General features: G+C 33.9%; 4 protein-coding genes across 4 annotated transcripts; 2 read left to right on the forward strand and 2 right to left on the reverse strand.

Moving 5' to 3' along the window:
* Positions 1–4258: 4258 nt before the first annotated feature.
* LOC142620516 (uncharacterized) lies at positions 4259–6741 on the reverse strand. The gene is made up of 5 exons (XM_075793878.1): positions 6539–6741; positions 6225–6403; positions 5800–5921; positions 5421–5614; positions 4259–4454 (listed from the first exon to the last, which is right to left on the reverse strand). Exons 1-5 carry the CDS (start codon positions 6739–6741, stop codon positions 4259–4261), a joined length of 894 nt encoding a protein of 297 aa, XP_075649993.1.
* Positions 6742–8230: 1489 nt separating this feature from the next.
* Positions 8231–9136, forward strand: LOC142620517 (uncharacterized). Its single transcript, XM_075793879.1, has 2 exons — positions 8231–8449; positions 8636–9136. Exons 1-2 carry the CDS (start codon positions 8231–8233, stop codon positions 9134–9136), a joined length of 720 nt encoding a protein of 239 aa, XP_075649994.1.
* An 11958-nt stretch (positions 9137–21094) lies between these two features.
* Positions 21095–28869, forward strand: LOC142619411 (UDP-galactose transporter 1). Its single transcript, XM_075792501.1, has 6 exons — positions 21095–21231; positions 21340–21585; positions 24608–24857; positions 24964–25171; positions 27718–27949; positions 28388–28869. The coding sequence occupies exons 2-6, from the start codon at positions 21472–21474 to the stop codon at positions 28622–28624; spliced, it is 1041 nt and encodes a 346-aa protein (XP_075648616.1). The 5' UTR covers positions 21095–21231; positions 21340–21471; the 3' UTR covers positions 28625–28869.
* Positions 28870–29540: 671 nt separating this feature from the next.
* On the reverse strand, positions 29541–31368 carry LOC142619412 (uncharacterized). Its single transcript, XM_075792502.1, has 3 exons — positions 30748–31368; positions 30035–30156; positions 29541–29886 (listed from the first exon to the last, which is right to left on the reverse strand). Exons 1-3 carry the CDS (start codon positions 31126–31128, stop codon positions 29736–29738), a joined length of 654 nt encoding a protein of 217 aa, XP_075648617.1. The 5' UTR covers positions 31129–31368; the 3' UTR covers positions 29541–29735.
* Positions 31369–72089: the final 40721 nt, after the last annotated feature.

Here is a 72089-nt window from a genome sequence, read left to right on the forward strand (position 1 = left end):
TATATATATAATTTTTATTTTAAGAATCTAATTTATAAATAGATAAAAAAAATTTGAACATAAAACTTGACCGTGTATTTCTTGAGTTTTGTCCTTATGACTGCATGAATCTAGAGTCATTTCTCCATAGGCTCCTTTTTAATGATTTCCATCAATTCATCTGTTTCAAAATGGCAAAACTTTTTGTTAGGTAAAACATGTTAAAACGATCACCATAATTCATGATATAAAATATAGCCTTTGAGAAGAAGAAGAAATAACCACTACATGCCCAACAAACACAAATAGAACATATAATTGCAGTAGATACAAACCATTTTGACAGTCACACTTCTCAGAGATCATAGGAACAACAGAGGACTCTTGACATTGCAAATTTCTGTGCAGCGGATCAAGTTGAGAAAAAGTTCGATCGTTTTGAGGGAAAAAAATATTTGGTACCAAATAAATAGCAATCGGCTATAAAAAAATCTAATGATTGAGAGGTACGTGCAAAATAACCCTATCAACATTCCACCACGATGTTAGTGGGTGGTTAAATAAATTTGAAAATCAACTGAAGAGTAACCATATTTTGTAGACAATATTTTAATGCAAGTTAGACATGTATTTTTACCAAACTATCCTTTAGTTTTGTTTCTACTTAAACCTAGGGGAGTAGGGGTATTTTAGACCCAAAAAAAATCATTTACCAAAACAGTATCTTAATTTTTTATCACACCCCTAGGTTTTTTTTTTGTGATTGGAAAATATAGTACTCCCAAATTATAATAAATGCTCTAAATTAACCCTTACCCAAAAAATAAAAGAGCCTCTGAGCACGCTCGTGAGCACGTGCTCAGAGACTAGTATTATTAAAATACCTAAAATATAGGGATTTTTTTTTTTTTATGCTTGAAGTTGTAGTAAAATAGGAAACCAAAGCTAAAGGACTCACCACCCTAAAAAAAGAAGAAGAAAAAAACGTTGATGCAAATTTATTAAAAGTTAGTCTATTATTTAGAAGCAATATTCAGCACAATTTTAAAATTTTATCTTTAAAGATAAGTTCTATAGTTTCATTATTGCTTTAGTATCTAAATAATAGGCAAAATTTTAGGAATAAAAATACTTGAAACATTTTAAAAAGAAATTTAAATGTAAAACAGTGCTGGCATATTATTAAAATACCTAAAACATTGGGATTTTTTTTTTTTTTTTTTTGGCTTGAAGTTGCAAAAAAATAGGAAACCAACGTTGTTGGTTTTTTTTTTTTTTTTGCTTGAGGTTGCAAAAAAATAGGAAACCAACATTGATGGATTTTTTTTTGCTTGAAGTTTCAAAAAAATAGGAAACCTGCGTTGATGGATTTGTTTTTTGTTTGAAGTTGCAAAAAAATAGGAAATTAACGTTAAAGGACTGACCACCCTAAAAAAAAAAAAAAAAAAGTTGATGCAAATTCATAATGGCAATTTTAGCCACAATTTTAAAATTTTATCTTTAAAGATAAGTTCTCCAGTATCATTCTTGCTTTAGCAAATTTGCGTATATGACAATTGCTTACAAAGTCATCAAATGTGCAATGAAAGGCACAGAAAATAACAATATTAAATTTCATAAGGTAGGATATTTATATTACAAAAAATGTTTTTTAACAACTACTTGATAGATTGAATACCACTTCTCTCACCCGAATTCATTCAATGTGTCTGCTACGTAATCTAACCAAATTGTTAATATGTCACCCTAAAAAAAAAAAAAGAGTAAGGCTTAAATGTAAGAAAAACAACAAACAAAAATAATAAGAGGAAGAGAGGGCACCGCTTAGAACACATACACTATAATAATTAGTCAAACCCGATAACCACACAAAAAAAAAAAAAAAGACAAATCAATGTATATTATTCCTAGTCTGTAAAAGAAAATACTTAAACACCCATTAAACTGAACAAATAAAAGAAAAGAAAAATAAAAAAAGATAAGATAAGATAAGATAATGATTTGTAAAGGATAATGTTCACAAAGTGTAGTCCTTTTAGAATCTAAATCATGATAAAATAATATATTTTTGTTGAAGACAAAACAACCCTTTTTTACAAATTAAATAATAATCCAAGACTTAAAAAAAATCATTACCCATAGAACAAACTTCATAATGTGTAGTCCTTTTATGAACAACAAACTTTATGCATACATATCCTTCAATTTTTCAACGTGAGATACATATCCATAGAACCTATTCCACGTGACCCAAATTGAAAGACAAAAAAAAAATTAAAAAAAATCAGACTTAAAAAACCAACTTGTTTGATGTGGCCCTGAGGGAAATAGAACCTGTTTGATGTGGCCCAAATTGAAGAAAAAAAAAAGACTTAAAAAACCATCCTGTTAGAAGAAATAGAACCTCATCAGAGAGAGAGAGAGAAAGAGAAGGCTGAGATTTGATCTAAGAAAGAGCTTACCTCAAATCTATCTACTGCTGTTGTTGTTTGTAGTGAAATCTGAAGCAAAGTAGTGGAGACAAAACAACCATTTTTTACAAATTAAACGATAATCCAAGACTTAAAAAAAAAAATCATTACATGCATATCCTTCATGCATACATATCCTTCATGAACAACAAACTTCATGCATACATATCCTTCAATTTTTCAACGTGAGATACTTATCCATAGAACCTATTCGACATGACCCAAATTGAAAGACCAAAAAAAAAAAAAAAAATCAGACTTAAAAAACCAACCTATTCGATGTGGCCTTGAGGGAAATAGAACCTGTTTGATGTGGCCCAAATTGAAAGACCAAAAAAAAATCAGACTTAAAAAACCATCATGTTCGAAGAAATAGAACCTCATCAGAGAGAGAGGGGGCTAAGATTTGATCTAAGAAAGAGCTTACCTCAAATTCATCTGTTATTGTTGTTGTTTGTAGTAAATTTGAAGCAAAGAGGTGGTTGAAAGGAGTTTGAAAACACAGAATTGAAATAATTGAAGAACTGAAGCAGAAGCAATTTGAGTTTGAAAACCTGGAAGTGTGGTCCTATTTTGTAGATAGTGTTTTACGTGGAAGTTAAAGAAGCATTTTTACCAAGTTTTGCCCCTACTTAAACATAGGTAGTAGGGGTATTTTAGACAAAAAAAAATCTTTTACCAAACTATCTTTTAGTTCTGTCTCTACTTAAACTTAAGGGTGTAGGGGTATTTTGAAAAAAAAAAATCCACTCCAAACAGGTGCAGCCGCTTAAATAGTAGTATAGATTAACAATATCACTATAGGTTGAAGAGTCCAAATCTTCTGTCTCATTTTTTTTGCTCCACTTTATACTCCACTAATAAAAACTTGACATGTGTATACCCATTTAATTCAAATCTAATTCAACATTTTCTTATTTAGTTTCATAAAATAAATAAAAATCTAAACCACCCTATCAGCCACTAGCCACCACCACTGGCCACCATGTCACCAGTCACGGCCACCATTTTCGCCTGATTTACACATCGCCGAAAACCCAAGCCAATCCCACCGCCCCTCTCAATCCCATCAACCACCATCACTCCACCATATATTAAAAAATAAACAACCATAAAAAACCCATCAAGGTCAATCACGATGTCGTTCTCTCCGGATCTAAAGCAGCACCACCAAGGTCAGTCACGTTGGATCTGAGGCATCATCACCAACCTCCAACGCCACCACAACCACATGACATTACTACCGTTCTCTCTCTTTAAGCTCAACCACCAAGCAAAACGATAACAACTATAGCCAGCAAAAATCAAACCAAAATAAATCTGAAAGGAGTGAATGAGAGAAACAGAGGGTGAGAACAAATCTGCCACATGTTGTTTGGTTAGAGCTTAGGAACATATATATAAAAGCCTTTTTTAAATTTCCAATTTCTTTAATAGTGATGAGTTACCGGTGGTTGAGGGTGGTGATGATGTTTGTTCTGGCAGCGGAATGGCCGTGTTGGTGGCGGCAAAGTTTGGTGGTGGTGCTAAGATATGTGAGGATTTTTAAAAAAAAATATTTTAGGTAAGTGAAATAAGAAAAAGCATAAAATAGGGAGTTAATTAAATTGGTGACCACATGGCAGATTTTTATTTGTGGTATATAAAGTAGTATAGAGAAAGTGATACAGAAGATTTGAACTCTAGGTTGAAAGTCTTGAATCCAAGAAGTTCAAATGTGATTTTTTATGTGTTTAATCATTAATGTTGTTTTCAAAGTCATGTGCCTGATTTTTTTTTTTTTTGGTAAACGACGGGTAAATAAAACATTAAATAACAAGTCTATTACAAAAAAGCTCAGCTTTGTCAAAAGCTAGCGCATTATCCACCACAGGCGGTGGTTCATACAAAACTTGGAAGTCAGTAACTAGATCTACTCCCATCTTTGCCATAATATCCGCACATTTGTTAGCTTCCCGAAAGATGTGGGTCACAGTGCAGTTAGGCATCGAGTTGATCAGGGTCCTGCAATCATTTAGGAGAGGTTCAAGCATCAGATTAACAATATTTGGGTTCGTAAGTAGGTGGACAATAATTTCAGCATCCAGTTCAATGTTTTGTTTCACTGCTAATGCATTATGTTGTTATTTATTCATTTTTATTCCTTTGTGTAGATGAATTTCTTGGTTAAGATTTTTGCCTTGTAGATTGTGCTGGGACCTCAACTATCAAATCTCTTTAAAGTTACAGGTTTATGGTAGGCCTCTGATCAACAATTCAATATTAATACAGTAAGTATTATTCTACTATGTACCATCTGACTGATGATGTTATTCTACAAAATGCTTAAATGTATAATAGGAAAATACTTAAATGCATGAAATATCAAAGGCATTTCATATTCAATCGACCTCTTCTTTTCCTTCCAGTGCTAATCGCTAAAATATGGGTGAAGGTTCTAATAGTGGCTCCAATGTGGTGCTTGAGTCATTGTCCCAAGTCAATTCCAGCCATTAGATCATATCAAGTTTAGGCAAGGTTTGTTGGTTATCAATAGGAAGGTTGGGGATAGGTTTTTAGTTTTGGATGCCTTCCCACTAATTCTATTGGATTGTTATCATCGTCATATGTAAGAATTGAAAACAGAGAACAAAGAAAGAAGAGCTTGAAAGCTTAGAGAGAATAATAGAGAGAGAGGGAGAGAGAGAGAGAGAGAAGTTTCTGGATGAATTTCCGTATTATTCAATGAATGAAAACTGTACAAAAGTCCTCTATATATAACAACAAATAAAGGAAAACTAACTTCCATATAATGTGGAAATTAGTTATGGCACGTGTATCAGATACGTGTGAATATAAATAACTAACTTCTATAAACTACTAGTACAACTAATACACAATAGGTCTTGCAGTTTAGGCAGCTCTTCATGTTGTTTATGCAGCAATCTATGTGCTTCACCACACTGATGCACTACACTTCACTGCACTAACTTCTTTTCCTTCTCGTTTTGACTTCTAGCATCTTTGCATTTAACATCTTTACATTCCCCCTCAAGATGAATATTGATGATGCTCATCTTGATAAGCAAAGAAGCTAATTGTTGAGCACTAAGCGCCTTTGTGAGTAAATTTGCCAATTGAGTGCGAGTAGGAGTGTAAAACAACTTAATCACTCTATCTTGCACCTTATCCATAACCAAGTGACAAACAATCTCAATATGTTTAGTCCTTACATGAAACACTGGATTCTCTCCTATGTATATTGCTACTTAATTATCACAGAAAAACAATGTTGGTTGTGGATGATAAACCTCAAGATCCTCCAACAATGCTAGCAGCCAAGTTATTTCACATACTGTTACAACCATACCATATATTCTACCTTTGCGAAAGATCTGGAGACAATGGATTGCTTTTTAGACTTCCATGAAACCAGAGATTCTCTTAGAAAAACATAGTAACCAGTTGTTAATCTTCTAGTATCAACACATGCTGCCCAATGTGCATCCGTATAAGCCTTTAAATGAAAGTCTGATCTTGAAGATAATAAAATTCCTTGACTAGGACTTCCCTTGATATACTGCAAGACCTTGTAAGCTGCATCTAAATGGGGCTCTCTAGGCTTAAACATAAATTGGCTAAGCTTATGCACTAAGTATGCTAAATCTGGTCTGGTGATAGTGAGATACAGTAACCTACCAACCAATCTCCTACAGATTCCACGGCCAAGTAGCAACTATCCATGATATTTGCTTAGCTTCAAATTTTGTTCCATTGGAACTTTGCAAGGCTTACAAGTTGTCATCCCTGCATCCATTAGTATCTCAATTGCATATTTCCTTTGACACAAAGTGATCCCTTTGTCTGATCTAACTACTTCAAGACCAAGGAAGTATTTTAAATTTCCAAGGTCTTTAAGCTTGAATTGCTGGTCTAAGAACACCTTGAGCTCTTCCACTGCCTTGACATCATTACTTGCAATAAGAATATCATCAACATAGACTAATAAGGCCGTGAATGAATTCTAAGACTTCTTGATGAAAAAAGAATAGTTTGACTTGGATTGTTTGAAGCCAAATTGCAAAATTGTTGATGAAAATTTTGAGTACCATTGCCTTGAAGCTTGTTTGAGCCCATTCAATGACTTATTAAGCTTACAAACCAATCCCCCCTTGCAGTGAAAACCTTGAGGAAGTTGCATGTATACATCCTCATGAAGATCACCATGGAGGAAGGCATTGTTGACATCAAGTTGAGTCAAATGCCAACCTCTAACAGCAAAAACAGCAAGCAAGGTCTTGACTGTGGTCATCTTAGCAAGAGGAATAAAGGTCTTAGTAAAATCAAGACCTTCCCGTTGGATGAAACCCTTAGCAACCAGATGTGCCTTGTAGTGGCAGCGCCACGTTATGTTCAGGGTGTTCCCAGGAACACCCTGACTTGAAAAAAAAAATTATATATAATAATTAAAAAATTTATTTTTTTACCCTTAAAAAAAATAGGAACACCCTCAATCAAAATTAGGAACACCCTCAAATTAAAATTAAAAAAAAAAATTATTATTTGTTCTACTTTCAAGGAAAAAAAAAAAGCCCAAAAAAAAATTTTCAACTAAAATATGGAAAAAAAAATTGTAACATAGCAAAAAAACAGACAGCAAGCCCAACAGATTACAGAGGAAGCAAACCCACGAATTCTATAAAAAAAAAAAAAAAAAAAAAACCCCAATACAGATCAGAAACCTCAAATCAGTAAATCAGTAGTAGTTCAGTACATCAGAAATCACTAAAGCTTTTCTCAAAAAAAAAAAATCACTAAAGCTAAAGCAAACCTAAAAAGTAAAAACAGAGCAACATCGCCTCCCCTTAGAAGTTAGATCGGTCCAATCACAGGCGGCAATCCAGACTCCAAAGCACATTGTCGCCCCTCATCGCATCGGAGACGGAGATCGGCCCAGTTCCAGTCGCAGTCGCCCATCATCATCATCGCACATCGTCACCGTTCATCGCCGCACAAGTATTTCTCTCTCTTTTTCTCTCTTTTTCTCTCTCTCTCTCTCTCTCTCTCTCTCTCTCTCAAATATGAAATCTGAAATGAAAATATGAAAAGAATGAGTTATGAGTCTGTTTCTCTCTCTCTTTATTAACTTTATCTGAACTGTGATTGGCTGAAACACTCAGTGAAGCTTTAACTTTATTAATTTTTTGACTTTTTGAATTTGGCATTTTGGCTTTATCTTATGATTCTTATCCGTTGGTTGGTGTGTGATGGTGTTGGTGTTGGTGTTGATGAGATATTAATTGTCTTTTAGTGTAATGTTATTGTGATTGTGAAATTTTCTAATTGGCAGCTGGCTCTTGTGATTGGGGCATTAAGCAGGCTTGTTTGTTGAGTGGGATGGGGGTGGATGGGCTGATGGGCACATAGGGCTGGGTAATTGGGTAAAGCAGTGTAATGTGCATATTAGCACAAGGGATGTGTAATGTGCACATGACTGATTCTTTTAGTGTAATGTGCAACTAATAAACAATAATGTAATTAATCAATAATTAATTGGGAAAAACAACTAATAAACAATAATTAATAATTTAATTAAGCAATACATTATAAAAGACAAAAAAATTAAATTATGTTAGGCTAAACAACAATTAATAATTTTATAATTAATGAAACAATAATATAACAAATTATAGTTTATAAAAGACGAACAAATTGATGAAACAACTAAACAACAATAATTAATAATTTTATTAATATTTCAAATAAACTTATAGTTTATTGTTTATTCTTTTTCTAGAATTATGGACAAATACTTGATAAGAAAACCACGTACCCAAGATTCATCTCCTGTGCAAGATTCATTTTCATCTTCTAAGCGAATTCGTGTTGACTTTAACTTAGAAAATCTTCCTTCAGATCCTAGACTACGAGAAAAGATATCATCTTATCATCCTAATAATTATGATGAAATAAGAAAATATTATTTAGCAAAAGACCCTTGTCAACCTTATGATTACCCTGTATCATATTTTTCTGGAAAGTCTCGTTGATTTAGATCCGAATGGTATGTAAATAGAAATTGGTTGGAATATTATATAGACAAGGATGCAACATTTTGTTTTTATTGCTACCTATTTAAGCAAGATGTTGGTAAGTAAGGAGGAGGTGAGACTTTTGTAACGAAGGGATTCAAACTTTTGAATCAGCTTGTGAAGTTAGATTCTCATGTTGGAGGAGTTGATAGTGCTCATAACCAAGCTGTTAAGAAGAGTGAAGATCTACTGAAGGAAAAGCAACACATTCAAAGTGTTTTGGTTAAGCAATCAAATCAAGATAAAGCTGAATATCGGATTCAATTAAATGCAATAGTCGATTGCATAAGATTCCTTTTATGCCGGGGATTAGCTTTTCGTGGTCACGATGAATCTCAAGGTTCAAGTGATAAAGGAAATTTCCTTGAGCTTCTACAATTTTTAGGGGATCACAATGAATCTATCAATGAAGTGTCGCAAAAAATTTGGAAAAATTGCAAGCTTACCCACCATGATATTCAAAAAGACATTGTGAATGCAATTGCACGTGAAACATCCAAAGTCATCATCAAGGATCTTGACAATGGGTTCTTTTCAATATTAGTTGATGAGTCACGTGATATCTCAATGATAGAACAAATGGCCCTCGTTCTTTGTTATGTGAACAAAAAATGAATTATTATAGAGCAGTTCCTTGGTATTGTACATGTAGCAAGTACCACCGCTTTGTCACTCAAATATGCTATTGAATGTTTACTTTGTGAACATAATTTGAGTTTATCGAAACAACATGGGTAAGGTTATGACGGAGCTAGCAATATGCAAGGTGATATCAATGATCTCAAAACTTTAATTTTGAAAGAGAATAAGCCAGCATTTTATGCCCATTGTTTTGCTCATCAACTTCAATTGACACTTGTTGCCATTGCTAAAAATCATATTAACATTGTTGAATTTTTTTATGTGGTTAGTAATTTAGCAATTGTTGTTGGAGGCTCTTATAAGAGACGAGATGCTCTTCGAGATGCACAATTTGCTAAAATTAAAGAAGATTTAGAGAATAGTGTATGTAGAAGTAGACAAGGTTTGAATCAAGAGACAAATCTTAAACGTCCTAGTGATACACATTGAGATCATATTATGGGACTATTCTCAACTTGATTTTGATGTTCTCTGTTGTTGTTGATGTACTTGAGATTATTGAAGAAGATGGTCTCTCCGACCAAAAAGTTGAAGCTCGATCTATTATGAGGTCAATTCTATCTTTTGAATTTGTTTTTGCTCTACACTTGATGAAAAACATTTTAGGGATCACAAATGAGTTGTCAATAGCATTGCAAAAAAAAAAAAAAAAACAAGATAGAGTGAATGATATGGATCTTGTTAAAGTGTCTAAGCAACGATTGCAAGTGATGAGATATGATGAATGGATATGGATATCTTTATTGAATGAAATGTCTTCATTTTGTACCACACATGATATTCCTATCTTGAACATGGATGAAATATTTGCAGTTAATGGGAGGCCGTGACGCAACACCCAACAAAATACAAATATACATCATTATCGCGTTAAGCTATTCTACACAGTCATAGATATGCAACTTCAAGAGCTTAACAACCATTTTTCAGAGGTGAATACCGATTTGCTACTTTGTATGGCTTGCTTGAATCCAAGTAATTCATTTGTGGCTTTTGATAAGGAAAAGTTGATAGGTCTAACAAAGTTCTATCTATCCAATTTTCCTGGGACAGATATCTTAGCACTTGACTCTCAACTTCAGAATTCATTTTTGATATGCGCAACAATGACTTGTTTTTAGAGTTTCAAGGAGTTAGTGAACTTGCTGAAAAGTTAGTGAGCACAAGGAAGCATGAGACTTATCAATTAGTCTATTTGCTTATGAAGTTAGCTTTGACCCTTCCTGTTGCTACTGTAACAGTAGAAAGAAGTTTTTCAGTAATGAAATATATAAAGAATAAACTGTGCAATCGAATGGGAGATTAGTGGATGAATGATTGCTTAGTTGTGTATATTGAAAATGATGTAACTTGTAGCATTGATAATGAGACTATCGTGCAACGATTTCAAAATATGAAAACTCATAGAAGGCAATTGTAAACTTTATGTATTTACGTGTTTTTTTATTGTTGTTGTTGTTGTCAATATATAAAATTTTCTTTTTATTAGATCGTGTAATTTATGCTTGTTAAGGAACACCCTGGAAAAAATTCCTAGAGCCGCCACTAATGCCTTGTACCTCTTAGCACTGCCATCTGATTTGTACTTCACCCTATAGACCCACTTACAACCCACTGCCTTCCTATGTGGTAGTAAAGGAGTGAGAGTCCAGGTATGACTGGATTCTAAAGCAGCAATTTCTGCATCCATTGCCTTCTGCCACTTGGGATCCTTGACAACCTCGTAATAGGACTTGGGTTCAATGATATTGGTAATAGGAGAACAAATTGAGAGGAAGTGACAATTGAGAGGAATTTAGATAATGGGATAAAGGATATTTGATACCTGAGTTGGTGGAAGAAGAATCTGACTTGATGGATGGAGTAAAGTGAGTAGATTGAGAGGAATTTAGATAATGGGATAAAGGATATTTGATACCTGAGTTGGTGGAAGAAGAACCCGACTTGATGGATGGAGTGAAGTGAGTAGATTGATCACAAGTTGCTGAGCTGCACTTATTAGATTGTAGATAAGTAGGAGGTTTAAAGGTCCTTTGAGATCTCCTCAAAGGTGGATTAGGAACAATAGAAACAAGATTTTTACTAGGAACAATAATTGGACTAGAAATAATATCTGTATTAGGAACAGAAACAACTGCAGTAGGTGATTGAGAATCTGTGAATGGAAGGGAAGAATCAGATGGATTAATAGAGTCAAGAATAGGAGCTGAGGAAAGATTAGGGACTGGTGTTGTCATAGGAACAGGATTCTGAATAGAAATGGCAAGGACATGCATAGCATTAATAGTAGAGATGGGATTTTGAGTAAGAATGAGATCTGCTATGGAATCAATATGTGGAAAAGAATCCAAAGGATCATGCGGTGATGCCACTAGTGAAAATAGATGAGGTAAAGGGATATCTGAGTAAGGTGAAGATGAAAAAGGAATGGAGATGAAAGGAAATATGGTTTCATGAAAAATCACATCCCTTGAAACAAAAATTCTTTTGGTAAACAAATTAAAAAGCTTGTAACATTTAACACCAAAAAGATAGCCAAGAAAAACACAAGAAATAGACCTAGGATCAAATTTGTGGACTGAGGTTGAAGCAAAACAAAGACAACCAAAGACTTTGAGATGGTCATAAGATGGAATTTGGCCATAAAGTTTTTCAAAAGGTGATTTATTGTTCAAAATAGGTGAAGGCAACCTATTTATGATATGCACTGCAGTATGAACACGCTCACCCCAAAGATAAGGAGGTACATTGGACTGAAATTTTAAAGCTCTAGTCATGCTCAAAATGTGCTGGTGTTCTCTCCACAACTGAATTTTGTTGTGGAGTGACTACACAAGAATGCTGAGGGATAATATGGGTAGCAAAAAATCTTTTAAGAAAAACTCAGGAGCATTATCAGTCCTAAACACCTTAATTTTGGAGTGAAACTAAGTACATATCATTAGATAAAAAGAAACAACCAAGGGTCTAGTATCTGACTTAGATTTCATTTTCTGGTGGCATCATTAACAATAGTAAGGAAATATTTGAAACCTTGTTGAGTAGATTTGGCAAAAGGACCCCAGACATCACAATGTACAATATCAAAAGCATTTTCAGATGTATGATTAAAGGAAGGAAATTGGAGCTTTTTCTGCTTAACAATAGGACAAAGAACGCAATCTTTATTGCTATGAAACTGAATTACATCAGGAAGTGTATTATGCAAAGCATTGAGCTTATTATCATAAATATGCTCAAGTCTAATATGCCAAAGATATGGCTTAGAAACAACAAGAACATTGGAAACAAAATTTACAAAGGAACTAAAAACTGACTGCAAAAATAAAAGAGACTCCTGAAATAGATTTGCAATCTGTTAAAGCTTGCAACAAGTAAAGATTGTTGTGCAATTTACCTACTCCAATCGTTTTCCAACATGAAAGGACATGTATGAAACAAAAATTTGAAAGAAAAACAAGACAACAGGATAAGGATTTGGTCAATTTGCTAATAGATATTAGATTGAGTGAAAAAGAGGGAACACAAAGAACATTTTCAAGAACCAAAGTAGATGTTACTTGAATTGTTCCTATGTATGTGATAGTGACTTTCTCACCATTAAATAGTTGAACAAAGGTAGATATTGAACTAGTGATTTTAGTGAATAAAGTGATGGAGTGGATGATATGATCTATATCCCCAGTATCAAGAACCCCAAGTTTCACTATTAAAAGCAGTCTTGTTCATAGGATTGACAACAAACACAAAAGGTTGCATGCTTAAAATCATAGATTCTTGAAACAAATCACAAGAATTACATGGGGCTGTAGTTGGATTGATTGCAGAATTGGCTGAATGAACACCATCATTGGAACTAGATGAGAAGGCATGTGTGTTAAGCATAGAAATCAGCTGTTAGCATTACTTAGATGTAAATGGAAAATTGTTGCAACTCTGCTGTGCAACTTCAAACTGAGATGGATCACCTTCAACACTGATCTAATTAGCCATTGCATCCTTTCCCTTTTGCTTATAGCTTGGTGCAAAACCAACTAGCTTGTAGCACTTTTCCATTATGTGGTCAAGCTTGTCACAATGAAATTCTTGTTGTTATTGCTTGCAAAACCAGAACCTTGATTAAAGCTTTGATTTTTAACAGCAAGAACGGTAGTCTCAATTGATGAACCTACATTGAATCCCAAAGACCTTTGCCTCTCTTCTTGAATCACCAAAGAGAAAGCTTTGTCTATTGAAGGAATAGGCTCCATCATGAGAATCTAGTTCTCACCTGAGAATAGGAATCATTCAATCCATTGAGGAATTGCATGAGTGCATCTTGATGTTGAAAATTGGTGATCTTGTCATTCACACCACAAGAGCATTTACCACAAGTGCAACATGGTAAAGACCTAAAATTCAGCAATTGATCCCACGAAGCTCGAAGCCTTGTGAAAAAGGTAGTAACTGTTTAATCTCCTTGCATCACAGTGGAAATTTGCTTCTGAAGCTATGAAATTCGTGGTCCATTAGCCTAAGAAAAACGATTCTTGAGTGCATTCCAGACCTCAAAAGTTGTGTCTCTATAGATCACACTAGCAGTGATGTAAGGTGAAACATAATTCAAGATCCAAGAAGAAATTATTGAATTGCACTGTAACCAGGCTTGCTTCTCTAGAGGAGTAACTGCCATTGAAGCATTGATTGTTCCATCAACAAATCCGAGCTTGCTTTTGGCATCCAAAGTCATCTATAGCTCTAGCCCAAGTAGAGTAATTATCCTCAATCAGGAACTGAGAAACCAAGATCATACCAGGTGTTTCACCGTGATGCAAGAAAAATGGACTTCGAGGATCCTCCATTGGTGAAAGCTCACGCAGTGAGGTTGATAATAAAGCTGGTTCAAAATTGGAAGCCATTGAAAGAAGCTCTAGCTCTGATACCATGTAAGAATTGAAAACAAAGAACAAAGAAAGAAGAGCTTGAAAGCTTAGAGAGAATAACAGAGAGAGAAGTTTCTGGATGAATTTCTATATTACTCAATGAATGAAAACTGTACAAAAGTCCTCTATATATAGCAACAAAAAGAGAAAAACTAACTTCCACATAATGTGGAAACCAGTTATGGCACGTGTATCAGATACGTGTGAATATAATTAGCTAACTTCTATAAACTACAAGTAGTTCAACTAATACACAACAAGTCTTGTAGTTTAGGCAGCTCTTCATGTCATTTATGCAGCAATCTATGTGCTTCACCAAACTAATGCACTACACTTAACTGCACTAACTTCTTTTCCTTCTCGTTCTGACTTCTAGCATCTTTGCATTTAACATCTTTACATCATCCTCTATTTTTGGTTTACTGGATAGATTGAGGCTGTGGGTTTAGGAGATTATGATAATTTGTTTGCTAGAAGCATTATTAAGGGTATTAGTACACCTTTCAATTTGCAAGTAACTATAATTCAGAACTTCTTTTTTTTTTTTTTTTTGTTATTATTCAATGGTACCTGATGGCCCTGATCACATTATGCTTCACTTCATACATTTTTTCTAGAGTAATTTGTTTGTATATTCGGTAATAGAATGCCTCATCAATTGGCCGAATTTAAGATTAATGTACTACTATGAATGTTCATTGTATTTTGTTGTTGTGTTAGCCACGGATGTAAACAATCTTAAATCAATTTCAATAAATATTTTGACTTCCACTCAAAAATTTATGGTATTATTTGTTTGTGTTTGATTTGGACTCTTGGATGTCGGAAAAATATTAGTATGAGATAGGATGATAGTCATTTGACTCTTTCACGGTAGAGATTCCTAAAATAATTATAGCTTTGCATGGACATATCATATGATTGAAAAAATTATTTCACTCACAAATGCATAATACTCATCATACTCCTTAGAAATTTTTGCGGTTGAATTAATCTATTTCTGAAGATAATGCAACGGGATTTCCCTTGAATTAGAATTCATAAATAACTTATTTTTTAAAAATGCGTACTACTTTTTGGGTCACAATTAGTTTAAGTTCAAACCCACTACACTTTGCCCCAATATCGGTTAACTTCACCACTCATTCACAATTTGCGTCCAGTTGCCTGAATGAAATGCTTCTCAAGCTTTTCGGATTGCGTACATAAACAGATCGCATGTTTTCGATGGTATTGCATCTCAAGAATTGACTTTTAATGTCGTCATGTCGATGCCTTTTGATTCACATCTGGTGGTAATTTGGCTGCAAAATTACAAGAATCCCATGTGATCTTTGCTTGGTAAAATATGAAACTCCTTTTCTCTGCTACCTTTCATGAGCTTGAAACCATAAAAGAACTAATGGCCAAAAATAATTTCCTGCATTTACTTATGAAAAAAAAAGAAAAAAGAATAGAGTTGGATAGGCAATAAGCAAAAAGTACTTGGTATTTTTTAAATATATAAAATAAAATAAAAAACCATAAAGTGGGTTTCATTTTTCAAAAACACTTTCTAAACAGAGTTTAACTACAAAATTGGTTATCGGTTATAACCTCGCTCAATATCTTTTTTGAGTCGTCCCACATCAGCAAGGTGTGATATTGAGAAAGGGTTTATCACTTGCTCCGCGACACCAACTGCTGCATGCAGTTTTGGTGTTGGCATGTGAGTGTATTTCCTTATCTCATCCCCTTCCCCTATATATATGTGTGTGTGTGTTTCTCCAAAAAAAAAAAAGATACTCAGTATTGTTGAGTCGTTGCTCCGCGACACTAACTGCCGCATGCAGTTTTAGTGTTGGCGTATGAGTGTATTCTCTTATCGCATCCCCCTTCCCCTATATATGTGTGTGTGTGTTTCTCAAAAAAAAAAAAAAAAAAAGATACTCAGTATTGTTGAGTCGTCCTACATCAGTAAGGTGTGATATTGAGAAAGGGTTTATCACTTACTTACTCCGCGACACTAACTACCACATGCTTTTTGGTGTTGGCATGTGAGTGTATTCCCTTATCTCATCCCCTTCCCCTATATATATATGTGTGTCTGTGTGTGTTTCTCAAAAAAAAAAAAACGCAGAAAACTTTCTTCACATAAAATTTTACATTGAAACAAACAGAACGTAATTAATTGTATTGACATTTTGACCAAAAATATAATAGTAGAACTAGTAAAAATTAAGCTACCAAAGCTAAAATTTGGTTTTTTTAAGCTCCTTTATCACAAGACTCATGTGAGACCTGGAAAAAATAACAACAACAATAAAAAACAAAAACAAAAAATTTACTTAGGTTGTGTTTGGCAACATGTAAATTATTTTTTGAGTGTGAAATATTTTTAGGTGAAAACATTTTTGGAAAAGAAAAATATTTTCAAGTGTTTGGTTGCATTCTGAAAATTGTATTGGAAAATGTTTTTAGATGTTTGGTTGCATTCTGAAAAAGCTAATTTTCTACTAGTTCTTCACATTTTCTCAGCTTCTAAATAAATTTTATAATAGAAAATATCAATATAAAACCTTAAAGAAACCAAAATCAAAATAAAACCATTCATACTCTCAAACTCGATCAAACTGAGAGAGGGAGGAAGAAAGAGCGAGAGACTGAGAGGAAGAGAGAGGTAGATCCAGAAAGAGATAGAGATCAGATCAAGGGGTGGGTCGATTTAGAGGGCAGTAGCAATGAGATCGAGAGGTGGAGGAGATAAGCTACAAGGCGGCGGCAACGAGAACGAGCGGCGACGACAAGCTTTAGGTGGCAGCGATGATCTTTGGGTTCTCTCTCTCTCTCTCTCTCTCTCTCTCTCTCTCTCTCTCTCTCTCTCTCTCTCTCCAAGTGTGAGTCTGGAAAATTATTTGAAGGCAAATGAAATGTGTAAAACATTTTACAGATCAAGGGGCTTACTTTATGGTCAAATTTTATTATTTTCAGTTTGACTTTATTTTACATGTACACCCAAACACATATCAAGGTGTAAAATATTTTCCTAATTTCATTTACTCCCAAAACAAACACAGTCTTAGAATCTAATCTGAAACGCACACTAAGAGGGTTATAGTCATCGTACAATCCACAATTGCTAATAGGGTGAGTAACAAGTCATTGAACTTGACCCATTCTTTCAAATCAGGTTGACTAGAAGCATTTCAATCAATTTTCGAATACTTTTTTTTTTAATTTTATGAGAAACTTCGAATACTAATTTGAAATTGTTGAAATTGCCTGACCTCCTCTTCCGCCTTTTCTATTTGACAACTGTTGGCATTTATAATTGTGGAAGCCATTCGACACTAGTAGTAATTTCGAGATTTGGCCGTGAAGGTCAAGAATTAAGATATGTCCATGAAGAACACAATATGGCATCGTCAACCCCTCAAGTCATTACACTTTAAAAATAAATAAAAAATTAAATAACTCTTTTTCCATATGTTTTGTTGTGAACGTAACATGAGCCCCCAAAAAAAAACATTTTATGTAATTTGGTTCGCAGGAATCATTAATTGTTTTATACTTCTAAATAATTACATAAATAAAGAAATTTTATTATAAAAACGCTAAATATAAAATTATTTTGCATTTTCTGGGCCATCTGAGAATATCAAGTGGAAAACACATGCTCTAAATTCGAAATATACATAAAAATAATATTAAGTGAAAAAGCGAATGTTTTAAACAAAAATGATCATTTTGAAAAGAGCCAACGATGTCATCAACTAGTCAATAAGGATTAATGATCAATTTGTAGAGAGAGAGGGGGGGGGGGGGGGTGAAGATATAGATGTTACCATTAACCATTGTGAGGGTATTTTTGTGATGTGAAGTGTATTTGTTGTAGACAATTAAGCATGTAATGTTCCTAAAAATGTTTGTTGTTCTATTGAGTTTGTTTTCCATTTATAACATAAAATGTTTTTCAATTTACCAACAAAAGGGGTTATTTATTAGTGGATTTGAATTTTAACAAATTTACAGTTGAATTACATTTGCCTCTAATACCCCAATTCTTGCAAATTTTCAAAATGATCATAAATTAACAACTATATCATCTATAAAATGTTTAAATTTCAAGTTTTTATATTTTAAAATTATATACAAAAAAGTTAGTTTATAGAATGAATAATAAATAATATATAATTTATATAAATTTTGGTATGCCTGCACTCCTAGTATGAATATTAAGAACATGTAATTCAACTATAAGATTTTTAAAATATTAATTTAATAAAAAAAATATAAAGTGATGTAACATTATTTAAAATTATATAACTTATAAATTTTTACTTAAAAAGGTATATGCATGTGATATGTAAATGAGAGCTTATTTGGGAAGGGAAGAAATAAAGACACGGTGGCTAGAGGAAAGGAGGACGAAAGATGGACCTAATGCAAATGGATCTTTTCGGCATATTATTTTGTGCTATCCTTGGTTTGGACTGTAGATTGGAGCTGGACGATCCAATTATGACCGTTTAACTTTTGAACAAATGCTTACATCCAAAACAAAATTACATGTCAATGTCTTCCTAAAACATTTTCATTTCGGATGGCTGATAGTTTTCGAAACCTGAACAACATTTTTTTTTTTTTTTTTTTTGGGTGTGGGTAATTGGACTATTATATGTCAATTGTTCTATCCTTTGCTCAGAGTTACTGTTGCTATTAGAGACCAAACGCATAGCCCCCAAACACATGAAGAAAGTAATAAATCAAAAAGTGTCGCACAGGGCACATGCGCGCGCTACACAACTATAATAAGTTTTCATGCTCAAACACATAGTGTCCATTTGGTATTATTAATTTTGTCAACTTATTTTATTATTCAATTTATTTTTGGTATTATTTATAGGTCTTATTGCACTTTTTGGTACTATTCATGGGTTCCACTATACTATTTCAGCTAACTTTTATCCTTATCTACAGTACTTTCAGCAAAATAAGAGTATTTTAAATAGATCCATAAATTACTAAATTGATATGTACTCAATGAAATTATTATTCAATATAACTAGTGTGTTATCTCATGTAAAGATAGACTCGGTGGTCCGTACATAGAAACTCAATTTTTTTTTTTTTTTGGTAAGATTGGGGATGTAATTTACCATATATATGAAATCATTAAAATTTATTGTAATGAATTCCCCTATCTCAATAGAAAATAATAATAATAATCTTTTTTTATTTGAGATAGAAATTTTATTCTAACATATGATAAGTGTATAAGTGTGTGAAACTCTATCTTGGAAACTTTATACTCCAACCATTGCCCTCTCTTCTTACCTTCACAAGAACTTATATTTGTAGAATGACCATTATGTCAAGAGTGCATAGTGATTAGTACACCTAATATTAGAAAGTGACTGCATTTTTTTATCAGCTACGTTGAGGGAAAGCTAATGTATATAACTTATTATTATTTTTTATAATTGATATCTAGTTTATTTAACTTGAGGAAGAAAAAAAACATTAATGATAATAAGGTGATGGGGGTTTAAAATTCAATCTATTAGGGTACGTTGGTAAACTGTAATAGGCATTATAATGTAGTAGTTATTCCTATGATTTAGTTATTTAATAGTTTAGTTATGTTTATATTACGAAGAATATTCATTCCTTATGAATAGTCATTCTTTAAAATGAGGAATAACTTTTTTTTTTAAACAGAAATGATGAATAACTATTCATTTTTAAAAGGATTGTAATAGCTATCCCTTAATAGGTGTATTAATTTCTAAAATTAATATATTTATAAATAAACAAACTTTCTGTATGCACATAACAATTATGAAAATAAAAAAAATCATACAAAATAACTAATATCTCTTTCAAATTTAAAAAATATTATTTTTTAGGAAATATAATTATATGAGTAAGAAATTTCCTAAAATATATCTTAAATTTGATTTAAATGCTTTCATTCTATTGTCTTCAGAGTTCTATTATTGTGTTGTTACCAAATAAATGAAGAATGATAAGTATTACATTATGTCATTTTTTATTCCTTGTAATACATATTTTTATTCTTATATAATTACCATTACAATCTACCAAACGTACCCTTATAGGTGAAAATTTTTAATTATAAGACAAATATTATTAATCTATCACTTTTTTTTTTTTGAGAATTTATTAATCTATTACTTTGGTAAAACTAGAAAAAGGAAAAAAGAATAAACAAGAAAAGAAAATAGTACCAAACACCTCTAATATTAATTTCCCTTTTTTCTTTTATCTTAATATAAATTTCGAGAAGTATTATATTTACAACATTTTTACAATATTTTCACTACAAATTATAAATAATAAATTATTATTGGTTCTAATTTGAATCCATAACTTTAATTTTTTTTTTTTACTCATTTGTAACAACCAATTATAATCTATCACTTAAAATTTGTTGTAAAAGTGTTATAAAATATTCATAAATTTCAATCGCCTAAGGTTATGCCGAAATTAAATGGGTAACAAAAGTTAATATAATGATGATGATTATCACCGTTTCAGTTTTAGTCAATATAAATTCTCCTTAATGAGTCTTTCGTTGAGATTAATAAACCTCCACTGTGCATAAATATTAATATTTAATAAACCATAACCGCGGAAATACAAACCAGTCAGAATCCATGGAGAGAAACATTGTAGTAGTAGTAGTAGTGTCCCACACACGATGATTGATGAATCACAAAAATTTAAATTAAAAAAAAAAAAAAAATAGAGAAAATTTCCCATATTCTCTGGACTGGAGCGGAGCCATCAAAAACGTTGAAAATAAAAGTCAAATCTGTACTTTCCTCTTTAGTATATCCATTGAATGGCTGCGATTTTCTGACTCTCACCCCCTAGCCTAGGGTACCCCTAAAAACCTTGGATAGTGGGTCCCACATCCCCCAACTAAAAGAAATAGAGAAAAAATAATAATAATAATAATAATGGGACTGTATTTTTTAGCTACAAAAAGCACAAACACAACACATTCGGAACATAATTCCCAATCCCATGGCGTGAGTGAGAGAGAGAGAACATCCAAAAAAGAGAAAGAAACGTTTAGAATAGAATTTACAACAGAACGAAGAAAGAAAACAAATCTCACTCCAAATACAAATAGAATAGGTACCTCCTCCACCATTACTACCCTCCCTCCCTCACTCTTTTTTTTTTTTTGCTTTAAAACAATCCCAATTCTCTCTCTCTGTCTCTCAGTCTTTCTGTTTTTTTTAGGTTTAGCAGCAGCAGCACTTCACAGCTCTTTCTCTCTGTGCTGGGTCTGAGTGCGAGTGCTTGTGATTTTGGGAATTTTATCTCTGGTGATCTGCGTGTCTCCAGAGACAGACAGAGAGAGAGAGAGAGAGAATGATGGAGGAAACTAAGTTGTTACAGTGGAGCGTGATTAGATCTCTTCTCGCTATTCTTCAATGGTGGGCTTTCAACGTCACCGTTATCATCATGAACAAGTGGATCTTCCAGGTCCTTCTTCATTTCTCTTGCTCCCAATTACTGTTTGTTAGATTCCGCTTTTTTCTTTCCATTTCTGTTGCGATTTTTTATGTGTTTGTTTTTATTTTTCAATTTGCACTGTCTCTGTGTTATGGATTTAGTGTTTCAAAGACAGATACAGACACTTCACTTGCCAATACACTGTTTCTTGAATTTGCTGGATTGATTGGAGAATTTAATTTGAAAAATGACGACTTACTATCGAGAAATTTTGGACTGAATTAATAATTATTTCTCCTTTGATTTTGGTGAACAAGACGAGCTATGGCGAGGCTGTGTAAATCGGATCTATGAATATTGAATATGAACAGATCAGATCTATGGATGTAAAATTTCGTGGAAATTAATTATTGATTATGTTGAAATATCCCAAGGTCCTAGACCTAGAGAGATTAGTTGCTTTGCTTGGTTCAGGAATCAGTCTACCACTTTTGATTTCTCTCTCTTATTTTAATATTTTGAAATTTCTAACACTTTTGACAAGTCTTGACTTTGACTCCCATTACTCACATGTCATGTGAATATGGGCCCTTCAAACTTCAAAATTTTGTTGAACAAGTCTCATAGTCTGCCTATTCTTTTATGCTGGTCCCAGGGAAGAGGGGGTAATGTATTCTTTGCCTATTCACTCTTTGGCTTTTTTCTTTCAAGGATGAGATGAAATGGTGAGATTAGAAAGATCCCATTGTCCCAGAAACAGAATTGTTGTTTGTTAAATGACCCACCCAGTTCATACTAGGAGCTTTAATTCGTAGGATTAGGGTAGGATCTAGATCCAAATCGTGAAATTCCTACTGGGTTCTCGCTGGATCCCAAATTTTGACATATTTATAGCCATTGTTTGGACACTTGAGATCAACTAGAAAAAAAGGGGGAAATTTTTTTAAGACCTTTTGTAACAAATCCATCACTTCTCCAAGATAAACCCCTTGCTCTTATTGATAACTTATACATTAGAATTTTCTATTAACTCTAATTTTCATTGTCTATTGAATCAATCACCAAGATGAAAAACTCTCCTCTCTATTGATTTGGCATATCAAGAGCACATAAGAGAAATGCAATACAATATAATGATTTATCAACTTTTATTTAGTTGAACTCATGCTTTCAAAATTAAAACCCTTGTCGTTGCTATTGTTATAATGTTTGTAGTTAAAAAACTTATTTCTATTTTGTGATATATACTTTTATCTCTTTAAATGTTATTTGATTTATTGTAGATTATCATTCTTATTTTCTATAAAGAAAATTTTATCGCCTATGTGATGTTGATGCTTCTTGAACACATTATTAATACCAGTGATTTTTCACTTTTTTATTCTAAAGAAAAGTGAAATCTTATGATTCTTGATACGATCCTATGATTTGATCCAGAAGACTCTCCTTCTGATTCTACAATTTTGATTTAAAAAACCATGATACTAAAGAGATGTCTGGAGCTCGGACCAGTAGTTGGTTCATGCCATTGTAGTAGAACATGATAATGATCTGCCAATGAGCTCTAGATGACACTTTCTCTTCTTGTTAGAGCAAGGTGGAGGATGAGACCGTGGTTTCAAAACTCATCAGCACCATGTGTAACTTACCAATGGGGAAGAGAAAAAAAAAAAAAAAAAAAAAAAAAAAAACAACAACAACTCTTTAATAATCTTAATCTAAGATTGTTGGACATGGTGGGTTTTATACAATGTTTTATGGCCTCAAATTTTATTACATTGTTGGGCTCCTCTGAGACCTTGTCTAATTTTATCTTTCCAGTTTGAGTTATAATAACCCAATTTGAGCTCCTCAAGCTCAAGTGAATATTCTCAATGACAGGCAGTGCCTGCCTTTCCTTTCTATGTCTGTCAAAACCATAGTTAAATATTTTTAATTAACCCAAGTTCAGTATCACAAACTTCAGGGGATGAGGTTTGTTAATGGGCTTTGTTTACTGCGGCCTAATAAGATATTCAGATCCAAGTTTGACTTGGGTATCCGTTGGATTTAGCAATTTTATTTGTTTAAAGATTTTGGATGCTTATTTTCTCTCTAACCATATGACCCGTTAGGGTGCATCCTAGTTGTCAGAAGCGTTAGATGAGCTATAGACCTAGACATCTTGGGTTTGATCCCTATTAGGAGTTCTCCTGGATTACTTGATACTCGGTTCTAGCGGGTGGGGTCATGTATCCATGGTTTATCCCCAGGGGTGGGATTAAAGGGCTTTGGCTTGGTGCGGTTCCACATCATAAAAAATCTCTCTAACCATATGTTGTTTTATTTTGTGGCTCTAAACCTGATAATGAAATGTTCTTTTTCAAAATTACATGAAAGATTGATTTTGTATTGGCCATAATGTTCTAATGATCTTACTACATACCATTGCATGTATTAAGGCCAACATCTGATCAATGGAAGAGATTTACTGTGTATTACCCATAAATTCTCTATTTCAAATTGCTTCATTCTGGATCTAGACTACTTTATTATTCCTTTTCTTTAATACTTTATATAAAACCCGAAATGATGTCAAACCATGAGAGCTTTATTTGAATAAAAAGCAATAAATGAGACATGCACCACAACAACAAGCAATACAAATAAACTTTTGTTTTTACTTTACATTTATGTATGACTTGACAGTTAATTCAGTTTTGATTGACTAATCCATATACTTCCTGCATGCATATGAGTTTGTCTATATTTCTATTTTACAAATATGATATATTCTGGCATATATCTAGTCATATCAATTGATGGAACTTATAATGCTTTCTCTGGTGTTACCATTATATTCATTGAGTTGTTAGTAGTTTCTTACAATTGCATGCTAATTTATCAATTATAACTTATTCCCTCCTCATTTATATTTTGATTAGTTAATATTTTTCCCAATCATTACTACCAACAATAGTTGGAGAAAAAGGTTGGCTTGATCCTTGCTATATTTGTGAGTTTGTGGTGATTACCACAGCTGATGTAAATCTAAACTAATTTCTTCTTTCAGAAACTGGATTTTAAGTTTCCTCTATCAGTATCATGTATTCATTTCATTTGCTCGGCCATTGGAGCATACCTCATGATCAAAGTGTTTAAGGTTAAACCACTTATAACAGTTGACCCTGAAGATCGCTGGAGAAGAATATTTCCCATGTCATTTGTATTTTGTATCAACATCGTGTTGGGGAATGTGAGCTTACGTTACATCCCAGTTTCGTTTATGCAAACAATAAAGTCATTCACTCCTGCTACCACAGGTCAGTTTCAAACATGGGTAACATGAATCATTATTTTCATCCTTGCTTTTTATAATGATTCTTAAATTGTATCCTAACTGCATCTGATAAAGAGGATTTTGAACAGTTGTTTTGCAGTGGCTTGTTTGGAGAAAATACTTTGACTGGCGAATTTGGGCTTCTTTGGTACCCATTGTTGGAGGAATTCTTCTCACATCGGTTACAGAGCTTAGTTTTAATATGTTAGGATTCTGTGCTGCCTTATTTGGCTGTCTTGCTACTTCCACAAAAACTATCCTTGCAGAATCTCTGTTGCATGGATACAAGTTTGACAGGTAGTCTGTATTCTTGTTTACCCCCTTTTTTTTCGTTATTCTCATGTCATCATTTTGTTTCTTTCCTTCTTGCCTTTTGTCTTTGTTCCTAGGCAAGACACGTCAACTTTTTGATAAGTTTTCATCAATGTTTCTGTAGTTTTTTCTACTATAATATGCATGAGATGTGATGTATGATTCATCATGTCATTGCACTATGAAGTTGTATGCTTTAGAATGATACCATTGACGTCAGTGCTTCCATATGGATCCACAGCCAAGTATGTGGAGTCTTTTCAGTGTCTTTGTGTTAAAAACATAGAACATAGGCCGCATGTGGTAGTGGTACACAACTTTTGACAGCCTCCTAGTTGGGCAATAATAGCCTAAAGAAGATTCTTGTAGGTGTTAGAGAAGTTTGGGCAGTTCTGGCAATAAAATTGAATATTACTGTAGAAAATAATTTGTAGAGTTTGCTTTGTTGATACTTCTTCAGTATATCTATATGAATATGTGATATTTTAGCTAGAAGTATGATTAGTGGCCTAGACTCTCTCTTGCCAGTGGTGTCCTAACTGCCTAGGCAGTCTATTTAATACATTACATGCACTGGGACTGATGATGAAGATGGGCATATCTATCTGAACATGAAGCCTTTTGGATTCCCCATTGCATGAATTTTGTTTCATGTTGCTTATGAATTATGATGGCCTGGCCTTCCGTTTCTTTCTAGCATAGGAACTTGTGCATCTCAATACTATCCAACAATTTTTTTTTTTTAAAGAGTTGGGGGGGGGGGGTGTTACTCCATAGCAGCATTTCTGTCATTTAATCAACCTTCACTCTCCAGTGATGGAAATGTTGTGCATTCAAATGCTATAACACAACAATCCATGTGCATCATTCATTGTTTTAATTGTAATTAGAACCATGTCCTTGCGATATATTGATTAACATGTAAACCAAAGAAAATAGTTCAAGAATATAATTGAAACTGAAGAATGACTATACAATTAAAATAAAAGAACAGAAGTTAATTATTGTGCATACACATCATCTAAGACCCAACTTTTATTATTAAAACAGAAAATTATGTCAGATGATAAGTGTCTGTTTGGCAAAAGCTAAATAGCTCTTAGCTTTTTGTCTCTTTTTTTTTTTTTTTTTTTTTTTTTTGAAATTTAACAAAACTAGTTTTTAGCTTTTTATCACACATTTATCATAAATAAATATTGAGACACTGATAATACTTGTAAATATTTTTGGAACTTTTAGTAATAGAATATTAATTAGAGTAATATTGTTAAACTACTTGAAACTTTAGTAATAGAATTTACAAAAGCACAAGATCTAGCTTGCCACATGGCAAAAGCACATTGTACAAGATGGAAACACTTATGCTGAACCACTAGCCACAAGCACACATGTACAAGTGAGATGCAACTTATTATATAGCATATGATAAATGTTACAAAATACTAGTAATTTGAATGCTTGGAACCAACACAATGATATCTTGCTCCCGCCTGGAGCAGCAAAAAAAAAATGCTAAGGAATCAAAAAAAAATATATATTTTGAAAAATTGTATCTATGTCCAATGGATCTCACCTAACAAGAAAAAGTATTTTGTTTTGGCTCAACCCGTAATCATATATGAGATAGCGAATTATGAATTTATAGAGGATGTTAATGTTGTTCTATAAATTATAATTTGTTTACATAAATATGAAATTTTTTAAAATATAAAATAATAAATGAACAAATTTTATGCTAGCCTCCAACCTACCTCAACCCCCCTTTTTGCCATGCTTGGGACCCGCTGTGAACAAAATATATGACATTAAACATTGACAGGCAGAAAAGATGCAATCTTTATTTATCTATATAATTTTCAATGTGATGCAATTTAAGAATGTCCTCATAAAATCTGCCCAAGTAGTGAACAATAAATTTCCAATAATGAGTGGTGAATATGGTGGATTTTGAGATGCTTAAGGTATTTATATATGGGCTGGGTTGCTCTTTGTAATCAGTACTGTTTTCTCATATTCTGGACTGATGCAGCCCTAGCTTCACCTAGTGGTACAATGCTTAAGGTAGAGGGTTTGTCACTCCACTGTAAACCTGTGACAACATTCCAAAATTTGAATTCTTCCTCTGTTATTTTCTGCAACTAGGTGGATCCTAAAGATCATTATTATTTATATACTCTTATTATGAGTTTCTCTTTCCTCACTCCTGTTTTCCTATCCAGGCACTTTGTGATATTATTCGTGTTCTCTTCTTTTGCTTGCTTACTTGAGTCAATGGATATCAATAGGAGTGTGTGAGACTTGAGTTTTAATGTACCGTGTGTTTGCGTGTCTGTGTGTGTGTGAGAGAGAGAGAGAGAGAGAGTTTCTCGTTTGTTTTATGAGACTCTCTATGAGAGAACACGCAAATGCATGAGTGTCTAGTTTGTTTTCTAAGTGCATGATTCTCTATCTTTTACTTCAAATTATAAAAGTGCACAATTTATGCTGGATTATTTAATTATTAATTCAACTTTATTTTTGGTCGGACTCAGCATAAACACAGTGTACTACATGGCACCTTTTGCAACCATGATTTTGGCAGTACCTGCAATGCTACTCGAAGGAAATGGCGTTTTGGAATGGCTTCACACCCACGAGTCTCTTGGCTCATCCCTCATCATTATTTTCAGCTCCGGAGTGTTGGCTTTCTGTCTTAACTTCTCCATCTTTTATGTGATTCACTCCACAACTGCTGTCACATTCAATGTTGCTGGAAACCTTAAGGTGAAAACAATTTAGCAAAATCAGATAGACTGTTTAATGCATTTTCTTGTTATTGATGATATTATTGTTTTCAGATTGCCTTGCCCCTGATTGTTCTTTATTTCTCGAGTGATTTTATTTAATAGACGTACATTGTTGAATTTTGTATGTCATTTCCCTTGTATGCAACAAATTGCTTATTTATTTTGAATCCTTGAATCTTGTAAATGGTTCAAAGTTCCAACTAAGAACTTCTTACATCTTCTCACCCTTGTGTGCTGTCTCCACACTTGAATGAGTTCTTTAAATTTTGTATTACTTTGTTGTTGCATGTACCCTACTGATTGATGGACTGGATTACTCTTGCCATTCATATAAAGAAACCTCTATGTTTTTATTCATTACACATCTTCCTTATCGGATGTTGTTGATTTACATTGCCGTGTTTGTTATGTACAGGTTGCAGTTGCTGTCCTTATTTCATGGCTGATATTCCGAAACCCAATTTCGGGTTTGAATGCCGTTGGATGTGCTGTGACACTTGTTGGATGTACATTCTACGGATATGTGAGGCACTTGCTCTCACAACAGCCACCAGGAACCCCTACCCCTCGGACACCCCGGACACCCCGGACACCGTTAAATCGGATGGAGCTTCTCCCCCTTGTAAATGATAAATTAGATGATAAAGTCTGATTTTGAGATGATGTTGAATGTGAGGATCCTGGCAGAGGTTAATAGGGGAAAAGAAAGGTACAAAAGAAAAAACAGACTTCTCTTTATTCTGTAAACTTGCATCAGTTCACTAGAAAATTTTAATATATGCATTTTACCTCTCAGAACTAGAAACTTCTTCAGGTTCTTATATATGTTGGCATTTTTTGGCCTGAATGTATCGAGAATTATAATTTGTTGCCATTGATTCATATTTTTCTAGCCTATACAAATACTTACAACATGTGGACTCTTGTTCGTCACAATATATCTCTTACAACATGTGTACTCCTGAATGTGGAGTCCATATCTTGCGAAAAAAAACTATATGACAGTTGATGAAATTATTGAAAAAGTGGAGCTAAGTCCAATTCCAAAAAAATAAAAATAGATGCCAGTTACATATGTAATTGTTGCAAAAGTAGAGTTGAGTACAATTCCTGTCTAAAATTGAATTGATATTTGATACCAAAAAGAAGTAAACGAGAGAGGGGCAGGTGGTTGGGGTCTTTGTTAATCGTAACGGACATAGACATCAATAAGAAGTTAACAAGCGGGACAACCGGACAAGTAGTTGGAGACTTTGAAAGAATTTTTGGGCCGATAAAAAGTGGGCTCGCTTGTGGAAACTTTAACGGATGGTGTCTCTTCCTCAGGCTCTTTTGTTAACGTACAACAAATTTATATGTTCCGACTTCTAATTACTACTATTAACAGATGGTGTCTCTTCCTCTCTAACTCTAACATAGGCCGGACCCCCCAGAAAAGAAGTACTCAGCTTTCCTAATTGTCAATCTCTATTATCTTTTTTAACTGCTATCTTCAGCAATTATGGAAACTGGGGATTTGAAGATTTTAGCCACATTGTTTGCAACATTTATATATATATATATATAGCTTGAGAGAGCAAGGGAGGAGGATTATCATTGTCAATTAATAAGAAGAGACTGGAGAGATCTAGCTAGTAGTTACAGATCTAGAACCATTTTAATTTCTCCCCCGCACCCCTAAACAAGTTAAGCTTAGAAAAGCTAATATTAGAAACTATCTTCTTCCCGTATATAATTAGCTCATTACATAATAATAACAAGGACTAAGCCAAGAGCCAGAAATTCCTCTGCCATCTAGTGCTGATTAAGTACCCACCCATGCCTCTGCTCTGCTTCCTCACTCCAATGGTCCAGCAATCAGCATTGTTAATGCACTGCTCCATAAACTCCTCCGAGCTGTCTGACCCACACAAGCTGCACAAAGCCCCACTTATCATTAATTTGATTTTAAATGATAGAGAAGTCAAGATCTAGAGTTCTGCGAACATAGATAAAAGCAAGGGGAGTGAATTGGGAAAAGGAAAGATGAGATTCATGGGTTTAAGAGTGGACCCACACCCACCAGCTGATTAGTGTAGATGGCCTCTTCTGTCCAAGCACTAGCACAGACACTTCCAGCTTCTTCACTTGGCTCATCACTGTTGCCAGTTTTGGCCCTTGGATAACTAGTGCTTCTACTTCCACCTATAAATTTACCCCACTCATGCAAGTTAACACAACAGTAGATGAAACAGAATTTCTATTCAATACCACAAATTAAATAAATGAATAAATAAAGAAAAGAAAACAAGTAACAGGAAAGCAAAAGTGTCTGAAAATCTGCATCTTCCCATTCTGGAAAGAAAAAGAAAAAGATGAAAGGAAAACTGAAGCTGAAGAATAATCCTTCCCCTTCTGCACTGCATCTAAAGAAGAGAAAGGAGCTTTCTTTCATTCTTTTAACCGGAAAAGGCTATTGATAAAAGAAATAGTAATAAAAGAAAAGAAAACCGCAAAAAAGCTGAAAATGTTTCCCTCTTTAAATAGGATTGAAACTTTGAAAGGTGGAAGAGGAAGACCAAGAAGGATCTATCAAACACAATAAGAATACTACCCTCTCTTTCTTAACATATGGGATCTATCAAATACAGGATGAAAAGGCATATATAATGCAGAAGAGAAAGCAAGTTAATTATTTTTAATCTGATACTCTTAAGACTTAAACAGAGAAGGAAAAAATATAGTATACTCACTTGAACTTGACCCTTAAAAGAGAACAAAGTCACAAACACATACCTCTGGTTTACAAGCCTTGCAAAGCGACCCAAGAGAGTTGGCCAGGTCAGGAGAACAACTTGAAGAGGAGTCAGATGCCCTCTCAGAGGAGCCAGGGATGATGTGAAGGAGAGTAAACAAATCACCCTTGTTAGCTACATGTGTGAGTGCCCACATCATTGCATGCTTAGAATGTGAGGCATTATCCACCACCACCATCACTCTCTTCCTCATTCCCAGCCCACCATTCTCACTTCCATACATGTTTAGCCCTTCCATTTGCTTCAAACTTCCCTCACACCCACCACCAATGTAACTATTATTACCACCCCACCTCTTGGAAGTTGATTTCCAGGCTTCTCTTCCGCTTACTTGCCTTAAAAAGGATCCTGAACCTGGCATTTTTCTCCTAGCCCCTATAGCCTATAACTTGTGTTTATAGTAAAACTGTACCAACTCTAGAGACACAGAGAGAGAGAGAGATGCAGATGCAACAGAAGGGTAATAATGAGAAAACCGAGAGAGAGAGAGAGTGTGTGTGTGTGAGAGAGTGATGGGTGGTGGGTTAAAAGGACCAGAGAGTGGTGGGGGACTGCTGATGCAAAGCCATAATTTTTATTTTATCTTTATGCAGGTTAAAGTGTCACGGGAATGCCTGTCCAGTTGTGGCTTAAGTCTTCATAGATATGGTAAACAATCACTACGCTCTGTTTATGGTGATGAGACGGAGAATCTCCGTACAATCGGTAAGTTTAGATATTGCTCAGTTGAAAATTAAAAATTAAAAACACTATAATAAAATAATTTTTAAATATATAAATAGTATTATAAGACTTATTTTTAATGAAAATTTTGCTAAAAAAAAAAAATTTGTAAATTTCGTAAAAAGTACACAGTACCCATTGGAAAGCTGAAACGCCTTTCTAAAAATAAAATAAAAAAGTCAAAATGCAGATGCTGAGGAAATCATTGTATCCAAATGGGTACTACATATCTCTTTTAGGTCTGTTTGATTACCATTTATTATTGAAAATACTGTAACAAAATAATTTTTAAATGTGTGAATAGTCCTGTGAGATCCAGTTTTAAAGTTAAATTTGCTAAAATCCGTATGCTTGGATTCCATGAACAGTGCAAAGGACCCGTAGAAAAACGCCAAACATAGGAAAAGAAATAATTTTAGTGCAATCCAAACTCCACCCACATCTCTCCTGGATTCCTCTATAATATATTTTTTTTCTCTAAAGAAAACAATAGTTCTATTTACAGAGCGCTTTTTTTTTCCTACGATTCTGTTAAGTTACATTGATACAAGAAGTGGACATATAAAATAATTGGTACATAATAAAATTGATGTAAAGATTATGAGTTTTAGTTAGCTAAGGGTCTAATTGGTAGAAGCATTTTTGTTTTTGTTTTCAAACAATATAAACAAATTTTTTTTTAAAAAAATTGAACTTGAAACTAGTTTTCAAATAATAATTTTTATATTATTATAAAAACAATTGTTTGAGAAACTATTTCTATTTTTGAGATTTAAAATATATATATTTACGAAAAATAACTTTTAGAATTTGTAAATTACTTTCTTTTGTGGATAATGATAAGAGAATAGAGCTTATTATGTATTTTTATTTAAATGATAACTTTCAAATTTGAAGTGCGAAAATTCTTTTTGTGATAAAGATAAACTCCCTAATTTAAGAGATAAAAAAATTTGGACAAATAGTACACCTTAGCATTCATCTAAGCATGGCATATCACATCTCATCATACATGAACATAGCATCTCATAGACATCCTAATGTTCTAGGTATGGTATACATTCATCTCATCATACATGTGTCCTAGCATTCATCTAATCATAGTGTACACATAGCATAACACCTCATATCACATAGGGCAACAAGCATTATCATATTATCACCAAGGCAGCAAACATGTCATATCATATCATCATTCATTTTATTTACAACTATATCATTAAAAACATTTTTTGTATTTGTAAAATACCTCGTTAGTCGTTTTCAAAATTCGATTTTAAAACCAGGAAAATAGGATACTGTATTTAGAAAATATTAACCAAATAATAAATTAAGTATGAGACCCACCATTTTATAAATTACAAAACAAAAAACTATATTCAAATACTCTGACTAAAGTCTTTAAGTTGAAAGTTTTCTCATTTTTTAAGAAATTTGAGATTATATGTACCAAAAATGAATTAGTTGTCTTGACTTCATTAAATGATGGTCAAGTTGAAATTTTATTTTATTTATTAAAAATTAATATAAAAATATTATTACGCCACTCATAAGTTATAGGTCATAACTTACGCCTTTTTATTTTTAATTTTTTTAAAAAAAAGTCATAACTTACGTCTTAATTAGTGAAATAAATTGTGTTGGGAACGTTACTTATAGAAAAATGCAACTTGTTTTTTGTCAGATTCGAATCCTATAAATTTATTCTGACAAATGGGAAATACAAATACTTTCATTTTAATTGAATATATATATATATATATATATATACACACGCGCGCGGGCACTACAATAGTTAGAACTTAGAATAGACGAAAAATTTAAACCTAAATCCCTTGGGATAAAAAAGCCAATCAATTAAGCTACAGGCTCTTAGTAATTGAATAACAAATTATACATATCTTAGAGCATTCAAATGGTACAAAAAACTTTGTTTATTTTAGTATAAAAATTTATTTATTTACTTATTTTCTATATTCATTTTTTAAAACATTTAATATTAAATTATCTATTTTACACTATATTTTATTAAAATATCAAGTTTTCTTCTTTTCCTTTACCTACAATAACTAATATTTACTCTTTTCTTATATTATTGGGCAACATAAAAAATGATAAATAAATAAATATATACAAAATAATTAGTATTAATGTAAATTTACATATTTACTATAATATAAACTAATAAGTTTATACAATTATACACTCACCGGACAATTTTTAAGAAAAAAAAAAAAAATTTTGATGCACAAGCATAAGTGCACATGATCTACAGTGCTCTATCTTCTGGACAGGCTCTATGTAGGTGGACCAACCTTCTTCTTCTTTTTATTTATTTATTTTTAATTTTTTCAGGTGAATCTCATGGGCTTTGAAGCTCCCTAGCCTTTCACTTTCAGTCTAGTCATGGACGTCATGTTATTGGCTCTGTATCAAAGATTCCAATCATCGGTGTCAACTAGCTTTGGGAGTCACAATTTGCAGGGCAAGTTTACAGTTCCACAACAAATGGGGACCAAACCAAACAATGATAGAACTGATGGAGTTTACATTTCAGGAATAGTGCACCTCCAACCTTGCCTATGAGCTATGGCACTGTGCCATTGTCATGTTCTAATCGATCCCTGCATGCATCTGAGATTCAGAGGCTGCCAACTATCCTAAAAATGGCTTTGGTGTTTGATTATGCTTGGTACAGTTCACGTGCAACAATCAATCAATTACAACTTCAACTTATTATGCTAAGATTAACTAGAATCAAGATGGACTCTTCACAAGGGGGAGATCTGGACCGAGTGCGTTATTCTCACTAGCAAATATGATTAACTTCCTTAAACAAATATGTATTGTGCAAAGAGATGATTTAACATAGGAATATATATACAAATACTACCTAATTCAAGGAAAAGTCGATTTATTTTAATGAGTCCAGTTAATATGTGCCTTTAAGTTATTTATTTTTAGAAAATTTTTTATCAGGAATTAAAAAAGTTTTATAATTTTTTCAATTTTCGATAAAACTTTTTTTTCAAAAATGGTATACTATTGTATGCCCTAAAGATACACGTTAGTAAAATCCTAGTTTAATAAATGATTCTCTCTCTCTCATTCATAATTACCTCCTATATTATTATGAAAATGCTAACTAATGCTTTTAGGTTATTAGTTTAGAAATTATTTTAAAAAAATGATAAAATAGTAAATGTTGTTGAAAGTTGTGTCAGTATTTTTCTATTATGATTTATTAACAATTGCCTTAAAGATACCCGATAACATGACCCATTATTATTATTTTTAATGATTTGATAGTCATATAAAAACATAGAGATATTTAAGTCTTCAACGTTAAATTAGATTTTAAATTATTTGTATGCATGGAAAGTAATATTCATCAAAGAATTATGTTAAGCTTAAGTGTTAAAAATAAAATAAAAATTATGCTAGTGTGTATTAAGATTTTAAAATATTGAAAATTAAATATGATGATGCAAAGATTCTTAGTGAATTATTCGTACAAGTAAACCTTAGAACTTAGAAGACCTACAAAAGATAAACAACCAAAACCTGTCCAATGCTTAAGTTAGCACTTTTGATAACATATTATCAAAGTATAAAAGTATCTCAATGAATTATTCATCCAAACGAACCTTAGAATACCTGTTAAAGAAGAACATACTAATTAAGCTCGGAGTGACACCAGCATGGTGCCAACCAAAACTTATCTAATGTTTAAGTTAGCACTCTTGATAACATATTGAAATGTAAGACATTCCCTATTCTTCTTTTGCATGCATAAGCAACCTTGTAGTGTACTAGCAACCTCAAAAAGTTCCAAGACAAGAAGTAGTTGGTCTCAAAGGGCAAAGACCATATTGTGCCAACAAATCTATGGGTAATTACCTTTTTTTAATGAGAAATAATCTTCATTGAAACTGAAATTGGGTACAACAAAGCAAGTTAGGATTTACATAGCTTTAGGAGTAGTCAAGTTGGATAAGGTGCTGAACCATCAGGGGTCCACACCCTTTCCAAATTTGATTAGTTCCATTACATTTGGCATACTGAGCAAGGGTATGAGCTACTTTGTTGTATTCCCTTTTCAAGTGACAAATCTTTCAGCTTCTAAAAGACTTAAGGAGGGTACAAATGCCTTGATATAAATGGCCGAAGCTGCCATTGGTTTCCTTTGCCTGGATGTCTTGGACCACTGTGAGAGCATCTGATTCAAAGATAACCTAAGTGAGCTCCATTTCCTTGGCTAGAAGAATTCCATTTTCAAGAGCAATGATTTCTGTTTCCAGACTTGAAAATTGCCTTGGAAGGAGCTTACAAAGTGCTACTATAGGCTCTCCCTTGCTGTTTCCTATCACCACTCCTACTCTAAAGGATCAACCATCTCCTGATGCAGCTCCATCCACATTAACTTTGTACATACCCGTGGGTAGAGCTTCCCATCTACAAGCTTCAGAAATCTGGGATTGATTACATAATGCAGCAGCTTCTCTATAATCTAATCTGGTTGTGTTAACAAAAAACCAGACCTGGTCAAGGGAGTGGCAAGCATCCACAAAAACATTTTGGTTCCGATTATACCGTATAGCCCAAGATGTTACAAAGAAAATTTCAAGATCATGAGCAGCTCCATTATTTAGTAATTGCAAGGCAATATCAGTGAAATCAAGATGACTCGCTATCAAGTTTATAGGATATCCTTCCTATTTGTTCCAGATTTGTTTAGCTTGGTCACATTGAAGGAAAAATATGGGAGATGAATTATGTTTCTTGGTCACAGATAGGGCACTTGGGGTTAATGTTCACCCCTCTTTTGCTAAGATTCAGTCTGGTTGAGAGTCCATTCATGCAAGCTCACCACGCAAATATTCTAATTTTTGTTGGAATCTTTATGAAGAGGATAAAATGAAGGTAGGTGGACTCGTTCAATAAAACATCTCATGGGCGACGGTACTGGGATAATGGATGATCCAAATATAAAAAGAAGACAACGGATTGTTTCCAAGGTGGACAGACTCCCACTAATGGACGCATGCTAAGTAGACAAATACAAAGTGGATGGATGGCAAAGCCACGTGGCATCCACATGGCTTAAGTGGTCTTCAAGAAACTTCAAATGGAAATGTCGTGTGCCTTACGATTAACTCTAATCAACAAAATCTTTATATAGAAATGATCCCGTAAAATACGTGTATTTATGAGGACCTTCCCTATAAGAAAACATCTTCTTCACTAAGAAACAAAAGTCGGTTCTACACTACTATAAAAACTCAAAACCCTCAGAAATCAAGGTACGCATAATTTACCCCAGTTTTGGCACTCTAGAGTTGTGAAAGTTCTTTAACTTAACATTCGAAGGGTGTTTGGCTAATGCCACACCAGTACTCCCTGTAGGGTCCTCTTCTTTTTGTTGCGCAGGTATCAACCAAGAATAGCACGTAGGGATTGTGTAGCTTACTGACGATTTTCAGCATCACTACTTTAGATGTCACATTTTCCTCCTATGAGTAATTACTTAGTAAGTAACCGCCTTTGATAATTAATTTTGATACGCTTATTTAAGCTGTTGGGGATGTCAACAACATATAAGATAGAAAAATGACAATGTATTGTGTACTATCAACATTGTATTCTCTATAGATCTATGTATTGTAACCCTTGGTGGTTGATTTAGGCTAAGACAGGTTTCTTATGGAAAAAGTCTTCGTATCCTTTGAACTTTATGATAAAATAATAAAAATCCCATAATCCTTGTGTTTGTTGCGCATGATTTAAATTGTGTTATGCACTCTTGATTCACACAATTTCATTGGGTGTTTCATTACTATCTATGTTAAGTTTTTGGTTGAAGCAAAGTAGTATTTACTTGGTATTGCTACTATCATGAGGTAGAAAATTTAGGTGTAACATCTTTCTTGTGACATTAGCTAACATCCATTCCCCTACTTCTTCCTCTTATTATTATTATTATTATTTATTTATTTATCTATATATATATATATATATAACCGAAACCTCTGAAACTTCCACAATTTGTCACGTCACCACTATTTTCTTTTCTCTTTTTTTAGATTTTTTATTTATTTTATATTTTATATGTTTATTATTTCTCTTCAACGTGTAATTATCTTATCAAGTGTTACATTATTTTAGCTTAAGTAAAACTCTATTAGATATATGTTTCAAGAGCTTAAAAATTCTACTTCAACTAAAATTCTATAACAAAAATTTCAACAAATATAAACCCCTACCAAGGTAAAACCCTTCATACTCACTCAAATTTTCACAAAGAAAAAAAACACAGCAAATTGAAGCCGTGGTAGGAAGCATGAAGGTTCAGACGAAACAGAGAATTGAAAGAGATGATGACAAAGAAGAAGACGACATAATAAGCAGTTTATCGAACTGTTTCCTTACTGGCTATTGAGGACCAAAATTTAACAAGAAAACCCATTCAATGAAAAGTAAGGAAAAAGAAGGACCATGAAGGCCCAAAGTCCCAAAAAGAAGGAAAAAGAAATAATAATAATAATAATAATAATAATAATAATAATAAAGGAAGAAGACCCAGACTTTGTTAGGCCAGAGGACATGCAATAAGAAGAATCAATATCAATGCCCTAGGACCTTGATGTGTCCTTTTGAAGCCTTGAGAAGAGGACCTTGGCTAACACATGGTAAAGCCAAGATGCATGTTCAAATTTCCAACAAAAGTCATTTAGAAATTCAACAAAACCAGGTATTATCTTTGTAACCCATAATCCAAGCCCATGGTATCCCGAGTTGGTAGTAAGGGAGAAGTGGTTTGGTCGGTAGGAGTGTGATTTATGGTGAAAGGAGGATTCTGAAGGTTTCCTTTGGTTTATATATTTGCTTGGAATGCATGAACTAATGGAAAACTCAGTTCCCCCATATGCATGACACCTCCCCACAATTACCTCTCAATTGTCACTTTCAATTAAAGCTGTTATCCATTGCATTGAGCAGCCCACCCACTCCTTTATCTTTCTAAGAAGGAATCTTCCATTTGTAGCTAAACCCAAATGCCCATTTTGAGTTATAATTGCCTAATTAAGATAAATGTCCGCCCAATGCACGTACTTTTTCAGGTTCTAGAAGACATGGTTTTACTTAGAGACCAGGGACGTCCTTGCCTGGGGTACCAAACCATGTCCACTATAAAAGGAACACTAAGACATAGCAGAAAAGGGGGAGGAGAAAAATGGGAATTCAGATAGGGGAAAAAGGGGAGAGTTCAGAAGTTCAAAATGATAATTCTTAAAGTGTTAAGAGCCCAACAAGGGAGAGAAGAGAGCCAAGGGGGAGGAATTCGTCCTAATCCTTGAGATCATTCAAAATATCACTTAGCCTCCAAATAAACATATGTCAAAACATGCACACATTAGATATCACTCTCTCCCACAAAATTCTCTTCACTTGACTATCTTGGAAGGCAATTCCCAAGCAAAGCTACTTGGACTTGAGTTCTAAATCCCACAAGTCTTTTGCAAAAACATTAAGTCTGTAAAAATTAGGGTCAAAATCCTTGTGACTGACTCATTCTCATGAAATTCATTTACATATATGTATATGTATTAATCTGAGAAATTAAAAATTATTTGAAGATATGTATACTGTATAGTGTGTTCTTGTGCAGGAACTATAGAGGTAAAGGGAAATGACAAAACTCCATTGCATAATAAGCATGGAGAAAGATCCTACAATTCAAGGAATCAGCATTTTGAGTTCCATGGATTACAGGTCTGGTACCCCTGGGAACCATGACATCATGCTCGGGGAACCAAGTAAAGGAACTCTTTTAAATATTTACAAAAATAAAAAATAAGTCTTAAATATTCTATTTTAATCTCCTTCTCATTGTGAATATTATGAATAATTATTTTACTTATTTATGACACTTAAACACTTATAATAATATTTTATTACTTAGAAGGAAATCGTATTTTTGTCTTGAGGAGCTTTTTGTGACTTACGCACAAACTGATTCATATAACGACCCCAAAAGGCCACGGAGAACGAGACCCAGTCCAACCATCCATCATTGGAGGCTTAGGATCCCTTGTCATCAATAGACTTGAGTACTTTCCAAAAAAGGAACCCACACCGGCATCCTCTCCTATCTCCCAATACAAAACTTTGTTGCAACAAGCATTTTGTCTAACAAGTGAAGGCCTCTCTGACTTTTGGTTGATCTCTCCATAATTTTACACATTAGCATTTTTTTAAACAAAATTTAAATATATTTTTTTTGGGTAAAAATTGTTTAAATGTAATTTATTTATAATAAAACCGTGCTGTGAAGTGTAACTCACGTCGTAGTATAGCAGGTCCAAAATTTAATGGCTGGATGGATCAGATTCGCACTTTGGCTACCTCACCAGCAAAAAGTGGAAAGTCCAAAATATCGTTAAGCTCCCATGACTCTTCAACTCTCGCGAGTATATCCATACTCTTATGATTTCCATGTTTTGTTTTTTGTTCTTGTTTTTTATTCTACACTTTTTCACTATAACATATAATATTAAAAAAATCAAACAAAACTTAGGTACAGTACTTAGATGCTATGTCATAGGCTTCTCTCTTAAAATTTTGTCATGTGATTTTTTTCTCATGAATAAAAATGTATTTTTTAAGTTAAGCAGCCATAAAAATCAGTGCTTAAAAATTATTTTCCTCATTATTTATATGAGAATGCTAACGGATACCCTTAAGATAATGGTTAACAATTTATTTAAATAAATTTTTTATGAGAAAAAAAAAAGTAATTAATATTTTGACTGATTTTTTCATTTCTCATAAAAATAGTGTCAAAACTTTCTGAAAATGGATTTTTAACCATTGCCCTAAAGGCATTCATTAGCATGACTCAATTTATATCTAAATAAAATTATTATTTTTTGGAGCAAATGTGGTGGGGTTCATAAACAAAATCGGGTTATTAATATTTTGTGCTTGCCGTTGGTTTCCAACTATCGGCCATTAGCCTTATTAAAATAATTGGCATGGATTTGTTTCTGAAACAAAAATTGCTATGGAACAGACAATAAATAAAAAATAGTAATGCCTTATTATGTTATTGATATTATGCCTTATTATGTTTTCTTTTTAAACCTACTTATTATGTTATTGATATTAACTAATTATATTATTGTCACATCAAATTACTTATAAAGAAAACAGATTATAATAAAAAAAATGCAATTACCTATGAATATATGTTTTAATTTTTTAGTCAAATTTATTATGTCAATTTCTTTTCTTTTTGTTATACAAAATTATTATGATTTATTTCTTAAAAAAATGTTATTTATGATTACAACTCATTTTAGAATGAATGCAATGTTTATTGGACAGTTATATCAATAATTTTCAAATGGTATCTTACATAATATAATTGTATTATCAATGTCATATCCTATTTTTTCTCAAAAATAAAATAAAATTGGCATCTCTTATTTTCAAGCATTTCATACATTTATGCTAAATATGTTTTTTTATAATTATTATTATGCTAACTATTTTAACTTAAATATAATAATATTCTCTTCTAAACTTATTTTATAGTTTTTATCATGCATCGCACAGGTCTGACAACTAATTATTATTATTATTATTATTAAAAAACCTTTGAACTTGTAGCTTTTGTTCCACCATTCCCCAATTTCCCAAGATCCTAGGAAATCACGCTGAAGCACCTAGTGAGATCTCTCATAGCTCTTTCATTAGTAAATAAACACTTAAAAAGGCGAAGCGAAGGACCGTACAAACTGCCGCAAACAACTTTTCTTATTAAATTAATATTGACTAAATTTCTCCAACAATAATGTCAACAAAATAATTAGAAACTTTTCAGGTGTCTAAGATAATGGAGAATATTTAGTCAATGTCAGAAAATTGATAAAACTATGGCTCTCCTGTAGCCAACTCTTATTCTTCTTCACCTATTTTTCTTAATGAATTTTACTGTCATGTGCCCTAAGTTCATATAATATTATATTATTTTTAAAAAAATTTTATTAAAAATTAAAAAAATTTTGATAATTTTTTAATTTTTGATAATTTTTTTTTAAAATATATTTGTTAATGTATGCCCCGGACCCTTTTATAATTATATGATAATAGTTTTTTAATAGGATTCTATTTGTATGTGGAATTTTCTAAAATTTTTAACATAACAATATATGTTATCAGGATATAAATAGAGGGCTCTAGACCGCTATGTATAAAATTTAATCTCTTTAAAAAAGGCACTGTTTTATTGATAACACTAAAAAAATAAAATCATTTGAAATTTTAGCTTCTATCTCTTAAAAAAAAAAACATTTTGGCTTCTATTATTTATTCATAGTTAAGGCATATATGTTCTTTAATTCGTTTAGTGATTCTAAAGTAACTTTTATGTCAAAATTTTTAAAATTTTATTTATTCATGGTGAAAAGAGTACAATCAAACCAATGCTTCAGAGTAATGTGCCTTCTTGTCACAATAATAGTAGATTATTCATTACATTAATTTAAATTATTTAAGAAAATGGTAAAATACAGTTTATACTTTTGTAATTTGGGCTAATGCTAACTTGGTCTAAATTTTTTCAAAACTGATCAACTTAGTCCCTAATTATCGTAAGAAAGAGAAGAGAAAAATGAGTAATAGTTCATGATCCAAGTTGGTCAATTTTAAAAAGTCTTGGACCTGGCTGGAATTAACTCAAATCTCAAGGGTTCTAACTATATTTTACCCTTTAAGAGCCTTCGCATCAACTTCTGCAAAATTTTCTATTTATTTTAGCATAAAAATCTACTTTTTACACTATATTTCATTAAAATATCATTTTTTTTAATTCTCTCTTTCTTTACAAGTAATAACCATCATCCACTTCACTCCTTCATCCTTAAGATCCATTAAAAAAAAATTAAATGCAAAATGAATAATATTAGTATAAATTTACACAATTGCTATAGTAATTATATATTTTTACACAATTTTAAGTGACATGATGAAATTTGAGCCTAGTAATGTGGTACTTTTTATTGCTCCAAGAGAATCTCAAATGTGGACTAGAGGTTTTGAGAGTTGAGACTAACAACACAAAATGATGAGAAAATCTAGTATCACATCTTATCACATAATTTTTTTGCCATAATGGTTATATAGCAACGTTAATAGCGAAGGAAAACTAGCAGTTTCACGTAAGTAATAGACAACTACTTATAGTCTATGGCATCAAAATTATGATAATTTTTTAAAAAAAAGTATGGGGTCCTGAATCTATTTATAATGATATTTCCTTCTCAAACATTGCTATTATTTTCTTCTATAATTTAGAAAGCAGCAACTCTCATTTTTCTCTTGACTTAAAATTTTTTCTTCAAATGGATCTGAGGGTATTAAAGGGATAGCCTCTTTGCTTCTTGTTTCACTCGCCGTCACTAGTCAGATAGCAATAAATAATTTTTGTTAGTCTGACCTGACAGCCTATAATCCAAAAACATTTTTAACATTTTAGCTTTCTTAAAAAAAAAAAAAAAAATCACTTGGGTTTACGCATGCAATTCAAGAAAAAAAGTCAGACTTGGACCCCCTCGTGAATTGAGCTTTGAGCCAGAAGGCTCAGAAACTCAGAGGGTCGAAATCGTACGCCAAAATTATTGATCCCGGTTAACACGCTGGGCATTCGTGCGTGGTCCTTGAATTTACTTTCAGTGTTAACTTGGCTCCTATCCCCATCCTTTTAATTAGCAAAAATGAATATCGATGTGAAAGGGAAACCACTCATTCACAGCTCACACTTTTGTCTAACGCTTTGTTTGGTTACGACTGAGGGAAGAGAAATGAAATGAAATGAAATAAGAGAAAATATAGGAAAATAAGGGTCTGTTTGTTATGATATTTCAAACTTACTTCTTTATATTTTAAACAACTTTACACATATTTTTATACACTTTTTTACTTACACAAATTTCAAAAAATTACAAAAATTCGATCTCAAACTACTTTACTAAATACCCCTAAATCATTTCTCTTGTATGTGTTTGGGAAATAAGAAGAGAAGACAAAAAAATTATTTTACTTTCCTTTGTTTGGTTTGTATAGGGAAAGAATGGAAAGAGAGATATATCTCTTTACTTTTATACCCAACTAAATTTGAGAGAGATGAGTGTAAAATCTTGGACAAAAACGTAAATTTCATATCATAAAAAGTTCAAGTGTTAATTTTTTATTTTTAATTGCTCAAATTATCAAGTTTTCTCCTCAATTTGGCCTAAAATGGGAGGATCGGAAAAAGTGGGCTCAGTGGACTCTGGAATTTTTATATTTTTTCTTTCCTTTCTCCTAAAGCAACCAAACGGTAGAAATTGTTGGTTTTCCTTCTTTTCTCTTTTTTACTATCCACTTCCCCGTTTCCAAACACAACGTAACTATTATGTGGGGTTTTCCATTTTTTCTTTTTCTTTTTGCCAATCTGTAGTTTAAGAAAACAAACGGTACTTCAACAATATTGTGTTCTCCGAATTCCATTATATATATATATATATATATATAATATCTAATTATCAATTACACCTAACATAAATGGGTAAAGCATCGATATATAAACTATTAAGAGCATTTTCATCATGTACTTCAAAAGTCCAAAAAATGTAAAATAGATAGCTAAAAACACAAAATTACTCCTGCATCCAATACTTTATCAATGTTCAAATTTTTGCATGATGCTACAATATCATTCAAATTTAGATGATGATTGTAGCGTGTAAAACTAGGAATGACAATGGGTCGGGTTCGGGGCGGTTTCTTTAAACCCAAACCCGACCCACCACCTGCTCTGTGAAACTTAAACCCGTTCCATTTACTTAAGCCCCACCCCACCATGGCACTTTCGGGCCCAATCTAATATATACATATATATATATATATATATATATATTTTAGATAGTTTTAACATATGACGTCCATTCCTGATAATAGCCCTTTATCATCAAACTAAGACATCAATCAGTTTTTGGTGTAAGCATGGATTGAACCCCAAATTTATGATTCAACCATCAGAGACTTTACCAATTAAGCTAACTAGAACCCACTAAAATATATATATATATATATATATTTTTTTTTTTTTTGTTGCCTGAATCTTTAACTCTTATACTGTGGCCCGAATCAAACCCAAATCAAACATAACTAAGCATAAAATATAGCATAAAATTTGGATTCTTGGTCCTAATAGGCCATTACAACAAGTTCAAAAAGCTACAAAATAAACCCCACAAGTTTAGGATCATTACAAACCATTTGGTCCATTTCAACAAGTCAAATACTCAAATGTTTAATCAAGCATAGAATTGAAGTTAACTAACAAAATCGCTACGAAAAAAAAAATGAAGCCAAGCAAACAAAATAACTACTAACAATATCAAAGTTAACCAACAAAATCAAAGTTAACAAAAAAAAAAAGATGTTTTGATGGGGAGGGATAGTTGTTAGGAATCCAAGTCTAAGTGCCATAGTCTGGGTTGTATTGTACTGATGTATGCATATTGCATTATAAGTTGTTAGTTGATGAGTTGGCACATAAGTGAGCTGACATGATTTGTTAGGAAGTTAGTTAGTTGTTAGTTTTGGAGGGAAACAAGGAAAGGCTCATGTGTATAATTCTGTAAGTACAATTGAAGAGGATAACAAGAAAACTATTCAATTACTTACCTTCTTCCTTATCTCTCTCCCTTATCTTCTAATTCTCATTAACCTCATCTCTCTCTCTACTCTTTAATTCTGGAGGACAGTTCCCTCGAAGTAACTACCTTTCCTTTCCATAGTTCTTGACTTGTCAGGAACTTAACAATTGGTATCAGAGCCAACCATCACCCCGATTAATCGGTGCTAGGTCATTAAGTATGCAATCAAATGAGTTTTGGCTTTGTGGTCGAATCCCAAAAAGGGTGACCTAAAGGTTGGATTAAAATTACTGATAGTTGAGTGGAGCCACCAAAAAGAGAAAGGGCTACCAACGGATCAGATTCGCTAGAGTGAGCCGTCGTGGATGTCGGCTGCAGAGCGTGGTGGTATGTTATGATCCTAGTGTCCCACATTGGTTAAGTGTAAGCCTAACTATGTGTTTATAAGCTCTTGGGCACCCTCTCCTTGTAAGCCAGTTTTTAAGGGTGAGTTCTACCCATGGGTTTGTAACAGAGAACGAGGTTACTAAAACGAACGACGAGAGGAGAGAGTTGCCGACAATGAGTGAGAGTGATGATGGGTTGGACCGGTTGGCGAGAGCTTGCCAACACTAAGTTAGGGAGGGCTTGACGAAGGTAGAGGTTGGAGGGAGGGCTTTAGAGTGAGAGTGGGTGGGTCGGTCATTGAGGGAATGAGAGTGAGAGTGAGAGTGAGTGAGGTGAGGGGCAGCTGATTCAAGTTGAATGAGAGTGAAAGTCAGGGTTAGGTATAGTAAAAGTGGTGTATATATATATATATATATATATATATATATATATATATATATATATATATATATATATATATATATATATATATATATAGTTAGGTGTTTTGGTAGTTTTATCTAAGCAGGTCAAGTTCGGGTTGAGGGAGGGTATTACTAAAACTAGCACCTAAACCGAAACCCACTTTGGGTTTGACACTTAAAACTCAAACCTGACCCTACTACTTCGCGGCTCAAGTTAGGTACTTGTGGGTCGGGGGATTTTCACCATCCCTATGTAAAACTTTAACACTCACATTTTTGGGTAGGAAGCGGCCACCTAGCAGAGCTGGATAAAGTGACATTTTTAAGTAACAAATAGACAAAGTAAAATTGAGCCAAACTACAAGTGGGTAATGTGTAATTACCTTGATAATTTTCCTCACATATGACTTACAAGTTAGACTAATAAGATATATACAAAAAAAAAGGTGGGGAGAAAAATGCAAGATAGGGGCATAGAGCTTACTAGATATTCAATGGGCTCAATGTCATGATGCCTTTTTCAACCAATAGTGGATGTGATAGAGATTGAATACGCTCAACATCATGGTGATTATATGTGAGCAAGGGTTAATCCAAAATGTTTTTATTTTTGATAATTTTATAGTTACAATGAAAAAGTGAGAATTTGAATTATTGACATTTTCCTTAGAAACACTACAATATTCCAGTTAAACTATAAGACTTTTGGCCAAAGGCTATAGCATTGGTAGCAGATTACCTATGTTGGATTAAAATAGCTTGACCCTGGTTAATTAATTCAATTACCTAAGTTGATTAAATAGGTTACATTGCATGCAAATCGTGGAGGCGCCAACAAATCACCAATTAAAATAAATGCAATGGAAATAAAATTGACACGGTAATTTGTTGACAAATTGGGACAATCTCTCGTAAGGCAAAAACCCTACAGGTGATTTCAAGGTCACCACTCCCAAGAATCCACTAATCAATAATCAAGCAGTTACAGGTATAAGGAATTTTACCACTACCCTGGCTTGTCCCAAAATACCAACCTACAATTGAACCTTCGTTGCAATACCCAATTGGACTTGATCTTAGCAAACTTCTTTCTTTTGTTGCACAAATCTCTAATTTGTGACTAACTCCTTTGCACGAACCCCAATATATGGCTAACTCCACAACAACCCTTTGATTATTGTAGTTGATTTGCAATAGCTTCACATAGAAACACAAATAAGATCTTCAATGTTGGTGCTAGAGAATTTGCTTGGTTACAGATCTCAAAGGCATACAAGAAATGCAACAAGAACTCTTTCTTCTATAGAAGGAAGCTAGGGTTTCAAAAAGAAAACCTTATGAAGCTTTCTAGGGTTAGGGTTTTCTTTCTCCACCTCCTTATTTAAATAGGATCTTAATGAGCTTTTAAATAGGCTCTCCTATTCTAATTAGGTTTACGCAAACCTTGGGCTTTCCTAGTTTTATAAGGATTATGCAAACCCATAAATAAATAGTCTTTAGGAATCAAGACATTGTAAGCTATATTAGAAATCCTGTAAGCTCGATAGATCGACAGGTATCGAGAAGGTATTGAGACTTGCTAACTCAGTTTTTTTTGAGCAGTTCTTGAGTAAACTCCATGTTTTCATTGTAACCATTTGTAATGATCATCTTGAACCTATTTAGATTTACCTAAATATAAGTAAAGTGCATTTCATCATAGGATATGCCAATTTCATAAAAATATGAACCTAACAACCTAAAATAGGGTAAATGGTGAATACGCGTAACCAAAAACCCAAAAACACCATAAACCTACTTGCATCAGCTTACCCATTTTCCTCTTAAGATGGGTTTTAGACTTTTGGTTACAATTACTCTCTGTCTTTAGGGAGCATTGTTCATTCCTTAAATATTTGATTTCTCGATAACTTAAATAAAGTAAAGTATGTATTATGTAAAGTGAGAGAAATAATAAAACATAAACGAATAATATTTAAATAAAAAAAGGTTTAGAATAAAAAAAATGATGCGGGTAAAAAAAAGTGGTAAGCTAAAACCAAAAAGAGAATGTTCTTAAACTAAATAGGAATAAATTTTAAGTAACCTCCTACTGATATAAAGTAGGTATTTATATATCTCTTCATAGATTTTTTTCTTTTTAATTATTTGGTTGAGGGAGTTAGTTATTAGCAACCTTAGAGGCATGATATCCTTGATGAAATAGAAGGTAAGTTCACTGCATCTTCTCAAAAAAAAAGTGCCCCATATTAATTAGTTTTTTCTTTCTTTCTTTTTCCTATTGCTTGCTGTTTACTAAAAAAAAAAATATATCCCATATTGATTGTGTGTGTTTAGTGTCCGAAGTTTATAACTCCAATCTACAATTACAAAGGTTAGGTCCTTTTGTAGTTGTACTTTGATTATGTAATGTATTATAAACCCGGTTTAAAATACTAAGGCAAAAATGTAAAACTAACCCTCTAACTTTCACATTTTTTCATTTCAGTCCTCTAACTTTCAATTTTCTCAATTCAGTCCTCTAACTTTCAATTTTTGTCGATGTAGAGCTCCGTTACAACTCAATTAGTGCTGCCTTTAGAACCACTAAAACAACGTCGTTTTGCGTGTGTGTGTGTATGTGTGTGTTTTTTTTTTGATTTAGAATTAAAAGAAAATAAGAAAAATCTTGAAAAAAAAAAAACATTAAGGGGAACGACGACATCGTTCCCCTTTCCAGTGTCCGTGTAAATCGTGTGCCCATTGTTCGTCAAGTTCGCATGGATGGTTCAAGTCGAGTTTGTGCCATGACTTGCCACTACCGGACAAATGTAGGAGGCTAACCGGACCGGGATGAAGGTCACAGCAGATCCCTTTTACATTATCGCTGCCTAAACCGTGTTGGTTCCATCTGTGCTCGATGGGCGCCACGTGTCCAGCAAAAACCAATAGGAATGGTGGCAATGACCCGAGCTCATAAATCTGGTGGCTTGCATGATGGTGATAGATCTGGACAGATGGAGACGGGTCGGGTACACGAAGCAAATAAAGAAGTGGATGGAGATCCATAAAGTAGCAAGGTTTCTGGTAATCGAATGTGGCGGTGAACCATCGGTCTGACCAAAATCCACCGGTGAAATACTTGGTGAAGTTGGCGTGATAGTACTCCAAAGCTCCTATTGTTCTGGTGCCTAAGCTCGTGTTCCATAACTTGAAAATATAATCGACGACGATGAGATCATGATGATGAAATGTTATGATTCAAGGATTTGGGTCCTTTGTTTTGTTTTGATTCAGGGGAAGGGGAACGATGACGTTCCCCTTAATGTTTTCTCTTCTTCTTTTTTTCCAGATGTTTCTTAATTTCTTTTAATTCCGAATGAAAAAAAAAACACACACACACATGCAAAACGACGTCATTTCAATGGCTCTAACGGCAGCACTAACTGAGTTGTAACGGAGTCCTGCATTGACAAAAATTGAAAGTGAGAGAATTGAATTGACAAAACTAAAAGTTAAAGGACTGAAATGAAAAAATGTGAAAATTAGAGGGTTAGTTTTGCATTTTTGCCAAATACTAATATTACTATTTTCACGTGTGTTCTAATAAGTATTGTTGTTTGCTAAAAAAAAAAAAACTCAGTATTACTTTTGCACAAATGTTGAATTGAAAATCTACCAATTTCAATAGGTAAACCTTCGATTCAATCCTTTTATGATTATGACAAGTGATAACTAAGCATGACCAACTTGGTCCATGGTTAAAAAGAGTTTGGAATTGTACAGTTAATAAACAATCCAAATGATTGATGTATGTGGCGAAGTTACCATGGTCCATGGTTAATAAACAATAACTAGATTTAGGAAAATAGAAAAAAAAATTACTGTCTTTTTGTAACCTAGAGGGTACTTGCAGATGAACAATACAGAATTCCCAGCTTCATTATTGTTAAGGGTGCCACGAATAAAACCAAAGCATTGCATTTTGTACTTCGTAATCACCTTTGGGAAATGGAGAAGAATTATCAATCAAACAACATTCAAAATTAATTTACAAAATAAAAATAAATAAATAAATTGCTTCCTCCATCCTTGCATCAATCAAGATGCACAATCTAATTCATTCCAAGCAAAGATATAATGTTGCAGTTGTTATATTCATTAAGAATTCAAAGATCCCAAAGTAATTAGAATTTTTGGTGCGTTGCATGGGAATTGAGACAATTAAATTTCACTAAAATAGTTTCATTAGCACTATGTTGATACCCATTTTTGCGACACATTTTCTTCAAACCTGATTCAACCAAACTTGACTTTTTTGTGGGCTCAATTCATGCATTACATTATATTTTATTCCTTTAAGCATGACCCAAACCCATGCAACACTTAGGAAAATTGAGGGAGTGTGGTTTGGAGGGTGTTGGTCGGTTCCTTTCGGATCTTTTGCATAAGCCCAACACAAGCGTGCTACCAAGTGGACAAGGGGCACTGGTAGCACCTCAAGCTCATAGAGGAAGTCTTGTACCCGAAATTTCCACCTCAAAACTACTTTTATGCTCTAGCTGATTGTGAGCCAAAGTTTCCGTCCAAACCCTTTTTTCCTTTAAAAATGGTTGGCTCTCATTGGCCAACTTCAACTGCTAGCTCTCATTCAGATAAGCCTCCTAATGGTCTGAAAAAATTGAGAAGGGGGAGCCAATGAGGGTTTAGTCAAGCATTTCCCAAATTATGTTAAAAACATGCAAAACTCTTTCCTAAACAAAAGCAACCCAAGCTAAGACACCAAATTAGTGTCATGAGGGATAAAAGCCTCTTCTACTACCATAAACCCAGTCATTAGCAACACCCTAAATTCAATATAAAACTCTTCCTTTAGCTCAAAACAGAGGGGATTACTTTTTACTCTGAGAGCAACTCCCCAAGCTCAATACAAGAGTCTTTTTTCAGCTAAAAAATCAAAAACTACGTTTTCCGCACAGAGCTGAAACTTGAGACCAAAAGCCCATTCGGCCAGCCAGCACTCTCACAATTCTGAAGCATAGGGGTGGAATTATGGGTTCAGGGGAACTTTCGCTCTCTTTCTCACAACCTCTCTCAATTTTCTCTCCTCACTGACTAGGTCAAAGTTTTGAACCTGTGTACTTTTTCTACACTTTTGTATTTTAGTTATGGCATTTTCATTTCTCTCTTTTTAAATAACCATTAGCCTTTTGTTCATTATGCATTTAAAATTTTGGGCTTGACTCTCCACAAATAATCATTTCTAAAGAACCTAATGGGAGATTTTGGTCATTCTCGCATTTTTCATTTTTGTCCCTTGTCGTAAAAACCTCCCTAACATTTTGGCGACTCCGCTAGTGAGTCAAGTAGCTGAAACAAGAGGTATTATGCCTTTGAAGATGCAAAATCACCAAAAGATCATGCTATCAACACCAGCCTGTCATTCAAAAAGGCATCGTATAATGTCTTGTTACCACAAAAAGGAGCATCATGATGCAGAGTAAGAAGTGGTCCATTTTCATCTTGTCAACATGCTAAGGACACTTTAAGACATGCGACAAATGTGCTCCAACCTTGCAGAAACCATCCAAGAAAAAAAGGACTTTGAGGATGGAAAAGGAACTAACGGAAAAGCTTTCTTCTACTCACTTATATACTTTTTTAGCTATTATACTTATGGATGAATCAGCCTACATCTCTTGTTTTACATTATGTTTGTGAAATTTTTTGTTGTAGATTGAAAATGCAAAAAATGGTGAGCCACAAGTCCAACCGTGAAGGGAGTGACGGCTCTGGCCGATAATCAACAAAGCAAAACTCTAAACATCAATATCAACCCAAGAACTCCTAACAACAACGTTAAAAGCTCATTGTCAACATCTCCTCAACATATGTCTCCTTTATGTTGCCAGAGTTAGCGTTAAGCATATGAGGGTTGTTGCAGGTGATTGACTCGTTTTAGGATGAGTATAGTTGACGCTGTGTGCAACCCTTCACAACTGAATATTTTTTGCGTCACCGCTAAATAAAATCTTCGCCAAATTTCTAAAGGCCATAACTAAGCCCACCATAAGTCGCTGGATATTCCACATACCAAGTCTTCAAGTAGCGACATCTCATAAACCAAGTCTTGAAGTCATATGAGCGATATACTATCGTTAAAGCACACTTAAGCTAACGCTTTCAAGCTCTCCCTTTGCAAATTCATCTTTTTTTATATATCGCTAAAACCATTTCAATCCTTCAAATTTTTAATCAAAATATTTTTTATAAGTCGTTTGTGCTAATGCTTAGACATTACTATCATTTACTAATATAAATGATAATTACACTAGGGGACAAAACGAAAACCTTTTTGGAGCATCCGACAAAGAAGGAAAGTCAGACTCAATTCCCTCTCACCAAAGTCGTGACACGCTCATGCACTCTAAGCCATGACAAGCTCACGCAACCAAAGTTCTGGTCAATCCACGCATGCCAAGCGATGACATGTTCATATATTTCAAGTCGTGATAAGCACATTCGTTCCAAGACATGCCCACACCTTGATCCTTCTTGAATTCAAGATTATGCTTGAAGTGGGAAGCATTAATGTTGTCATCCTCAAGCAAATTGTTCTTATCACTCAACTCTTGCAAAGAGAATTTCTAAGTAAGCCCAATAGTAGGGAGCTTGGCACACACCTTTGAAGAATTCTTTGCTAAACCTCACTCTAGATCTTGATGTCCAATAGATCAAAAATTACGTGTAAGTTGCTGGAAACTCATTCCAAAGACTTTTAAGTGAAATCTTAGTACAATGTGAAAACTTGGAATAAGTGACATAAAGGCTAATGAGAGAAATTGTTGTGTTAGGGATTCAACAACCCTAATCTAACGTCTCTAATGTTTAGCCCATCATTATCCCAAAGTTGGAAGCCAAGCAAACAAAGTATAGAGCCACTATTTGCAGTACCATGTATCTTTGGCAAAGAGGCTAGTTGAAGGGTGAAAAAAAAATTGTTTTGCTGGGAATGAAACAATCCTATATCAACATCTTCGATGCTTAGCCTATCATTGTCCCAAAATTAGAAGCGAAGTATGAAGTCGCTGTTTGCAGCAATATAAATCTTCGACAAAGATAAATCATATTCTGTCATCTATATATCATATGGGAGGACCCCTATTTTTAGAAGTTATCTGTGAGTCATATAGAGAATACTAAGGGAGGAAGAAGTCCCACCAACTCTTCTTGGCATATCCAATAAATCTTCAAGACATGAGTGTCCCAAAGCGTTCCACACTTGGAGGATTGATCTCACCAAACCTAGCCATTCACCCTTGAACAAATACGTTCGGGGTCTTTGCTGCCACTAGGTAATTCACTAAGTGGGCAGAAGCAATTCCACTCAAGAAAATCAATGGGATTGACAATAGCCAAACTCATCAAGAAGCATATCATTTGTCACTTTGACATCTCGGTCATAAGCGACAGCAATATTTCTCGTTTATACCAATTTTCAAAGGCAAGCCCTATGAAACATTTGAAAGCCGAAAAACTATCATATTATCCAAGCACGGTGAGTCCCCTACATGCGAATGTGCAATTCCTTCAATAAGTAGGGAAAAGCCAAGTACATACTCTCTCAATGGTAAGTCCTATCAAATGGTTGGGAAGCCAATGAGATGTTTCATTATGGTGATACCCCTATTTGCGAAGGCGTAGCTAGCCCTTAACAAGGTAGGAAAGTCAATACGTTCTCAAAGATAATCACTACCAAATAATTAGGAAGCCATTGAAACGTCATATTATCCATACATGGCAAGACCCCTACTTTCAAGGGTGAAACATCCTCAATAAGGTAGGGAGAGCCAATGCCTTCTTAATGGCAAGCCTTACAAAGCAATAGGGAAGCCAACTCAACATCTTATATTTCAAACACGATGATCCATTACATGGGAGACATAAAAAAAAACCCTTAAAAGATGGGAAAGTCAATGCATTCTCAAGCATGAGCTTTGCAAAGTGGCAAAAAAACCAATGAACCACTACCTTATTGTCATATGGTAATTTGCTATACTTGAGGATATAACTCCTGCACAAGAAAATAGCAAGCATATGCATTCTATGAGTCTTTATATGTGAGAACACGATTGCCCTATGAAACAATGACAAATAAGAGCACCATTTATTTTGCTGCACACAATGACCATCTTATAGAGCTTCTTCTCATGCTACCATGGTCTATTTTGCCCTATTAAGGCCCAAGACACAAGGGCTATTATGGATGGGCAATACCATGATAACAAATATGCACATTATATGGAATCACAAATCTCGGCTTTTCCAACACTTTCCTCATCAATACAACAAGCACAAAGCAACAACTTGTGACCTTAACTTCTACTTGCATTTGTCACACGATACAGGGGCTGTCAGCCCACATAGTGCCTATGCCTTGTCTCTATACTACATTGGCAAGTGATATTCACTCCATTCCATCTCAAATGCGCTATCCTAAGGCGGCCAACAATATTGTTGTTGAGGATCAAAATTTGATAAGAAAACTCATTCCATGAAAAGTAAAGAAAGACCATGGCCTTAACAAAAGAATGCCTAATTCACGAAGTTAAGAAAGACTATGAAAGCCCAAATCCTAAAAAGAAGGAAAAAGAAATAAATAATAATAATAATAAAAAAGATGATCTGAACTTGGTCAGGCTAGAGGACATGTAGCAAGAAGAATCAACATCAAGGCCCTAGGTCCTTGATGGGTCATTTTGAAACCTTGAGAAGAGGACCTTGGCTGACACATGGGAAAGCCAAGGTGTATTTTCAAATTTTCAGCAAAAACCATTAAAAAATCTAGCAAAACCAGATATTATCTTTGTAACCCATGATCCAAGTTCATGGGATCTTGAGTTGGTAGTAAGGGATAAGTGGTTTGGTTGGCAGGGGAGTGATTTTTGGAAAAAGGAGGATCTCGAAAGTTTCCCTTGGTTCATATATTTGCTTGAAATGCATGAACCAGTGGAAAACTCAGTTCCTCTATGTGCACAACATCTCCCCACAATTTTCTCTCAATTGTCTTTTTCAATCAAAGTTGTCATCCATTGCATTGAGCAGCCCACCCACTCCTTTGGCTTTCTAAGAAGTAATCTTCCTTTTGTAGCTAAAACCAAATGTCTGTTTTGAGTTATAATTGCCTAATTAAGTTACACCTCTACTAAATGCACTTTTTCAGGTTCCAGAGAACATGGTTTTACCCTGCGGACCAGGGACGTCCTTGCTTGGGGTACCAGACCATGTCCACTATAAAAGGAACACTAAGGCATAGCAAAAAGGGAGGGGGAGAAAATGGGGATTCAGATAGAGGAAAAAGGGGAGGGTTCAGAGGTTTAAAAGGATAATTCTTAGAGCTTTCAGAGCCTAGTAAGGGAGAAGGGAGAGAAAATGAACAAAATAAGAGAGCCAAGGAGCATTTTGTCCCATATCCTTGAGATCATCTAAAATATTACTTAGCCTTTAAAGAAACATATGCCAAAACATGCCCACATCATATATTACTCTCTCCCACAAAATCCTTATCACCTGACTATCTTGGAAGGCAAACCCAAGCAAAGCTACTTTAACTTGAGTACCAAATCCCACAAGTCTTGTGCAATAGCATTAAATTTGTGAGAATTGGGGTCAGGATCCTCGTGGCTGAGTCATTCTTATGAAATTCATTTACATATATGTATATGTATTAGAATGTATATCATAATCTGAGGAACAAACTATTATTTGAAGATATGTGTATTGTATAGTTGTTCTTGTGCAAGAACTATAGAGGTAAAGGGAAAAGACAAAACTCAATTGCATAATAAGTATGGAGAAAGATCCTACAGTTCAAGGAACCAAAGATTATGGGCTCCATGGATTATAGACCTAATTCCCATGCGAGCCGCGACATCACACTCGGGAAACCAAGTGAATGAACTCTTTTAAATGCTCACACAATAAAAGATGAGCCCTAAACATTCTATTTTAACCTCCTCCTCATTATGAACATTATGATTAATATTTTATTGATTTTGTAAGAGTAAAAAGTTATTTTACGACACTAAGACACTTACAATGGTATTTTATTGCTTAAGAGGAAATCACATTTTTGTCTTGAGAAGCTTTATGTGACTTGCGCACAAACCGGTTCATATAAGGATCCAATAGGCCGCGAAGAACCGAACCCAGTCCAACCATCCATCATTGGAGGCCTAATAGAATGGATTATTTTTGCCAACTAACTTTTCTATTCAGCTTATTTACGCTACTATTTATGAGTCTCACTATACTTTTTGTACTATTTATGGTATCGCTGTACTATTTCAGTTAACTTTTATTGTTATCTACAGTATTTTCAACAATAAGTTTTCAGTTTCAGCAAAATAAACAGATCCCTAATGGACACTTAGGTTGCATTTGGCATTGGCTTAAAAAGCCAGCTTTTTATTTATTTATTATTTAGCTTATTTTTACTATTATTCATAGGCCCATTACACTTTTTGATACTATTCATGAGTCCCACTGTACTATTTCAACTAGTTTTTAGCTTTATCTATAGTACTTTCTGTAAAAAAATTTCACTTTCAACTAAATAAATTGTTCCCAAGGATACTTAAATTGTTTTATGTCCTTTCTAATCAAGGAGATTTGGGGATGGGTGTTTTTGTTAAATTGTGTTTACACTTTGGAGGGACCACAGGCCCAATGAATGGGTCAGGCGATTAATTTCATTTGGGTCATTTGGACCAATTCAGAAATTTCATTGGGTCCTTGCGACCAATCAAGAAATTTGAGGGGCGCCAACTACAAAAATTTTGGGCCCAGGCTTTAAATATGAAAATTCCTATATACCATATAAATATTTTTTTTAAATATGAAAATTCCTATACACTATATACAATTATTATTTTTTAATTGGGAAGGGTCATGACCCCACCCCCCAGCCCCTTAGTGGGTCCGTCCCTCCTCTTGTTAAAGAGGCTAGGTTGAGATTTTTTTATTTTTTACAACTTCAATATTTCTTTTAAAGGGATACAATTCAAACGTTACAAATTTTAAGAAAGTTATTTTCTTCAAATAAGTAAATCTAAAATTTAGTCAAGGAATAACAAATATGAAAATAAGGACCACTCTACGTAAAATTTTGAAAAATGTCAACTAGTCTGTAGAAGAGGACGAGTAAAAGAGACTCTGTAAAAGGGACCATTCTATATACAAGTTATATATATATATATATATATATATATATAACTATTTTGACATGAAATGGACTCTTACTTTATTTACTTATAATAATCTCACCTACATTGCGGAACATAGTAACGTAAATTTATCACCAAATAAGGCATTAAAGTGATTGGATTTATATATGAATTTCCAAGATAACATTACTTTCCAAAGTTCTGGTTCATGGGTTTATCACCAAATAGGAAGATAGAAAATGAAATTGGTATAAATTGATCTTTTAAAAAAATAAATAAACTATGCTCAATTAAAAAATAAACAAACAATCAACCAAAATAAGCATAATCCCACCCAGTTTATTAAAACAAAAATAATGCCCAATTAAAAAATAAATTAAAAGCAAAGAAACAAAAATTAAAAATTAAAATTAAAACCCAATAATGCCCAATAAAAAAAAAGTCATGATAGGACATTAGCACACACTTAGAGCATCAGGTTTTGATATCTTCAAACTATTTTATGATGAGAATCAACAAGCATTCAAGGATCCATTGCATGTTCCAGTTGGGCCTATTACAAGAGCAATATCCAAGAAGATCAAAGAAGCACTTAATGGGCTGATTCAAGAGATTTGGGCTGATTCTAATGTAGGACATTCCAAGCTTGGCCCAAAGGAAGATGAAAGTGTAATAAATTTAATTCAAGCTATTTAGGGCTGATCTAGCTTAATTGGGAGTGATTTATGGCGTGAATTAATGGCTGATTGACTTTCCAGCTCTATATTAGTTAATGGAGATTTTTTCCTATTTTGGATCAAATTTCAGACCAAATCAACTTTTATTTAGGGTTTTATTATTTAGTACGTTTTTTTTAAAATTTATTTCCTTGTTTTTAGGAGCATTTAATGCTTTTAAGTCCAATTAGATTCCTGATAGGATTAGGTATCAATTAGGAGTTATTTTAGAATATATTTTCTTGTTGGTCAAGTCTTATGGAGCCCTTAAATAGGCTCTTAAGTCTGTAAACGTTTTTCATTATATTATTGAATAAAAATCAGAAAATGTGAGGCTTTGCTCTTCTTTTGGTTCTTCAAGAACTGTGAACTTATCAGGGATTTTTCCTTGTGGCGTTCAAACTTTATACCTTCGGTTCGTGATTCTTTATAATCATTGGGTCAAGGTCAACTTATACCTTTAGTTCACATTTCGATTATAAACGTTGGGTCAGGGTTTCTATCATAAATTTGAATTTTAGCTTTCCTGGGCAAGTATTCCAATATTTTTGTTGGGTCTCAAAGCGTGTCGATTGAGGTTCGCATCATTTTATTTGGGTCCGGTTAATGTGTGCCCCAAGGGAACATATTAAACCATCCATTTATGGTAAAATTTTCTCAGATATTGAAAAAGCTGTCAATACTTTTTCAATTTTCGAGAATTTTTTTCAAAAAATGAATAATTATTGTGTGCCCTAAGGGCATACATTAGCAAAATCCATTTTATTTTACCATTTCAAAAACTACTTTATCTATTATAATATACAATTTTACAATACACCAAACGTCCCAACTTTTATATTCCTATATAACACATTAAAATAATATATCTACACAGTAAAATATATACCTAAAACAATATGTCTCCTCTCTCAAATTTCTGTCTCTCTTCCTCCCTCCTCTCTCTCTTGCTCAACATCTCTCTCACCACACCATTATCCATTACCCATCTTCACCACACCATTATCCATTACCCATCTTTCCCACACTTCATCATTCTAAAATATCATCATTTTGCTTCTCATAAACACATAATCCATCTCTTTCTCTATTTCTCTTACAGCACCTCTTTTATTAGAAAGCAATATAACCCATAACATAACACAAAAAACCACTCCAGCAGCAACTATAAGCTCATGTATTACTATATTTGACCTTCATATTATCTACCTCATACTCCATATATTTTACAAACATATTCCTCACAAAATACCCATACATACTTCTTATATATTTTTAAACTACATGTCTCACAAAGTATACATATACAAGATTCATGTCCAACAAAGTATCTACATATAATTCCTATACATATTACAAACACCATATCTCACAATATATATATATATATATATATTTCTTACCATCTCCACACATCTTAAAACATATCAAGCACTCTTCTAAGAATTTATTACTAAAAGCCCTTCTTATGAAAGATAAAAACTTACAATACTAAAAGTCATTCTCATGGAATGCAACATCACTCATATTTGACTAAAAAATTAAAAGAGTATTACATGAGGAAAGTCATTTAAGTGCATGACGAAAGAGGATAAACTTAACCAACCTATGCACACGGCTGAGCATATTCTCTCTACCTCAAGTTGCACCCATTTTTCCCCTTCAATCATGAAGTCACTACGGAAGGACTCATAATATTATATTGTACTGCTGGACTTATTTTATTGTGCTGCTGAAATGTCATAAGTTCATTACTGTTCTACAGCTGGAGCTACAAGCTGTCAAGATAAGTCAAATCTCTCTCTATTCAAGATTACATTATTAAGTACATGTTAATTCACTGTTATTGCATCGCTGGATGCAAATTACTTTAATATTATCTCACCATGTAATAAACATGATCTCACTAATACTTCATTAATGAACATACATATTAATAAATTGATCTACCACCGTTGCACATATATTATTTGGACATATACCTCCTATTGACATATATTATTTGGACATATACCACCGATTGACATGTATTATTTGGACATAAAACATTGTTGGACATACCTTATTTGGACATGGACCATTGCTAGACATACCTTATTATATTGGACATGAACCACGAAACGCAGCTGGATATGGACTATTAGACTAATCCCATTACTGGACATATGACACTTAATTAATTACTTTCTAATATTGGACATCGCTTAATAAACATAATAATGATGTTCAACTAATCATTTAATCAAAGGTATCATGCTAAGCATATTATTTATTTATTTCAACCATTATCATGATTCTAAAACTTTGGGCTTTATCTATTTTGTAAGCTTAAAAATACACCGGAAGCCATTGGTCTATGCGGCCCAATGTCGAGTTCCGGGTTGAACTCCCCAAAACAAATCCGGGCTTAGCAAAGTCACACATAGGGGTGTCCGTTCAACCTGGCAAACCCGCCTACCGCCACCCGATCCGACGACCCCGGTTGTTGGACGCGGCTTCCGAACTCAATAACCCAACCCCACGCAGGTCGATTGTCGGTTTTTCGCTTCAAAACCCGTGACACCCGACCCAAATCGAGCCTTTATCCTTTTGGTGAAGTATAACGAATTTTTGACCATATCCGACGAGATCTTGCCTTTATTTGACGAAATCTAGGCCAAATCTCGACGGATCTGGCTAGATTTAGGCCAGATCTAGAAGGATCCGGCCAGATTTTGGCCAAATCTCGTCGGATTCGGCCAAATTTTGGTCAGACCTCACCGGATCTGGCAAAAAATTGTTCCCGACGATGAAACTTGATACCCTACTGATACAACCCAAAACCGACGAGACCCGAACCGGAAAATCTGACCAGATCAGCGGCTTGGTTTTGGGCCATATTTTCCTGCACCTAAATAATTTGGGTCGGGTCCGGGTTGGGTACAAACCCGACCCATGGACACCCCTAGTCACACATCCAGCAGAAGACACTTGGCAACGCGTAAAAAATCGCCCTCGACAATGGTTTTGTAGGTTTAAAAGCACGCTGGTAATCGTTAGACCACGTGGGCCAATGTTGAGTTCTGAAAGTAACTCCCTAAACAAACCCGAGTTTATCAAGGTTACCCCTGCAGGAAATTAGCAAGAAATTTCCAAACCTGTGAGAAACAAAAATCGAGAAAACACAAATTCGAGAAAACACACGCCAAAGAAAAATAATCACACGCACAAGACAGTATTTACGTGGTTCGGCAATTTGCCTACGTCCACGAAGTTGCAAGAATTTGACTATTATCAGGGAAAAAAATACAAAGTGCAGCTACTGTTTTTCACTCTCTTAAAAACTACTACTGAAAAACCCTAATCATCAAAACAAAGTTTTTTCTATATCCTGCGCACATGATTTACAATGGGCTACAAAATGGGCCAACCAAGCCTTCGCTCCATGGACTAAGCCTCAGAAAATCTCCCATTAAAAACCATGTAATATTATTCGGGTCGGTTCGGATCGTCAACCGGATCAAACACAACTAGGTTCTACAAAGCCCAACAACCCCTCCAACGGACCACACGTGGCCGAGCTTCGAAAAAAGGCCCCTAAACAAAGATATTTCATTTGATGAAGAGTTTTCATTATAGCATATATCATCATTTATTAAGAAATTTTATATATTGTGACAATGTCTTAACAAAACATAGTTATTTATTGTTGGAAAATAAATACATTCATTATAATTCTTAGTAGAATTTTTAGTGAATAGATATTATATTTAGCAAATAGATTCTAAGAAATTGTCATAGTAAATAAATATTCATATGTTAAATAGCTATTTTAAATTTAAGTACATGACTTTGTACTTCTTCCAAAAAAAAAAAAATTACATCGAATTTTCTCACTAAAAGTGCGGCATGTGCCTCGCACATGCAACCCAAAAGAAAGGTGTTGGCAGGTATTCATGTAGTAAAATATAATACTTGGACTAGTAAGTTCAACCCAGTCTTATTGATGCAGCGTAGGCGTGTAGAAACAGAATCTATAACACACAATTACTACAATTCTTTCATGAAACCTAAATTCTACAAGAACACTAGGCTAGTAGGCAAAATAATAGAGAAAACCTCTCTAGCAAACTTTTATTAATAAACATATAATAACAATAAACAACCCCTCTATAAAGAGTATTTATAGGAATAGAATTTCTCCAACTCCTTTTAGGAAAATAAATAATAAACCTATTTCTACTTGAGAAAGGAAAAACAATTTAATTAGGAAAAGAAAAACAATTAAAATCCTTATTCAACTAGAAAAATGATTTTAATTGAACTTGTAAAAACTAATAAATCCTAATTCCACTAGGAAAGAAAAAACAACATAAAATATTAAAATAATTTATTTTTCCTTAACCAATCTACATAACTTATGCAGAACCTCACAAAAATGAAAAGGCCCAAGTAATTGCTAGACTTGGGCCTATATTTGTGGGTTCCTTTAGTCATCGTGGATTCACGGTGGTCACCTAAACTTGGCAATTTTATATCGTTAAACAAATATGCAAAAAATATAATTTTAAAAATTACATATATATTTTTCACATAATATTTTTATAGAAAATTAAATATTAAACCTATAATTTAGGAGCGTAAGAAATTAAATCATATAATTTTATGAGTGATAAATTAAAGAATGAGATTTCAAAAAGTAATAAATCAAATCTTATAATTTTAAAAGTAAAAAAATAAGCTCTCAAATTCAAAAGAGTAATAAAAATTAAATCCCCAGCCTATATTAAACCATAAATTTTTTTCCACTTGAATGGTTAAGTGTAAATTATTATTTTTTAAATTATATGATTTAATTTTTTTACTTAAACTATGGGGAGTTTAATTTTTTCAAATATTTGTTAGTGTGTTTTATATTTGTGCATTTTTACATACTTAAAGAGCATCTACAACATGTTAGTAAAAGTTTCACCCAAATTATACCCTCAAAATCCACTTAAAAAAAAATTATCCAATTACATGGACCTACCACTAACAATTTGCAGTGTTAATCTAACTCACTAACAGACAAAACTAAGGGTCCGTTTGGATATAGCTAAAAATTGAAAACTGAAAACAGAAAACACTGTAGCAAAGTAATTTTTAAATGTGTGAATAGTACCACGGGTCCCATTTAAAAAAAAAAAACTGAAAAGTGCATGTACAGTTCATGAACAGTACCTGCACAATGATAAATAGTGCTGCTTGTCGCTTGGTTGAAACCTGTGCACAAAAGAAAAAAAAAAAGGGTTGGAAATGCTGAACGCTAGACGCGTTCAGCTATCCAAACCAAGCCTAATCCAACCTAACTCAACACGATGCTTCGGCTTAGTTTTTTGTGGGTTGGTGAGTTAAATCAGGTTCTAATGTTTTGTTAGCCTTAAGTTAGGTTGGGTTTAGGTTGATTGTTTTTTTCAATTTGACTCATAAATATGTAAGTTCATTTTAATATCTTTATTAGTTTGATTAATTATGTGAATTGCAATAATCTATTGAAAAATAATTAGTGCTCAAATAGTTGGTAAAAACCTTTCAAGGTATGAAATATGTAAATACAACACATTGATCCAAACCAACCTACTTGCTAGGTTGGTTTTTTTTGGTAAAGGCTGGGTTGGTTTTTTACTTATGTTAATGTGATGGGTTGAAAAATTTTCCCCTTGATCTTGTTGAATTTGATTGAAAAGTCCGAACACCCTTTCCAAATAACGTTACTGTGCTAAAGATTTCGTTAGTTGGCTGGGTTTGGAAGAAAATGGGAAACTAACAACTCGAGTTTCTAAAACTCGAGATTAAACTAAAAATCGAGTTTTTAGTACTCGATTATGGGGTTTTTTTTTACTGACGTGGACAAACTTGTCCATGTGGATTCTTACAAAATCGAGTTTCTAAAACTTGAGTTTAAACTAAAAATCGAGTTTTTAGTACTCGATTATGTTTACAAAATCGAGTTTCTAAAACTCGATATCTAATCATCGTTTTTAAACCCCCCTTTCAGAAACACGTTTTTCACCACTTAAAACCTAAAATCTCAGTTACTCTTACTCCCACTCAGTTACTCTCACTCGACTCTCTCTCTCAACTCTCTCTCTTTGATTCTCACTCTAACGGATACTCTCCTTATTCTATTCTCACACCAGTCCCTTCAAGATTCAGTCTTTCTCCGATTCAGTTTATTCCACAGTATTTGTACCAAGGTAAATCCTTTTCAAATTTTCCCTCTTGAATGCTAAGAAAGTTTGATCGTTTAAGGTTTGGTATACACCGTTGCGTTAAAACTGTTGTTTATATTTTTCATCAAGCCTAATCAAGCATTACTTATTATTATTATTTCTGTGCGCCTCTCCCATGCTCATTCCCGGGTAAGCCGCCATTGTTTGTTTTTGCAACCCCAAGCTTTTGCTTTTGCTTTTGTTTTAGTTTCTTTTTTGCTTTTTCAAATTTTGATTAAGTTGGAGAGTGGAGACCCAGTACAAATCAGGAAAGAAAGGATTTTTAGTTCAGTGTTGTTTTTCTGATTTGGGTCTTGTTTTATAATGGGTTGAGTGCTTCCTTTGGAATGAGAGTTTCCGTTTAGTCGTCGGAGAGTGTTGTTATAGAATAAAATAATACTAATAATTGGAAATTTGGAATGAGAGTGGTCGGAGAGAGTTTTTTTATTTATTTTTTATTTAGATATCTCAATGTTTCAAAAGCAAATCATTACAACTAGTTTTTTTGCTGTTGTATTCTTTTCAGCTTAGCCTTCCATTTGGGCAGTTGATGTCTTCTCTCTTACTTTTTTGGAATTTGCTCCATATGATTACTGATTAGGAATGTTACGAAATGCTACGCATAAAATAAATAAATAAAATCATTGCCACTTTTATTTTAAACTTCAAAGAAATATTAATTGCTTAATGGAATGTTGGAGGTATTGAGGCACCTACGTTGAATATAGTGGAAAAAGCAAAACCCTTGGCTTGGTAGGCAATATTCATTATTCACATTGATGAGCCACCATCCAATATGGATTTTGCGTCATTTCGATATGAGTTAATTTTTCTTCTTCTATGTTTGTGTATCTTTGAAAGATGGGGGATTTAGTTAGGAATTCTGAATTCTTATTATTCGTTGCAGGTTTTGTAACTAATTTGCTCAGAAATTTATTTGGGTCTGCGATTTTCGAAGGTATAGCCTTTTTCTAATTAGTTCCCTCTTGAATTTATAGTTTGGTTCATATGCTTTGATGTCTGACATTGAAAATTGACAATGCTATCGATTGTTATATGCTTATTGTGTTAATGCTGAGATTTATTTAAATGGTGATACTTTTTGGCTGAGAATGTAGTTTATAAGTGTCTATTCTAGTTCCAGAAGTCATGAGTTGAAGCCAACCTTCAATGCATGGCTGTGTCTTTTGGTGCAAAGGTTGCGACAACTTTGATGCATTTTCCTGATGTAATTGTACAAAACTACGTGTCACCCCTTTTGCCCCTCTTTCTTTCTGAATTTCTGCTAAACTACAGCAAGTACCAACTATTTGCACAAGTATATGATACCTGGCACTAATTATGAGAAAGTTATAATCAAAAGCTTCACCTAGCATTCTTTAGGGAACCGTAAACTGTATGCAAAACAAAGCTGTGGCATTGATATCCACATTGAGACAAATTTTTGCATAGTTGAAATATTCAAGCTCTTGGTATACGATCAACTGAAAATTTCGTTGAGCTGCATCAACCTTATTCCATACTTAAGGAAGAATGAGACCATTGATTAATGGTAATTTCTCAGGCATTGCACATCCACTAAGGTAATAGGACAAGAAAGGCTTCAGAAACATTATGTTTGAAGTACATGGTAATGATTTGAATTTAAGATTCAGAAACTCTTCAGAAAATATTCTGAGTTATTAGAAAAAAATTATAACCCAATGTATATAAAATATGTTTCTAGTTTCAGTTACTTAGGAGCAATATAGTGACAGCAAAATAGGCTCTCATAGTTGACTATTGCTGTAAAATCAATTTTTGTCATAAAAAATTGCAACACCAGTTATTTGGGCTACTTTGTGTCCACCATATGTGTATATGAAGTACTCTTTCCTGAATTAAATATCATTACTTATATAAAAAAAAAAAAAAAAAATTTACAACACCAGTTTTAATTCAATATTATAGAGGTCTTTTACTTTGAGAAAAAAGGCATTACCTTCTTAAAATTTAAATGCACCCAGTTTGAATAAGGCCCATCAAGCTAAGTAACCAATGACTTAATTTTCAGATCATTTTTTGTAGCTTTAGATGTAATGGTACCATAAATTATGATTTACATGAGAGGAAAATGGGGTTTGTCAAACAGCTTCTTGATTAGCTAGTGCTGTAAATTTTCACCATTGCTTAGGCTCATGGACTCGATAAAGGACTCATACATTTTAACAATTCCTACTAGAAGATGTACCCTTGCCTTCGAGGACACAATGGAAGAGTTTTTCAGCTCTGTCTGGATTTACGTAGCACCAGTGTACCTTTGCACCTGTAACTGGTAGAAGCTTGGATTGGCAAATCCCTTGGTTGCTGCATAGCTTTAGAGCTAGATAGCTGTATAGGTCCAATCATCTCAGGGTTAGATAAAGGTTCATGGCATTGTCAATACAAAAGCTGAGGTACAACAAAAAAACAAAAGAGAGGAAAAATAACATGCAACATATAAAACTATGGCCAGGAAAATCAAAAAAGCATTCTATTTTTATTCAACTACTTGCATTTGGCTTGTCATATCAAATTAACAGCTTTACTTATAGGTCTGAAATTCAGACTTGCTCAATTGAGGCAGAATAAATAATATGGCAATACTTCAGAAGTTTTTCTGGTATTTGAAGAAATTGAATTATAAACTAAAATTCATACCATATTGAGTAATATTTGTCTCAATACATGAGATTTATGATGAAAATTATTTGTCAAAATTTGTACACAATTCAACAAATTTTATGAAGTATGGCTTTAGTGAAACACATAATTCAACTGTTAGATTTGACAAAGTCAATATAGTCTACGCTGGATTCAACGGTTGGGGATAAATTGGTTATTGAGTCATACCAAAGAATCATCTTTTTGAGCTGTATTTAGGAGAGAGAGAATGTCCTCCCTTTGTCATCGTGAGTTGTTGTTACTTTTGTAATTCCAATGGGGAAATTATAAATCCAACTTTAGTGTTGTTGGATCATGTGGGCCTAAAATGGGATGGGATCATGGTTTTGGATTTAGGATGATGTTGAAAGAGGCCTTTGAGCCCATCCTAGATCCTTGAAAAATACCCAATATTAGTTTAACTTGCTAAGATAATATAGCCACAATACAGAGAACTCGAAGTTAAGATTTTTAGAAGCTTTTTTCTATTCCTTGCTATATGTATAAGTACAAGTTGGCCCTTGACTAGAAACAGCTCAGCCCTTGCTTAGCTTTCCTACACTTAGCCTTGCAATTAGGCACTCATGACCTAATAATTGAAATGGATGCTAAAGCGTTGATAAATTTGACACTCCTTACATAATTATTGAAATTGATGCTAAAGTAGCCGTACATTGGGTAAATTACTATGTTTTTTTCTCCCTAATATTTCAAATGTAAAAGTTCAGTTTCTAACTTTTTGTCTTATGTTAAAGTAGTCATATTTGTTATATAATTGATGCAAAATATTGAAGTAGCTAATGACTATAATAAAATATTATTTTTATGCCACTTAGATTGTCATATTGCATAAACTTAGAAATTATTAATCTAATAATAACTCTATAGTCAATTTAAAAATAAAAATAAAAAAAATTCTTTGCCCTAAACCTAATAGTCAACAGACATCGCGCTCCAAAAATTGATTAATTCAACTTTAACTTATAGATTAATGGTAATTTCTTTTTGAGAAGAAATAGATTAACGGTAATTGAAGAAGCAAAATAAAAAATAAAAAAATAAAAACAACTAAGCTTTTGTGTTTATCTCAAAAATAGATAAAGTAATAAACAATTGTTATCAACAATTTAGTTGTGTTTTAGTTATGATTTTCCTTCTTCAGTTCGTTGGATTACACTTCTCTTCTATGATTAAGGTTATCTTCCTTTTAATTAGATTTATCTATATATAATGTTTCAATCATGATATTGCCATAATGAAAGTTGAAGATTAAACTGTAGAAAAAAGGAGAATAACAGGCCGGGTTGTTTGGAGTAGGATTAGTAATGAGCTCAATTTTAGACCAAGAAGTGCTGCATCCATAAACTATAACACTTTCACAACAAATTTTTAAGTGTTAAATTGTTATTTGTTTTAATTTGAAACTACTATTACTTATACATTTTTTATCTACCAATAATAGTCATAACATTTCTTTTTCAAATAAGATAATGGTCATACTGATTCACTCAATTTGAAGCCTACCTAAAATATATTAATGTTTAGATGAACTAGTCAAGAGTAATTGGATTTAGTTTACCCTTTTCTTTGCGACAAATGGATTTTTCAAGGGTGTTTATCTCAAGTTTGATAAATCTCACACATATGTAAAATCTGCATATTTCTATTCCTTAAGACCGTCTTACAAATAATTTTTCCTTTAGACCAGAGAGATCTCCATAGAAAGGACATAAATCTAGGTTTCCGAATCTTCATGGTCCAATTTACTAAAATTTGAAATTGGAATTTAATGTTTCGTGCATTGACACCTTTTTCGTTCTTCCATCTTTCCTGTCCAACCACATCAAAGGGCCCTAAATTTGACAAACTAAGAAAAAAGTGTGTTGATTGGAATATTGTATAGTGGAAGATGCCCAAATTCTGACTACGCTGTCTACTTTGAAATTAATAATGGAAATATTGCTTAAACATGCTTTGCTAAAATTAAGAGTCAAATTTGTCCAAATTTCTTGACCATCATTCAAAAGTGATGAATTCTCTGTTTATCAAAAAGACAGGGGGAAAAAATGTTACACTCTCATTACTTGCAACTTGTCAACTAAAATTATTACATCCAAATATTGCACGTTGTCATTTTACTTTCAATGGAAATAATACCGCAGTGAACTAGATCAAGGGCATAATGAAAAATATGACTCATCTACTTTAACATAACATTATCCAATTCTCTTCCCTCTATTCATTTCTTCTTTCTGATTCACATTGCCTAGTTTAATAAGCTAGTGTAGCTGGTTATGCCATGGGACAAAAAGTCATCCACATCCCCATAGAATATATAAATCTCCTCGAGAGTTAGAAATTCCTACAAATTCAAAGGTCAAACTGCCAATGATAACTTGTTGCATTAGTGTTCAAAAAATGAATCTTTAGTGTACAAACTCAACACCACTCAGCTTAACTCAAATGAATAGGTAAACATAGGAACATAAAAGATCAAGGCTGTACTTATTCTTGCTTTCCATTCTTTTAGCATCCTTTTTTAAATAATGCCAATAAGCTGCTCTTCAGTATAGATTTTCCTTGCATGTAGAATAGCATTCCTTTGCCCCCACACTATTAATGATCTCACAGTTGAGTATCTGAATGTTTGCAGTATGGAACCTCGGATTGATGACGAGCCACAGATCTTGCACCCTGGTCCGCTTGATGAGTCACTGTTGACGCGACAACGATATCATCGATCAGAGGACATTTGGAATGGCGAGGTGAAATATCTAGTTCTAACAACCGCTTTAATTTTTACGTTGTCTTTGACTTTTAGTTAGCAAGTTCTTTCAAAGTTGTATTTGTAGTTGTAACAACCACTATAATTTTTATGTTTTTTGCAGGACCCGGGCCCACTTACATGCCGTGGTCGCACTAAGGAGATGGCAAGCATTCAGATGGGAGATAATCGGGTGATTGACATTATCAAGTTGCTAAGGCTGGAAGGATTGTTTAGGGCCCCTTTCAGAGAGATAGATCATTGCCTAATATTGGCCCTAGTTGAGCGATGGCGGCCGGAGATGCATATGTTCCATCTTCCACATGGTGAGATGTCAATCACCCTACAAGATGTGGAGGTCATTTTCGGACTTTTTATAGATGATGAGGTCTTGGTTGGGCTGACTGCTGTGGTGGATGGGGATTGGCGAGATCTGTGCATGGAGTTGCTTGGTTTTACTCCGGCGAATGACAACAAAACTTTGGCGGGGCAAAGAATTCTCATCAGCCGCCTTGTTGACGCCATTGCAGCGCCACTGCCTCATGATGCAACAGAGATGCAGATACACCAGTATGCTCAGTGCTATATTTTAGCACTGCTAGGGGATAAGCTTTTCATGGACAAGTCGGGAGATAAGGTGCTTTTGATGTTCTTGGCGTTCATGCGTGACCTTCGCGATCCGTCACAGTATAGTTGGGGTAGTGGTTGCTTGGCCTAGTTGTACAGAGAGTTGTGTCGGGCAAGCGAGAAAGGGGCATCGCAGATTGGTGGGGCGTGCACATTGGTCCAGTATTGGGCATGGGCAAGGTTGCCATTCTTGTGCCCGAGGATAGAGCCCCCACCTGGATGTGATTATGGCCCATGGCCATATGCTCCACTTGCATTTAAGTAAGTATTTTTCTGATATTGTGTGTTTAGCAATGTACTCTTCTTAGTAACTATAGCATGGGTATTATCTTATCTTATGTTATTCGCTCGTAACTGTAGGTGGGTGCGGGTGCCAAGCTCAAAGAGTAGGCCATCCAGCATGGCCTTGATCCACTATCGCGAGCAATTAGTTAGAATGCAGCCGGACCAAGTATGGCAAACAAAAATTCTGTTTGGTTATGTTAATTTTCCTTAAGAATATGATTGCTTCATCCTTTAACACATCTTTTGTTTTAATTTTTGTTTTTCCCTTTATCGATGTATTCTCCCTTGTTTCACATTCCTTGATATTATGATAATTGTTTTTTGTTTCTATTGTAAATTGTGTGGCAGCCATACGAGGCAAACTTCGGCCACCTTCTTGACTTTTGCGTTGCAGGGAGGCATACGTGGACGGCAAGGGTGCCACTTGTGTGTTTTTGCATAGTAGAGATGCACCACCCAGATCGTGTCCTTCGTCAGTTTGGGTTGGCGCAAGAGCGGCCCGACCATGTTGTGTACGATGAAAGACTGCATAGAATAGACTTGCGTGGGAAGGTGGAAAAGAATTGGAGGGAGGATCATGGACCGTATATCCTTACATGGGATATGAGACAACAACGACTTTGCCATGCACCTCCTCAGACTGGTGAGATGCCTCACAATCATGACTATTACCGCTGGTACCGTTCGGTCACTGGAAAGTAAGTCGACCGCAACAGTGCAAAATTAGATATATCAGTAATGTGTTCTAATTAGATATATCTTAGTTGAGTATTTGGATAGATTAATAAGTACTATATTATCCATTTTACAATTGATACGTAAATGTCTCAAATCTGATTGTACTGGTTCTTTCTCGGTTTCAGATTGAAAGTCATTTAGCGCTGTTGGAGATGCTTCCTGTAGGCAGCCGAGCACACAACCATGTCCGACGCATCCTAAATGATCTGGCTGGGCTTGGTGGTGGTCCTGCAGCAAATAGGGAGGCAAACAATGGGCATGAGACTAAATCAGAAGCTACTGCAACCCCAAGCACAAGCGCAGCACCCGTAAGTTCCCCGACCCGTGCTACTGCATCTAGGGGCCGTGGTGGGCCTGCTACAGCAAGCCCAAGCACAACTGCAGCTAGGGGCCGTGGTCGGTGTGCAACAACCGCTCGGGTTGTAAGTAGTCTTGAGATACCTGCACCCATTCCGCACGCATCTTTCCAGCCCGAGGTCCCTCCACCCATGGTAGATGCAGCTCCTCAGCCCGAGGTCCCTTCACCCACCCCACCTTCGCAGCCCAGTTTCAATCTCGGTATTCATTCTCAGTTGACCCCTCCTATGCACCCCGAGACACCCTCAAACCCATCCACCAGCTCCAGTGCACCCACTTTGCCCATTGACCCACCTTATACTGAACCCATGACAATAAGCCCCACTCTTGGCCTATACATAGAGCATCATTACCCACCTACCTCATCCTTATCTGACCCTCTAGGACCTCCAGTTGGGATTGACACTCTACAGCCAGATACTGATGTACCAGACGAGGATCCCCCTCATCAGCCCTCACCCCCATGAGGTAGACCGCAACGTGCTAGAAGAGCTCCCAC

The sequence above is a fragment of the Castanea sativa genome, chromosome 12, assembly GCF_040712315.1.
Source record: "Castanea sativa cultivar Marrone di Chiusa Pesio chromosome 12, ASM4071231v1".
In the NCBI taxonomy this organism is placed as follows: Eukaryota; Viridiplantae; Streptophyta; class Magnoliopsida; order Fagales; family Fagaceae; genus Castanea; species Castanea sativa.

What these genes read in the sequence shown, in the direction of transcription:
- LOC142620516 (XM_075793878.1), bottom strand. Translation starts at nt 6,741, where the DNA reads ATGACCACAGTCAAGACCTTGCTTGCTGTTTTTGCTGTTAGAGGTTGG. An exon ending in TCGCAAAGGTAGAATATATG is followed by an intron (nt 5,615 to 5,799) that starts GTATGGTTGTAA and finishes GTTATGGATAAG; the next exon opens with GTGCAAGATAGAGTGATTAA. An exon ending in CAAAACGAGAAGGAAAAGAA is followed by an intron (nt 4,455 to 5,420) that starts GTTAGTGCAGTG and finishes AAATGATTGCAG; the next exon opens with GACCCTGATCAACTCGATGC.
- LOC142620517 (XM_075793879.1), top strand. Translation starts at nt 8,231, where the DNA reads ATGGACAAATACTTGATAAGAAAACCACGTACCCAAGATTCATCTCCT. An exon ending in GTCAACCTTATGATTACCCT is followed by an intron (nt 8,450 to 8,635) that starts GTATCATATTTT and finishes CTTTTGAATCAG; the next exon opens with CTTGTGAAGTTAGATTCTCA.
- LOC142619411 (XM_075792501.1), top strand. Translation starts at nt 21,472, where the DNA reads ATGATGGAGGAAACTAAGTTGTTACAGTGGAGCGTGATTAGATCTCTT. An exon ending in ATTCACTCCTGCTACCACAG is followed by an intron (nt 24,858 to 24,963) that starts GTCAGTTTCAAA and finishes GATTTTGAACAG; the next exon opens with TTGTTTTGCAGTGGCTTGTT. An exon ending in ATGTTGCTGGAAACCTTAAG is followed by an intron (nt 27,950 to 28,387) that starts GTGAAAACAATT and finishes TGTTATGTACAG; the next exon opens with GTTGCAGTTGCTGTCCTTAT.
- LOC142619412 (XM_075792502.1), bottom strand. Translation starts at nt 31,128, where the DNA reads ATGCCAGGTTCAGGATCCTTTTTAAGGCAAGTAAGCGGAAGAGAAGCC. An exon ending in GCAAGGCTTGTAAACCAGAG is followed by an intron (nt 30,157 to 30,747) that starts GTATGTGTTTGT and finishes GTAAATTTATAG; the next exon opens with GTGGAAGTAGAAGCACTAGT. An exon ending in CCATCTACACTAATCAGCTG is followed by an intron (nt 29,887 to 30,034) that starts GTGGGTGTGGGT and finishes GGCTTTGTGCAG; the next exon opens with CTTGTGTGGGTCAGACAGCT.